General features: G+C 38.5%; 3 protein-coding genes, 1 long non-coding RNA gene and 1 pseudogene across 4 annotated transcripts; 1 reads left to right on the forward strand and 4 right to left on the reverse strand.

The window, feature by feature from the left end:
- Positions 1 to 9,345: 9,345 nt before the first annotated feature.
- On the reverse strand, positions 9,346 to 13,018 carry LOC141611364 (uncharacterized; annotated as a pseudogene).
- A 2,137-nt stretch (positions 13,019 to 15,155) lies between these two features.
- LOC141611363 (germin-like protein) lies at positions 15,156 to 16,492 on the reverse strand. The gene is made up of 2 exons (XM_074429889.1): positions 16,240 to 16,492; positions 15,156 to 15,960 (listed from the first exon to the last, which is right to left on the reverse strand). Exons 1-2 carry the CDS (start codon positions 16,361 to 16,363, stop codon positions 15,407 to 15,409), a joined length of 678 nt encoding a protein of 225 aa, XP_074285990.1. The 5' UTR covers positions 16,364 to 16,492; the 3' UTR covers positions 15,156 to 15,406.
- Positions 16,493 to 21,298: 4,806 nt separating this feature from the next.
- LOC141613090 (uncharacterized) lies at positions 21,299 to 21,990 on the reverse strand. The gene is made up of 3 exons (XR_012529224.1): positions 21,895 to 21,990; positions 21,533 to 21,620; positions 21,299 to 21,386 (listed from the first exon to the last, which is right to left on the reverse strand). It is a non-coding gene; the product is annotated as an uncharacterized LOC141613090 (long non-coding RNA).
- Positions 21,991 to 36,898: 14,908 nt separating this feature from the next.
- LOC141611365 (nicotinamidase 1-like) lies at positions 36,899 to 38,512 on the forward strand. The gene is made up of 5 exons (XM_074429890.1): positions 36,899 to 37,199; positions 37,339 to 37,522; positions 37,594 to 37,727; positions 37,820 to 38,005; positions 38,185 to 38,512. The coding sequence occupies exons 1-5, from the start codon at positions 37,056 to 37,058 to the stop codon at positions 38,266 to 38,268; spliced, it is 732 nt and encodes a 243-aa protein (XP_074285991.1). The 5' UTR covers positions 36,899 to 37,055; the 3' UTR covers positions 38,269 to 38,512.
- Positions 38,513 to 49,846: 11,334 nt separating this feature from the next.
- Positions 49,847 to 51,123, reverse strand: LOC141611367 (germin-like protein). Its single transcript, XM_074429891.1, has 2 exons — positions 50,909 to 51,123; positions 49,847 to 50,612 (listed from the first exon to the last, which is right to left on the reverse strand). The coding sequence occupies exons 1-2, from the start codon at positions 51,030 to 51,032 to the stop codon at positions 50,059 to 50,061; spliced, it is 678 nt and encodes a 225-aa protein (XP_074285992.1). The 5' UTR covers positions 51,033 to 51,123; the 3' UTR covers positions 49,847 to 50,058.
- Positions 51,124 to 72,089: the final 20,966 nt, after the last annotated feature.

Raw genomic sequence — 72,089 nt, forward strand, 5'->3', positions numbered from 1 at the left:
GTTGTATTTTCCATTATTGTGCACAAAGCATTTTAAATGTGAAAGATTAGGTTTTCTTCCTCGTAGTAGTTCATAGGGAGTTTTCTCAATGATTTTTCTAATCATGACACGGTTGTAAATATAACAAGATGTGTTTACGGCTTCGGCCCAAAAATTCTTGGGAACCTTAGAGCTAATGAGCATGGTCCTAGCCATATTTTCAAGAGTTCGATTCATTCGTTCCACAACCCCATTTTGTTGTGGGGTTCTTGCGGCCGAAAAGTTATGACTAACACCATACTCATTACAATAGGACTCAAATGACGAGTTCTCAAACTCGGTTCCATGGTCGGATCTCAATGAGACAAGTTTATAACCAAATTTGTTTTGAACCTTTTTGACCCAAATTAAGAACTCATCAAATGTTTGATCCTTAGAACTTAAGAAGAGAAGCCAAACAAATCTTGTGAAGTCATCTACAATGACACAAATAAAACGACTTCCACCTCTACTCATAACTCGCATAGGACCACATAAATCAATATGAATGAGTTCAAGAGGTAAGGAAGTGCTAACAACCTTTTTGGATTTAAAAGAGCACTTAACTTGTTTACCTTTAACACAATCATCGCAAAGTGATTTAAATTCAAATTTAATGTTAGGAATGCCGTCAACTAGATCAAGTTTCTTAAGGGTGTTAAGTGTCTTAGCATTTACATGACCAAGTCGTTTGTGCCAAAGCCAAGGGTCGTTCTTTTGAACACTCATGCATGATAGTGATTGACCCGACAATGCATACAAGTTAGTCATATAGACGTCTTTAACACGTTTACCTTCAAGTATGAGTTCTCTAGTTTTACCATTGATGATTCTACATTCACTAGCAAGAAATTCAACAATATTACCTCGATCACAAAGTTGTGAAATGCTCAAGAGATTGTGTTTCAAACCTTTGACAAGCAACACTTTGTCCACGCATAATGACTTTGACTTACCAACCTTTCCAATACCAATGATTTCACCTTTTTTGTTGTCGCCAAAAGTCACCATGCCACCATCGTAGGCTTCTAGCGAGAGGAATTGGTTTTCATCTCCCGTCATGTGACGAGAGCATCCACTGTCTAAGTACCAATTGCTGTTGCCCCTCACTAATGCCTATAAGAAATCAAACATTTAGTTTAGGAACCCAAACAAGTTTGGGCTCCTTCTTGACAACGACTTTTTTGACTTCTTCTTTCTTTATCCACACTTGTTTAGCATTCTTAGTGTTTCTTTCTAAGTCACAGACTCTTTTGTCACAACCATTAAACTCATGACCTGTTTTGCCACAATAGTTACAAATGATGTACTCAGGAAGACCAACATACTTTCTTCTTCGGAAGTCAGTTTGACTTGGATCCTGGTTTCGAGTGCAACAATGTGTGTGCTATCTTGTTGCATTTGAAACCAAGTCCAAAGATTCTTTACAAATTTTTCATATTCTTGTGATTGTTTCAAGAGAAACTCCAAAACATTCTGACTTCCTTCCCATTTTAAGTAGAACATCTTAGCCTCATCTAGCTCTTTAGTTAATGTTTCGATTTTAGCAAGATGATTAAGATTCAATTTACCTAAATTGTCGAAAGCTTGTTTTGCAAGTCTTGCTTCATCACTAAGTAACATTCCAATTTGTTCCAATTGTTTATTATCCCTTTGACATAATTTGAGGTCAGCTAGAAGAGTTTCATGTTCCTTAGTTAAAGAAGACACTAATTTCGAGAGAGTATCTATTTCTTTTCTTGAATCGGATGCCACAAAGAGAGACTTCGTGGCATGAGTCCTGTTCACTCTTTTTAACATCTCAATTTGAGCAAGAAGGTCATCATTTAATTTTTGAGCTCGTTCTAAGGCACTTTTGACATGACTAGACTCATCATTTAACATTTCAAAGAATCTTAACAAGATCACCTTTTTCATTTGTTACAAGTAGCTAAGTCAATCAAAAGTTGGTCACGTTCTTGTGTTAGTAATGACACATTTCCTTTAGAACTGGATGCAACAGTACAGGGATCTGTTGCACTGGTTTCATCAACTTTGTTGGCTAAAAACAAATTTTGTTTTCGAAGCTTTTTGATTTCTTTTTCAAGACCCAACATGGAACTAGGTTGATCATTCTCATTTAGACTTTCTTTTAGGACTACATTTTTCTCACTATGTCCTCAATTTCGATTTGCATAGCTTCCAACTTATTAGTTTGGACACGACATTTATCTATGAATTGATCTAGGAGGAGACAAACTTTGTCTTTAGAGAAAGATCGAACCTTTTTCTTGAGCTTAATTACCTCATGGTCCGAATCGAGTCCAATCCACGGAGTGAGCCATAAGACACTTGATGTCTTCTTTCTTTGATGATTTGGAAGCATTTTTTGAGGAACTAGACGAGATGCTAAGTTTGGCGTCTAATTCATCCTCAAGGACATCGTCCTCTTCAGAATCAGACATGCCCCAAATAGAAGTCATTACCTTGTTTTTGTAATCACGTTTTGCAAAGTCACGTTTTTCCTTAGATTTAATATCGTTCCACTTTGGGCATTCTTTGATTTGGTGACCTTTGTCACCACATTTAAAGCAACCAACAGTGGAGTTAGATCTTCTCTTAGGAAAACGGCGTTTACTAGAGTTGTTGCTATACCTTTGAGAGTTTCGACCATTGATCATGCCAACAATGTTTTTAGGGAACATTGCAGACTCATCATCTTCATCCTCCTCATCACTTGAGAGAGCATTAAGAGCGAGTCCTTTCCCTTTAGAGCTTTCACTAGAACGCTTCATGAGAGTTAACTCATGAGCCATAAGTGAGCCCATAAACGGACACGGACACGGATACGGACACGACACGGACACGTGACACGGCATCCCATGAAATTTAGGACACGGGACACGTTATTTAAATTTAATAAAATATATATTTTGTAGTTATATATGTGTGATTTTAGTTTTAAAAAAGTACTTGATATTAAATTTAAATAAATGAAGGTAAAATTTGACGTTAAATATAACTTAATCTCATTTCTAAAACCAAAAACTAACTTATAATCAATCTATTTCGACATCTCGTTACTTGTCTAAAGAACATCATATGCCCACCAAATTCAACCATATAACAATTCACGCCATTTACCTTAAATTCAACTTTCCGTTTGAAGGTGTGTCCAAATACCATGGACACGGCTCAAAATACCATGGACACGCGTCGAACACGTGCCCAAATAAAAGATGAAAGTTAGACACGGCCTTACAGGTGTCCGACACGTTTTGACGTGTGTCCGACGAGTGTCGTGTCCGACACGGGTGTCCGACACGGGAACACCGATTATGAGGAGTGTCCGTGCAACCTAGAGGGTGAGCAATGAAAGATCCTTAGCTTCCTCAATAGCCGTAACCTTCGGTTGCCACTTTTCAGTTAGGCTACGAAGGATTTTACGGACTAAATCCTCGGATTGAAAACTCCTACCTAAACTCTTAAGGTCATTGACAATACTAGAAAAAACGTGAAGACAAACTATTAATTGACTCATCTCGTTCCATATTGAACATCTCATATTGTTGCATGAGAAGATCAATACGGTATTTTTTTACTTGTGACGTTCCCTCATATGCAAGGTTTAGGGTGTCCCAAATCTCTTTGGCCGAAGCACATCCAGATATACGATTAATCTCTTGGTCACCGATCCCATATTGAAGAATGGACATGGCCTTAGAGTTTTTCTCGATTTTCTTATAGTCGGCCTCAACATACTTATCCTCACTTTTCAAGGAGCTAGTGCCATCAGCATTAGTCACTTCGATTTTGAGGGGACCCTTTTGAATGATTAACCAACATTCATAGTCCGCACTTTTGACATAATGCTCCATGCGATGTTTCCACCAGGCATAGTTTTCTCCCTTGAAAATGGGATACTTAGTGTGTTTTGAATCGTCCATAACTATAGGATCAACTCTTTGGATTTAACCAATATCAAGAGCACAAGGCTCTGATACCAATTGAAGAGTTAGGAACGATTAACACCTAAGAGGGGGAGGGGGTGAATTAGGTGTACCTTTTTAAAAATTTTATTCTTAACTTAGTTAATTAACTACTTTAAGCTAAGAATAAAGAAATACAAGACTTGAGAAACTTAATTGAATATAAGTTCACAAGAAGGTACAGCAGTTCTATGTCACGGTATAGGTGACTGTGACACAGAACTTGATTAAGTACATGCGAGAAATAGCAAAGTGGAAGAACGTAAAAGTAAATGAACAAACAAACGACATTTTAAAAATTGGTTCAGCCTCTACTCCGAGGCCTACGTCCAACCGTTATTTTATTGCTTGTTTAGAAATTTACTCAAACTTACTAAACCCCTTACAATGAAAATAACTCGCCAACCTACTCCGGTTGCACTCAAACTTAAAGCTACTCCGCTTCAAGAGTTTATGGGTTCTATCTCAAGGTGTTACAGAATCTTGAATCTCAAGAGTTCACTTAAATGAACATGGAGATTACAATGAAGATCTAACACGAGAAATCATGGAACAAACTCTTCATGTCACAAAGATCTGAACCGATACTTGGAGGTTTTACACTTTTTTTTTCGAAACAATTTTGAAGACTTAAAACCAGAAAAACGTTTTGCAAACACTTGAAGAACAAAGCTTTAAATGCACAAATGATTTGCAAGGTTTTTACAATAAATGCTTTGGAAGTCTTAAGAAATAAATGTGACTAAGACACTCTATTTATAGTGGATTTAGTCTTAGTTAAGTACACTTTGAAAAATTTAATCCAATATTAAAATGATAGCTTTGAGTGATGGTAAGTGTTAGACTTGTAGGCTTGGGGCTTAAGAAATCAGAAAACTTAAGCTTCTACACTCAACATGTGACAATTTACCAAAATGGCAAAAAGCTTTTCTTACTTTAGAAGTTTGACAAGTCTTCTTTGCCATTTTAGTAAAAGGTGTTTGCACAAATCTAGAGGCTTAGACAAGTGGGCTTGTGACTCCAAAATTTCAGATTATTTTCAAGCTTTTGAAGATTCAAATGTTTAAGGTTTAAAGTTTACAAAGTTTTGACACTTAAAAACATTTGGTCGAAAATTCCTCCTCCGTATGATAGTATCAGAAACCACGGTGACAACAGTCATCGTTGCATGGTTTTGCCATTACTTGACTTAAATGAGAATGTTACACTTACTCTTACATATATCGACTAAGGCTTTGGAAAGTATCATTGTCTTGACTTCCTTGATTGGCTTGATCATCTTGAATTATTGTTGAAAGTCCATTTGATTGCTTCATTCACTAATTATTTCAACTAAGAGCAAACAATCAAATAACAAGGGGACTTGGCATCATCAATCCAATGTGTTCTAACATAATGCTTTTGCTCCTGGCTTCTCCTGGAAGCTTGGTAATGGTTCCTCTGTAAACCTTCTTTCAAGTCCTTGGGTTAATGGGAATACTCCGTCGGTGCGACCTTTTCCTGATGGTGCCTCGCCTGGGATTTCTACTTTGCTCACTCCTTCAGGTAATTGGAATCAAGTTGCCGTTTATCGTTGGTTTCAGTCTCCTTGTGCCAAAATTATTCTTGCCATGGAACCTCCTCATATAGATATTGACGATTTCCTTTATTGGAAATACACGGAGGACGGCGTCTACACGGTCCGTTCAGGATACGATTTCTTGTTATCCCGCATATCCTTTTCCTGCTCTCCATCTTTTTACTCCGCCTTTCCGTGGACAGCTCTTTGGGGTCTTCGTTGTTCTACTAAGTTTCCTCTTCTTGTTTGGCGTATAGTTCATAATATCCTTCCCTCGTTAGAAAATCTATCTGCTCGAGGCATCCAGGTAAGTACTTCCTGTGTTTTTTGTCACTCACATTCGGAGTTTTTAAATCATTTATTTCGCACTTGTACTGTTGCTAGGCATGTTTGGCTTTCTTCGGCCCTTGACATTAATTCTGTAGCTAACCCTGCGATTTGCTTGCAACGATGGCTTGCTGATTTTATTGGTTACTTTCACAGGGTGACAGATGCGGTTGATCAGTGTCTCCTTCAGTTTCTTTGTATTATAAAGGCCATTTGGATGCTTCGTAATTCTGTTATCTTTGATAACTGCAGGGTCAACCCTTTTCAGATTTTACACATGGCTGACTACCTTTTTGCTTCTCACTCTCAGTTGCCTGTTTTTTGGCCTTTCTTTGTGAAGAACACTAACAAAATTTTCCTCCTTCCAGTGGTGAGTACTTGTTCTTCATCTGCTGTCACTTATTTTATTCTGGTATGCAGGTCGTCTCCTCGGGATCGGTTCATTGTGACTTCTTCGGACTCGATCTCATGCACTCCCGTTATTCAACATGTGCGGGCTTCCTCTGTTTTTGCCGCATCGACGAAAGGTCTTCTACTCAACATGTACCGGGCTCAGTCAGCATCACAACCTTCTGTTTCTTTCCAAGTTACTTCAAAAAAACTATCTTCTGTTCTGGCCTCCACAACGCCAGTACCAATCGAATTGCGTCACTCTTTGTGCACAATTCGTAGTTTCCTTCGTAAATATGTTTATTGGTCAGTAAGCTTGGCTACTGGCTCCCGTAAGATAGAAGAAAAGAAGCAGTCAGTCTCAGAATGCTTCTTCAAAAAACTGGTAAAAGTCAAACCCCTTGCTTTAAAAATTGAAATACTTTTCTGGTAATTTCATTAGCTGATCACCCAATTTTGCCAGTATAATAAAAACAACATAGAAATGGGAGAAGAAGGGGTAAAAGCAGAAGCAATGCAAATACTGTCTGATTTCCAACTTCTTCCTAAATTAGTTGTTTTTGATCTTGATTACACTCTCTGGCCTTTCTATTGGTACTCTTTTTTTTTTCCTTTTACTCTTGCAAAGATTTCATTTTTATTGAGATTTTACCTTGTTCTTCATATTTCTCACTGGCCCATATGATTGTTTCTGTTTGATTCATCTTCTTTTTTTTTTTTTTTTTTTTTAATGTTGTAATGATTGATCTTGGGGGTTGAATAATTATTATGGTTCAATTTTTGCCGTGTCAAATGAGCCACAAGGGCATTGATAACTCGTCTTAAGCTTACGGATATTGCCGTTTTAAATGAGAATTTGTGTTGCAGGATAAGGGAGGAGGGATTGGGGTATCAAGGATACGTCCCTTGTAATGACTAGGCTAAGACATCTTCGGTATTTCTAGACGATTGTATGGGGTAATTTTATCGTTTTGCTTTGTGTAGCAATTGCAAATCCTCAATAGGTGAACTGGAGAATTTTTATTGTTTTATGGTTTTACATGGTTTAGTAGAGTGATTTTATTTTGACGTTTTTAGCCAACTTGATACTCCCTCTGTCCCGGTCATTTGTTCTCTTTTCCATTTTTGGGTGTCTCAGTCATTTGTTGTCCTTTCTATTTTAAGAATGAACTTGATGAGTAATTTGCTCATTCACACTCAATTTGTTCCACTTGTCATTTAGCTATTGACCCTCTCCTCTTTCCTTGGTCTTTGTGCCAAAACCAAAGAACAAATGACCGGGACGGAGGGAGTAATTGCTAGCGGTGTTTGATGGATGTGATGAGGTTACTTAATTTATAGCTTTAGGATCAATTGTAGTATCCTATATCTTGTACTTGCACAATCGTTCATTGAATGAAGCTCTGGAAAGCATGATTTGTTCATGTAATCATGTGTAACCTCAGTGATTGATCTTCTTTTCTAATTTTAGTCCAGCTGCAGCATAAAATGATTTCTTTTCTTGAAATTTTGTTGCTGTATTTCATCTCAGCCGCAAATTGCTGAACAAGAAGCGTCTTTGTTGGTTTTGATGTACTTCTTAAACTGGCTTTTATTTAGTGAATGTCGCTCCAAAAGAGAGATGCCGTCGTTATATCCTCATGCAATCGGAATATTAGACGCTTTGAAGGACAAGGGTATTGATGTTGCTATTGCTTCTAGATCACCGACTTCTGACATAGCCAAGACGTTTCTCGACAAGTTAGGCATCCAGTCAATGTTTGTTGCTCAGGTGAGACTAATTAACTTCTCCTAAAACCCCTTTTCTACTGTCATTTCTAACTTTCTGTCGTGTCATTATCGAATCAACGGAACAGACGCCATTAGATAAGCAGTGAACTGCTGTAAGTCTGTAAGGAAAATTGTTACAGTTGTTTTGGAACATCAGTTGATAATGAAGCTTAAAAAGGCAGTCGTTAATGTTTCTTTTGGGTGTCGTTAGAGATACAAGGTAGGTTACTTCGACTCCTCTATTTTGAGACCCGTCCCCTTATCCGATCAACACGGAAAGATACGGGAATGGAATTCATACCCAACATATACCAATTTGAGACTTCTCCAAATGTAGGGATAAAGAAATGTTTGCATGACAAAAGTATAGAGTATTGTATGTATATGAAGCTTATGGTAAATAACCTCACTGTTTCATAGATTTAATCAAATTTATGTTTTACAGATTTGTCCCCCCGTGTCCGTGTATTTATTTAGCACAGAGTTCCCTGTCGCAAAATTTAAGTCATGATGAGTCCGACACTTGGACCGCATGTCAGTTTAGATACTATATATTAACAGGTTTCAAACCCAGGATATAATTATCAATATTCAATGATGCTACCTGTTAAACATTTCCATGTTGCTGCCAGTGACTCATTTAGTTGTGTGTTTCTTTTTAACTTTTTTAGGAGATTTATTCCAGTTGGACACACAAGACGGAACACTTCGAGAGAATTCATAGGAAGACAGGGATACCTTATACAGAAATGCTTTTCTTTGATGATGAGGATAGGAACATTGAAGCGGTAAGTTTCTCGCATTATATAATCTTCTCGTCTAGACTCTTGACTATCATATAATTGCTGAAGTTAGAATTTGTTCTCGCGGCCATTAAATCAGTGGCGCTGTGCATAATACTTTTTTCGATTTTTTTGCTGATTGAAGGTAGAAAAAATGGGGGTAACAAGCATTCTTGTGGAGGACGGGGTTACTCAGCAAGCATTTCGACAAGGTCTAACCGAGTTTTCTCAAAAGTCAAGCACATCTACCAAAGCAGGGTCATCAGGAAAGAGCAAGTAGCACGAAGATGTGAAGCAATTTATTGAGTACAGGACTAATTTTACGCACTGATTTTAATTGGATTGAAATGGATTTGGCCTGTGATCATGCGCCAATTTTCGGGATTGGCCAAGTTTAATCTGTACCTGATTTTGCCGTATTCTCTTGGCTAATTGGCTGTGTACCGAAGTAATTCATTATTAATTTCTTGGCTGTACCAAATGAATGTAATCACTATTGAATTTTGTGGGATGAAAATGTTGACAGAAAAGATTGGACACCAGTTCTATAACAGCTGAAGTCGATAGAAACCCGCGTTTAGGAACAAACCACACTTCATAATCTGGGAATACAACCCTTCTTCAATCTTACAATGATACTTACAAGAGACATCTTACAATGGTTAAACCTGTCTTCGACATATCCTAGTAACTTCCTTTACGCCTAATACAAAAAGACACATCCACTTCGACAGGTAGTAACACGGCTGGAAAACTAACCTATGATAAGTAACTTGCCATCCATGACTGAAAACGTGACCATGCCAGGTGAACATTATCGTCATTTACATCATTCATGAAAAGATATGCGCTTCCTGTGTAAATGTGTACCTCAGATGCAATGCTAGACGCCTTCAGTTTTTCCTCCAGATCTTTCTGCAAATGTCACCCATCAAATTCGGGTTAATTTGAGTTACTAGTCATTTTCAGGTTGCTGGTTGGGTCTACTTCGCTACTTGAGTCAGGTTATTTGGATACGACATGACTAAAAAGCACAAGTCGCGTTATTTGGGACACGGGCTCTATGTATTGTAAGTTTGTTACGCACATCCGAGTCCTCCTAAACCGTTACTTGCAAAATTCCTCGAGACATTAGAGTAATATTATTGTATTTTCCCCCTTTTTTTCCAATAGGAGAGTAAGCATGGGAGGTTAAGACCGAAATTATACCTTCATAAACGAAAAACCAGCAGAGCCACCGCCTTCACCAAAATGAACTTGAACTGGAGCTTTAGCCTGGGCAGAATCAGTCAACTGAGGCGGGGGTATTCCGTAGAAGCTAACAACAGCATCAACTCCAGGAACAAGGACAGCACTAGCAATAGCAAGTGCTCCTCCCAAACCGTGGCCAGTTACTCCAACCTAAATATGAACAAAGAGATACATCAACTAACCAGACTTTTGGAGCTTTTCAGGCAATAGGTAATAGTACAACAACGAAAAGGGAACGGTAATGTTGTACAAAAACAAAACCTTATGCGAACCATTTGCCTTGAGCCAATTGACCGAAGCCTCAATATCCTTAAGAGCACCTTGCCAGTCTAGACCCACTACTAACTGATGAGCTTCCGCCATATCTACAGCCACCTTTCCACGGTTCAAGCTACATGACAAAACACAAGTATCAGAAATACATGTCCAATCGGCAATCACCATTACATATTCAAAATTTCTAAGGAGTAGGGGCTTCAGATAAGTAAAATTCATACTCTGGAATAAGCGCCTTGAACCCAGGCTCGAGCTGAGAGATCTTTACAGCATAGTTCTTCAGTTGATTATCTACACACCACCGTTCTTGAAGCACAACAATCCCAGGTGCATTATCTTTTCCAACAACGTATGCATCAAATGTCTAATAGTTCATACAAATAAACAACCATGATTCAATTATTCAGTCAGAAGCTCATGTTTATATTTACAGTAAACAGCAGCGCAAATTATCAAGCAGATGCTTACCACCAAATCAAACACAGATTCTGCTATTACTAACTATAAAAAAACTAGCAAACAAAATGTAATCGCAACTACTGTTGATGATTTAAATTAATTCAAATAAGATTTTATGTAACAAACTAACATGCATTGTTAAGAAACTGGTTTCTTTTCAAATTAACCTCAACAAACATTTCTATTGTACTTGGAAAGACGGAAACTAGGTAAGTTACTAGCCTCTCAAGTCTTAACAACAAACAACACCTTAGGAATTTCGAGAGCAGAGAAGGTGTTTTATTTCCAAATCTTTCCTATGTTGTCAAAAATATAATCCAACTTATATAAAGGAAAAAAATCTGTCTACCTCCATCCCAACTTGCTAACAACCCTTTGTATCGCTCCAAATCCATATATCCAAACAGATAGTTAATCCAGAAAGAACGATGAATCAGTAATACTAAAACAAATCTATCAAGAGAACTTGAACATTCGAGGTGTTGCTAAACAATGCTCGAGAGCTAGGACTCTGGAGGGCAAATTTCCCAGTCAATAGACCTGACAGTTAAGACTAACTTTACAAATCCTTTTCACATAATGCATTAAGGCTAAATCATCAATCATATACACCTTAACATGGAGTAGTAAGTAACTAGTGAAAGAAATGACAAGAATCAATGGCCCTCCCGCTCATTGAACCCGGCTTGTCCAACCCTCAAAATAAGCGGGTACAAACAAATTACAAAAGTCCAGCCTGCTCATCCGCTTGTCTGTGGGCCAAATTCCCTCCGAGGGAGATCATTTGTTTACATTTAATTAAAATACCTCTCACAAAGCACGTAAAAGGTAAACAAATGGCTGAAACAAAGGGAGTGGAGTATATATAAGCCTGCATTTGATCAACTTAACAAGAACTGCATAGAATAAATCGGATAGTCGGAATTCCAGCACATTACCACATTAACCAACCTCAGGAACCATACAGTATAAAGCCATTGCATGTTGCACAAATGACTTAGAACTAGACCAATTGAAAAGGTGGGAAACATACAATATCGTCACGCCGAATCTGAATTTTCTCGAAATAAGAGTCAATAATTGGTTGAACTTGAAGCCGATCAATAGAAGACGACATATAAGGTTGCGACATTTGAGTTTTTTGTGGCCGCCATCGATATTTACTCCGAAACAAACTCGAAGAGTAGACACGATTAGGATAATCATTATAAAATCGACTACAACTCGCTTTTCGATTCTTTTCATGATATCTCCTATATTTATAGCGAATAAGTGGATATATGCATTTCTTGTAGATTTCACGCATTAATGATAATATAAGAGTTTTACGAGCTTTGCGGCGAGCTTCAAAGCCAGCAACGCTTGAGCCTGAAGAGGATGAAGAGGAAGAAGAAGATGATGAAGTTGAAGGGAATTGCATTTTTCCAAAGCGTGACGGTAAAATCGGTAAGAGATGCTGTAAATATTTCTTATTCACAGAAGTTTCACCCTTAAATTTTTCTTCCCGCCATTTTTTTTCTATATTAGCGCCTATTTTTTCCCGCGCAAAATGTAAATATCTTTCTCAATGCTTTTGGTAAACAAGCCTTCTTTGGCAAACGGTAAAACAAATTTATAATAGCGGATAACGTTACAGAATACGGTTAGCAGATTTTAGTAACAAGTTTGATTATCAAATTAAATTAGCAAAATTAAGAAAGATTTGTTTTGTAATTAGCAAAGAGGAAGTCTCCTTAGAGACGAGACGGTCTCCCAATAAGTTAATATACTGTAAGTCTGTAATAATATGCTGCACAAATTTAATTGGGAAAATCAAAAAATAAAATAAAAAAATTAGAAACATACAGTATCGTCACGGTGAATCTGGATTTTCTGGAAATAAGAATCAATCAATGGTTGAACTTGAAGGCGATTAGTGAAAGACGAAGAATATGGTTGAGACATTTGAAATGCATTTTCGCGCCATCGAAATCTGCGTCGGAACAAATGGGAAGAATAGACGCGATTAGGATATTCATCGTAAAATCGATTGCGACTCGGTTTTCGATTATTTTTCTGATATTTCCGATAATTTTGGCATTGTCGTCGTCGAATAAACTGGCATATACGAGTTTCGATCATACGCCCAATCGCACGTACTTCGGCATCGTCACTTGAGCGTGAAGAGGACGAGGAAGAGGAAGAGGAAGATGAAGATGAAATTGATAGCATTGTTGTAAGAGTAGGGACTGTGAAATCTGTAAAAGGTCGTGTAAAACTTTCTTATCCACAAGTGGGTAGAAAAATAATTGAATTTTTCATTTTGCACAACCAATACAATAACAGTCCGTCTTGCTTCAGACCGCAAGATAAGTCTGAAACAATAAAACCTCTCACAAGTGGAAATCACATGAGTGGTGGGACACCCCATGTGCTTTCCCACTCACTTCCTAAATGGATATTTTGTGAGAGGAAACGGCCCGTCTTATTATTTCAGACGGATCTTACGGTCTGAAATAAGAATTTGTGATACAATAAATTGTGATTAAGGACTATATTTTTATGTCCGAATAAGTCTCCTTTATAACGGGTATATCCGTCAAAAGTTTGTGATGGATTAAGTATCATCCACATAGGTAGATAAAACAAAAATCGAAGTGTGTCACAAATGACTTGTCTTTATTTACTATGTGAGTTTTATTTAACCCCTTACAAATTTATGATGGATATCAATCGTTACAAATGAGAATTTGTGATTATGTTGTTGAATTTTGTGAAATGATATAGGGATATTCTACCTCCAAAGTCCACCTCATCTCTATGTTTTTTGGTTTTCTTTGCAGTATTCTTTATTTTCAACTAAAAAACTTTGACCGTCTAATTTATGCCTTTATGATCACGAGTTCCGAATACGACGACTCTTTTTTTCAAATTAAACATTTTTACGAGATCTACGATTTGAGCTAAAAAATATTGCCACTTTATGAACTAGTTGTAGTAAGAGTTATGGTCGGTCAAACGTTTTTAACATAATAAACTTTGACGGACTATATCTCATGTTTACGAGATCAAAACGTAACTAAATTTTTTTATCCAAATTGTTGGTCTTTATGAGATTTTTAGTTTCGAAAAAAAATTGCCATCTTTGATGTTCGTAGCCAAGAATTATAAACGGTCAAAGATTTTTAGTTCAAAAAGAGGGGTACACCATATAATATGGAAAAACATGGGGGTACCATTAGAATATTCCAACGATATGCATGATTATAGTTTTCTTCCCGCTAACTCTTGTGTAAGTCGATCTTATATAAATCAAATGTAAAACGGATCAAAACAGAATTATATACTTGAAAAAGTAGTTATGAAAAAGACACGTTCTATAATATACTTTGCATTTTGCAAAATCAAACTGACTCGATCAATCAGACCCAGACGCCTGGCCCGAGACCTAAGATGGATAGCCTAAATGAGACCGAAACCTAAATTGATCCTCCCAAACCAATTCAATCAACCAAACTTGACCCTTACCTGACCTATAAGTCTAGAAATAAACTTAATCTTAGGTCTTTTCATAGTTCCAGTTGTATGTTGAAATACGGTCTTGGGAACTTAATCGAACACTCTACGAGCTGTTATTTGAAATTTTTCCAAAATGGGGCTCAAACACAAACAAATTAACGAAATGGGGCTCAAATTAACAAATCAACACAAGTTGCAAAAAAACGCTGTTACTCAGATTCGAACATAGGACCTTCCACAAAACTAACACCTATTCAATACGTACTCCGTATTATCTAACCATCAATGCAAGAAAGTTTATATGTTAAAGTCAAGTGATTAAAGATAATATTGAGTAATTGTTGTTCAAGTTAAAACACATTTATTACTCTTAGCATTAAATATGTAATTTTATCCCCCTAATAAGTTACTACCACATTATGCTTGGTATTATGGTAAATTGGTAAGGGGTGTGAGGGGCTGATTTTAGATCGCGTATTCTATTCCCATCAGCTACACCTGTCTATTTTTTTTTTCTTTTTTTCTGCTAAGTCGCCCAGCCGCTGGGCGTTTTGGCCTCAAGTCGCTCTCCTGCTTAGCGACCTTAATTTTGAACCTAGCATTGCCAAAACTGAGCCTACGTGGAATCATTTTGGGTTATTAATTTCAAAGTCACCCCATTTCATTAAATTGTTTGTTTATTAAACCCCATTTTGGAAAAAAATTATGTTATTTGTGCATCATGTTCATTCAATTGCATTTTGAGGATCTATGAAATAACCCTTTTTTTAAGCTTGTTTATCTATTGGACTTTCTGCTTCATTTTCATTTGTTGATAATTTTTAGAAGGATGCTGGCTTTGTGCCTTCATTTTGTGACTTTTTGGACCATGAATACGACTATAAAATAAATATCGAAAAATATAAAACTTAAATAATGAAAACATTGAATTACTCCTTACAATATATCTCAATATTTCTTACTTTGTATTTATTCCATCTGCTGAATTAATAATTATTATATATTATATACTCCGTATAAGAGTATTTTTTATTTATTACTCCGTGTGCATTAAGCCAATTTTAGATAGTATATGATTGTAATAATAGTCTCTTGTAGTTGTTCTTAAATTATGCGCTCATCCCAAAGTGAGACTGAAGGGTCTTGACCACATTAGCATCCAACTGGAAGGCCTTGGCTAGAACATCGACCGAGATAGGTGGCTGTGATCCAAACACAGCGTTGGCGATCGTGACAACACCGGGGTTTTGGCTGCTCAACCCAGCGATAGCCATAGCCGGGGTATTACCAACATTAAATTGAAAGTGAACGAGACCCTGTGGAAACACGAAAACATCTCCTTTGTTTAACACCTTAGTGAATAACTTGTTTCCGCCAGTTGCAAGGTTGGATGTGACAAACCCGACATAGAGGGTTCCTTCCATGACTGTCAAGACTTCGGTGGCACGAGGGTGGGTGTGAGGTGGATTGAGTCCGTATGGTGCAAAGTCAATTCTAGCCAAGGATATACCAAGGGTGTTGAGACCAGGCACTTGCATTGCAGTAACCATTGTGACATTGACTCCCAAGTTGTTGGGCTTCCCGGGTACGTCTAGCCCTTTGTAGAAAAAATCATCGGGTGTTGCTTCCATTGGATTCTTGCAAAAAAGGCCATTCACAAACACTACAAAGAAACAAACTTTAGTCGGAAATTCAAGTACGAATGAAATATTCAATTATTGAAAAGATAATATAACTTTGATATTTAATCTCTAGAAAATTAAGGAGATCCGAAAAATGTATTTTTCGAATAATGAATGGTTTTAAGTGTTCATAATTTTTCGAAGTATTATGCTATGATGTATACAATATATGTCAAAAACTTGTACGTCAAAATTGAAAATAAACGACTTGAATAAAAGTGGACGAGATTAACATAAACATATTAAGGGAGAAAACGTACGTGCTTCCTTAGGGTCTTTAACTGCGACGCAAAAATCTTGAAGTTGGGTCGGATCAGTAGCATAAGCCACAAAGGAAGTGAAGGCCATAAGTGCGAGAACAACAAAGGTGTTACGATACGCCATTATTCTTGCTAATATAATTTTTGTAGTTAATGAAGAAGTTTATAAGTAAATTGTGATGAAAATTGGGATGGGTAAAATGAGGTATTTATAGTTGTGCTTGTTAAACTGTTGTTAGTTTGAAGTGGTCACGTAGCATGGCCATGGGCGTACTATTTGTAACTACATTTTCAAACTTCAATAAGTCTTGGTATAGATGGGTGGGGCGAACAGATGAGTAAAGACCTCTAATAAAATGGGTAGGGGGACAAGGTGGGGCACCCCCATATGCTTCCCACTTTATGGCAAATGGGTATTTTGTGAGTGAAAATGGTATCCGTCTATACGTATAGACGGATAGTGTCCGTCTATAATGAGAATTTGTGTTCAAACTTTATGACCAATGTTTGGTATCCTTTTAAAAACTTGATTGTGTTCAAACCCGTCACAAGCTGAAGACCTCTCACAAAAAGGGAGAGGGAACAAGGTGGGGCACCCCCCATGTGCTCCCCCACTCACCTCTCATGGGTATTTTGTGAGAGGAAATAGTATCCGTCACAAGCTTGTGACGAATATCGCCGTCTTCAATTATATTTTGGGTACAAAGAAATTGCACAAACTTCTGAAGATTTGATTGATACAAAAGAAGTCCTTATTGACTCCGTACTTCCGTAGTTGGTAAAAACTCGGACTTTAGGAGAGTAAATTAGACTAATTAATTGATGACTATGTCGCATTTTCTAGTAACAACTAAAAATCCTTGATTATGACGCAAATGAAACAACTACGACTCGCGAAAATTCCTGAGTCTAATAATTAAAACTTGGATGAAATTTTCAAGGGGCTCATGTTCAAGCTTCTCTAAGAGCAATTTTGTGGAGTGTTTATTGTCAGAGTCTATTCTTTATAGAGTTCAAGTCTGTGTCACTCTCGGGTGATTACCAGTAGTTTGCAGACTGTACGTTAGACTATGTACATCAATAACACTGATAATTTGAGTGTTATGAATAAAAAATTAATATTCTGACTTTTTATCACTCTTCTAACCCATAATATTTATACTTACTTTTTCTTACTCCATTCATAACATTGGTGTGACACTCCCATTTTATTATTTTTTATATTTTATCATGCCCACTTGTCCATTTTTTATTGTCATCTTTCTTATAACACTCTTACACAAATGTCACATTTTAGTGTTGGAGGGCAACATAATGTTGTGATTTTTTCTTTCCAAGTATTTGTTTATTATTACTTTATGGTGATTTTTTTTTGTCTTTTAGTCTCAAATGTTATTGATAAACATAGTCTTATACTCCCTCCATTCAACTCCACTTTACATGTTTGCTTTATTACGTTTGTCAACGCAACTTTTACGCGGTAAATATCTTTACCTACGTATTTGTAAAAATTATAAAAGTTAGATATTTTTAAAGTACTCTTAAAGACGAATCAAATAAGATCTCACATGAATATATTTTAACTTATGTATCGAGAGAAAACTGAAGTTGAATATCCGCTTGTGAATAGTGTGTAAAAGAGAAACCTGCAAAGTGGAGTTGAATGGGGGGAGTATGGGCTATAGCCCAGTCGCCGATTTACCTTAGAGGTTGGGGAAAAAATCTGAGCTAAGTAGAGTTGTTTGGACACAAATTCTTGTTTGTGACGGCATATATCCGTCACTCTTGAGTGACGGATACCATTTTACCTCACAAAGTACCCACTTTTTCTCTCTCTGCAACACTATTCATGTGGTCCCCTTTCTCCACTAACCCATTTTGTTACCATTTTAACTCACAAAATATCCGCCACAAATGGTAACCCGTCACAAGGGAGACCAATTGTTGTTTGGAAGCTAGGACACCCTATAGAAGTTGAAAGGACACCATAATAATGCCACTTTGTCCTTTCTTGAGTAAGATTTCCAATAAAAAATTAAAGTTACTCTCACTTTGAATGGTTGTGTACACAAGTGATACTGACATATACAGACCATCCTAGCTTTATCAAAGAAAAAGGTTAAAATATTAATTTGCCTAGTTTTTCTCCTAATACTTCGTATGTGGCAGTATCCCATGTAAAATACAAAAAATTACTCCCTCCATTCAACTCCACTTTACAAGTATTCTATTTCCGTCCATTCAACTCCACTTTACAGGTTTCCTTATTTGGACATGTAAAAGACCTTTCTATCCTTATTGAAAATCTATATTTACAAAAAATGTCATTCATACCCCACACAAATCCACCATAAAACTCACCTTTATATTTTTTTAATATCTTTAACCCCACCATTCCCTTTCCCTATGTACTTTTAATAGTTTTTTTAATCCGTTTCTTAATACCCGCGCAAAAAGCAATGTTGCAAAGTGGAGTTGAATGGAGGGAGTACGACATACGACTATACGAGTAGTATTAAAGTTATATAGTTAGTTAGTCTTGACAAATTATGCTTTTATCTTATTTATTTATATAAGTGATATGTTATTGTTTAAGACGATTATTTTCGTCCTAAATAAGGATTTCTAATAGTGCATAGTTGTCCGAATTCATAAACTTGTGACCATTACACGTAAAAAAATCAGTAGGTCTCATTAGAGACTGAGACCGTCTCCCACCAATTTAGTGGGAGGCATAATAAGGAAAAAAGAAATTTAGTGGGTCCCTCATCCCATCATGTGAGAGGTCTCTCAATAACGCTATTGAGAGACCGTCTCTCCGTAGTTTTTGTGTAAGAAAATTGTGTTGTTTTTAATTCGTGATTTATATGCGTTTGATTCATTTGTGTCGTTTGTTTACTCAAAAATTGTAATAAGGTCAAAGAAATGACAATATTATTGTTGATATTTATAAATTGTACTAGTAGTAAGAGTTTACGTCTCTTCGGAAGTTTTTTATGGGTTTCATCTGAAAATTTTACTTTGTATAATTTTGTGTAGCTTGTATTTTTTGCTTTATAAATTGTTTGTCACTGGATGTTTGCGTTACGATTGGAAGATTGGCGGTGTTCTTCATTATTTGGGAAAAAAACACGTAAGTTCAATTAAAATCTATATATATATATATAAAAGAGAATTTTTTCGAGCGATCTGAGAGCGTCCACATCATCAAAAATCAAATTAGGAAAGTATAATTTTTAATGTAAAAAATAACGTGGAGAATCTTTTAATTATTATAATATGTATATTTTCTAAATTATATTCAAGTGATATTTCCAATTTTTATATCAACCTTTTACATTTCATTTGGCAAAAAAATATCGTTAAAAAAATTATGAAAATAATATAATTAGCTTTGTGGTAAAAAATGCTATCATTAGAGTATAGATTTCATATTCTTTGCACATATTAAAGATGGTGTACTTCGTAATATGTAAAATTGTGTACTTTTTAGTATGTTTTGTCCCACATTGGAAAATAACGTAGGTGCGGTGAATATGCTACATATAAATAGTAGAATTGTCCCACATCGAAAGATTAGTATAAGGTGATGTGATCCTATAATTATAAATAGGAGGCATATTTGGAACTTATGATCGACCCAAAAAAATTTGAGTCTCATAAATATTGTTTTAAAGAGCTCTTAAGATTTTCAATCATTACAATATGATATAAAAAAATAAAGTGGAAATCGTTGGGAACTACCCGGGAAAGAGTTAAGAACATGAGCAAGAAAATCAAAAAATACAAAACTAAAGATTTTACTAATGGTAGTCTCTTGACAGAGTACAAAACTAAAGAAATAATGTCGGTAAAAAATTATGAAAATAATATTATTAGATTCATGGTAAGAAATGTTATCATTAGAGTATGTATAGATTTCATATAATTTGCACATATTAAAGATGGTGTATTTCATAGTATGTTATATGTCCCACATTGAAAAATAATATAAGTGTGACAAATATACTACATATAAAAAAAAAAGAATTTTCCCACATCGAAATATAACATAAGGTGGGTGATTCCATGATTATAAATAAGAGGCATTCTTGGAACTTAGGTATCAAACCAAAATCATTTGAGTATCTTAAGTACTGTCTTGGAGTGCTCTTAAAAGTTTATACACTAGTAGAAAAACCCCCTACGGTGGCGGTTATAAATGACCTTTTGTGGCGGTTTTTAGAGATTTAGGGTGCGTCGTTTATCGCGGCGTCGTATAAACTTTACGGCGGTTGTAGATGGTTGTACAACCGTCGTTATAGCTCTCCTATAGTGGCGGTTCTTATACAAAACCGCCATTATAGACATATATCATACGACGGTTGTTAGACAAGAACCGCCACTGTAACTCATCTATAGTGGCGGTTATTGTAAGAAAACCGCCACCATAGATATTTCAATGAACACTTTAATTATCTATGTGGCGGTTTTTAACTTAAGAACCGCCACCATTGATTTATCTATAGTGGCGGTTTTACTTAAGAACCGTCACTATAGCTCGTGGCGTTTCTAACTTAGAACCGCCGCCATAGATAGGTATTTAAAAAAAAAAATTGCTACCTAAATTTCTGTACCAACCTCCCATAAATTTGACACTCCAATATTGAAATGAACAAACAATACATACACAAGAATGCAACCAACTACCCGAAAACTTTCATATCATCCGGCAGAACAATAATGTCCATGTTAAAAATTTTTACATCCAAGTGTATAAATAATCGCATACACATCTTATTTAATAGACTAATCAACATTTACATATACATTTGGTAGCCTACACCCCTTTAACATTCTTTGTCTCATCAATTGACACTCTTACTCTTAAATCGCAATGAATGATACGGTAAACAAAACCCATAGTAAGAAAATCAAACTAAGCGAGATTAAATCAACGTCTAGCGTTGTTGCTAAAAATCAAACAATGAAAAAAGGGTACCTATATAAATAAATATATATAAAGAAAGAACAAGATAAAAAGCTCAAAAGTTTGAATTATAGCACCACATACCATATATATTTCATGTCAGAATAAAATGAAAAATGAATGCCTAGTCTGCAGCTTGGTTTCTAGCTTTTACTAGAACAACAATGAACTCCACAATCTGGAAAAAAAAATGGACAGATTAGAACAATTAACTGAACAATGCTCACTTGGTAGAATAATATATTAAAACGGAAGGAAAAAGAGTAATTCAAATTCAGCTAGAACAAAAACTTCGATCAAAATATGCAAGAATAAATCTTTCACCATTAGCCATGGACCGTGTTACTCCAAGCACTTGCTCTGATTAAGATAATTGTGCTCGTTGGCCATTCTTATGTTCAATTTACCTGCACTGAAAATGACATTCAAATGATGCTGATAACTACCAAGATCTTTTAGCGAATGACATTAATGTCAGGCTGGATAGTGAAAAAATGGAATATCAAAATAATAAGGTGAGATTTGAGAGTTGACACTTGACACACATTACTAAGAGATAGAGTGTAAACACATGAAAACCAACGACGACTAAATGCTCATGGTCACAATACTCTATTACACACACGTGAACAAAACTGTAGGCTTAAAATTTATGAAGTAAAGTAAGAAGTGAAGGAAGTAATCACCTGTATGTAGTAATATAGTTCTGAAAACATTGTCCAGGACTTCCATTAATGCTACAGAGAAGTGTAGCAGCTGATGCCACGTGAGTCGGGAAGGCTTCCTGAAACCACAAAAAAGCCTTACAACTCTAATATCCTCTAAATTTGGCATATGCCTATGAACACTGACCACAACATTGACAGTCATAAGGCTATGTATATAAATCTTTCAACAGGTAATAATATGAATATTCCACCAATCTGGAAATTTTTCTACTTTCGTTAAAAAATTATATCATTATATTTTCTACCTATTGATTTTATATGTCCCACATTAGAGTATAGGTTCATATCATTTGCACATTTTTATTAGGATAAAAAAAATAGAAAACAAATGTATGAATATTAATAGATAATATAGTATTTACTTATTATTAAATCGGGTTGGATGTCGAATTAGGTTCAAAAAATATGGTGTACTTTTAAATATGTTATTCGTCTCACATTGAAAAAGAATGTAGGTGTGATAAATATATACTACTTTTAAATAGTTGAATGTAGGTGTGATAAACCCTAACTCACCCAGTCAATCTACGATTTACTCCACAGTCCACACTAGCTCCACCTTCCCACTAAACCCACCCATAAATCTGCCACAACATCATCCCCTCCACCTTCCTACCATCGCCAAAACAACACCCTCACGCTACTGTCATTCTAATGCATACCAAACCAGCAGCCTCTTCTTTCTCCCATCATACTTACATTACGAAAAAACCCACCTCCATTCTTACATTTTAACAAAAACCCAGATCCGAAAATCCAATAATTAATACTAATCACCAGCTTGTTTATCAAATTGATGATTTGAAAAGGCTGCATCTTTTGGAAGATAGTAGTTTGAGCATGGTTTGAGTAACAGAAAGGTGAAGTTTTGAGTGAATGCAAGAACAAAGTTGGTGAGAAATAGAGTTAGGATTTGAAGTTTGAGATGAAATTGTAGAAATAAGATGAAAAAAATGATGAGATTCGGGCCTGAGAGCACAACGACTCATATTCAATTCAATGACGAAGGTCGAAGGCTGCCCAATAGATCCTTACCCGAGGTTCGAGATGCAGCCGGCTACTTTGGAGAAAAATGCTTGCAACATAATCTCGCAGATTGATGGTGAGGACTAATCGGGAAAGGCGAAGAAGATCCTGGCTGAAATTGGTGGTGGTGCGGAAGTGGTGGCAGTTGTTATGGTTGTCATAGTAGGTGGATGTCAGTGAAGTTTGTGTGGCAGTGGTGGAAAAGTGTGGATGCGCTGGTGGTGCGTTCAGATGGGGATATGCATGGAGTGGTAGTTAGGGGAGGCGAAGTGGAGGAGGGCGGCGGAGATGGTGGTGAGGAGGGTGCATAAGGAGGCTGATGACGGGGAGTTAAAGGAGTTTTTGTGTGGTGAATGCCTAATAGTGGTGAGTTGATGACAGAGGAGTTAAAGGAGTTTTAGAAATATACATGGAGTCAACATTATTGTATTTTTTTTTTTTCGTTGAAGGGGTTACCTGATTCACCGGTAGTCGGTTACTTGGTTCGTTTTAGGAAGAGGTGTGCATTAGTATGGTTTATTCTGAGTTAAAATGTAGTTTGGATTAATATGGGAAGGTGAGGTATAGGTTGGATTATTTCCGTGAAATAACCCTATTATATAAGAGACTTTAAACATAATCTTGAATTAAATGTTAAATTTTTAAAGTTGTAACATTTTTTTTAGGTGGGAGAAAAAGCGATAAAATGGTCAGTATTATAACGGAAATTTTTCATGATACCCTCGAATTTTGGTAGATTACACATAATATCCCTAATTTTAAGTTTCTACATATAATACCCTTGTGTTTACTTTATTTTCATAACGCTATTACTCATATGAGTAACTAGATGAGTAATTGAGCATGCCATGCTATTTGTGTTTTGTTATTTAGGTGTTAAATGTTAGTTTATTAAATAAAATATGGATTTAGGAATTAGATAATGAAGTGTTTGTGTAATAGATAACAAAAGAAAAAGGCGTCCCCAAGTCATAAGAGTAATGGGCTTATGACGGAAGTTGTCAAATGGTATTCTGAGAAAGAAAAAGGTGAACACAAGGGTACCATTTGTAGAAACTTAAAATTAGGGGTACCATGTGTAATCTATCAAAGTTCAAAGTTACCATGAGAAATTTCTAATATTATAATGATATAGTTAATTAAATTTTCATTTAAAAGAGAGATATATTCGTACCAATAAAACAATAAAGGGGAATTATTTTTTAATTGATATTTTATTGCCACGCCATCAAACTTAACGTCCATTTAATAACTTTTACATTAGGGGATACCATGGGCAAAAAAATGGAACCTCAAGGGTACCGTAGGCAGATTCTTAAAAGTAGGGGTAACATGAAAAATCGGACAAAATTAAGGTGTACCACGAAAAATTTCTGTATCTCAATTATGAATTTTTTTTTTTTTGAAGAAAAACAACGTACAAATATTAATGGAGAGTACTTGATCATATTATTAAATTTAAATATAACTATTAGTTATAATGAGTAGCAATTGTCCGTATTCGGTATTCAGGATCTGGTTGGATGTCGAACTAAGTGGAAAAAAGATAGTGTAATTCTGATTATGTTATTTGTCCCACATTGAAAAATAATGCAGGTTTGATGAATATATATTATGTATAAATAGTAGAATTGTTCCACATAAGAAAAATAATCCAAGTTTGGTGAATATATTACATATAAATAATAGAATTGTCCCACATCGAAAGATTAGTATAAGGTAGGTTGATTATATGATTATAAATAAGAGTTAACCACGTATATATTAATCTTTTATTTTTTTTTAAAGAGATATTTTAATAATATGTAAACCAATCATTAGACATAAAATGTAAACATTAAACCCTTATAATGTTTTTGTTCCGGGCGTAATTCCAGAGCAAGTATTGTTACCACCCGTGGCTTGTAGAATAATGTCCTTGGTTGAATCCTTCTTGTCTTTATCGTTCCTCTCGGCCTCTCCTGCAACAATGAACGAACTGAGGGCTTGGCTTTGTGCCAAGCGTACTCACTCCGACGCCCAAGTCAGTAACTTAGAGAGGTAAGTTGTTACTTGGTTGAATGTATATTGTAGAGGGAGAAGGAAGATAATACTAGATGAATAGTGTTTCTTAGGTTAAGTTCTGGATCCTTTCCTCAATGAAGGTTGAGGAGTATTTATAGACTTTCACCTTTTGTCACGTAGTGGCCAAGTGGCCAAGTGGCTAGCAGGTGGAAAGACTGATCTACCCCTCGGCCGAGGGACCTATGGAAGGCCGGCGGGCCCTGTTGACTCACCGCCGAGGGGTCTTGGATGTGAGTACGCGGGTATGTGCCCCGGCTGGCAAGTTGCCATGCCGATGGGCTGCATCGGCTAGGCTGCCTAAGTCGTTGACTTGCTGTGGATATCTTTGACCTTGCTCAATATGTTGACTTGGTCAGCGGTGCAGAATATGCCCCATCAATTTGCCCCCAGCGTAGTCTATGCCGTGGTATGGGCTCCGATGTACGTTTGAGCGTATATTCTGCGCAAGTAATTTGTAAAAATTTTCTCGCATCGGCTTCTTCATGGGCGGTCGCTTTTACCTCGGCCTGGTCTTTTCTTAGGCCGTACCATATCCCCCCTCCACATGGATGCGTAAAGGGCATCCGATGTGGAAAAGAAAGTGACGCTGGCCGAGACCAGGGCTGAGAGTGCCGGTTGTTTTTGATTGCCCCCGGCCGGCGCTACTTAGCTTGGTTGATCATGTGGCCGGCGGAGAACAGATGCTTGGGAATTTGTTGAGGAAGGCGAATAGGCGTAGAGATATGACTAGGCGTGTTGAAGACGCTTGGTCACTGTTGCATTGATTGACGTCTGACTGTTGCAACGATTGACATCCCGTGGTTGCATGTCCGACACGTGTCTGCACGCTGATTGGTTGACGCTTCATGGGCTGTTCATTGATTGGTCCTTCTTTATGGGCTTTTCCCTATAAATAGGGCAGTTACCCCGTGAAATTGGCCACCAATTTCATTCTCCAAAATTTTCTTCTCTCTAAACTTTCAAAGGCTTCTTTGTCTTCTATTTCTCAGAGTTGTTACTCCGGCGAGTGTTTTTCTTCAAGGTAAACAAACAAATTTCTTCACTTTTTATTTTGTTAAATAATTATTGCTATTATGTCTTCTGCTGACGCCGGGACTAGCACTTCTGCGGCGGGGGGTTCCCCGTCGCGTCTTGATGAGGAGGGGATACTAGACGCTATCCCGATAAGGTTTGGGGGGCCTAGGTCTCCTTCTCCCGTAGTCGATCCACCAATTTTGGAGGAACGGGAGGATGAGGATGACGATGCTGATGAGGATGAGAGGACTCCTTCTGGTGGTGGGAGGCTGTCTATCCCGGATCATGGCGAGCCCTGCACGACTGGTCTTGACCGTGCTTGGTCCCATAAGTTCGCCAGTTGTTCCGGCGAGACATTTTTCGGAGGCCATTTCTCCTTCGGTGAGGGGTACAAGATCGTTATCCCTAAGAAGGGTCAGGCGGTCTGTTTCCCTCCACCGGGTCACACCGGCGTGTACATCAGGCACCCTGGAGTATGGGCTGCGGTTTCCTCTGAATAAATACGTCATGGCCATCATCAAAGCTATGAACGTCGCTGTGGCCCAACTACATCCGCTGGCCATGAGGACGATAGTTGGCTTTGTGTGGCTCTGTCTTTTTAAGGGGGAGATCCCGACAGTCAACTTATTCCGCCGCCTTCATCATCTGCGGCCGTCAATCGCTGGTAAAGTGGGTTGGTATAGCGTGCAGGCGGAGCAAGGCTTCGTCTCCGTGTCCAAACTTACTTCTTGCAAAGACTGGCAACGGCGATGGGTGTATGTTCAAGTGCCGGAGGACTACCCCCTGCCTCGGTCTTTCCAGAGCCCTGTTTACTTGCGGTGTGAGAACCGGGAAGAGTACGAGGAGTGTACCTCCCGGGGTAAAGCTAAAATGGACGCTTCGATGGTCCCTCTTACTGAGGATGAGAAGCGGGCGATGCGTCTGCTTGATTTGATCTTTGAGAAGGGATGGCTGCCCCCGACTCAGATTATTCTTCAGGATGAGCTGCTTCGCCACGTCGGCCTCATACCGGCCCTCAGCCAGGGTGAGTGGGGTCGGTGTGGGGCCCATCTTTGCCTGTTATGCTCTTGTTTCAGAGCTTTGTTTTACTTTTATGTAACCTTTGTTTGATTTCTTGCAGACCGGTTTGGCCAGGATCTGTCTGAGAGGACCTTGCAGAGGTTAGGGCTTGACAAGGACAGGAAGGTCGTTAGACAAAGATTCTACGGTGACTTGCGTGATCGTAGAGAGTCTCCCTAACGAGCTCATGGATAAGGAGTCAAGTCACCGGATCCGGCGGCGGCGGCCCAGGCAAGGGTTCTCGGGGGCGTGCCAAAGAGAACAAAGAAAGCAGCGTCCAGGTTGGCGGCGGCGTCTGGGCCAGCTACCTCTTCGACCCCAGTTGTTCAGGAGCCCGTGGAGATCATCGAAATCGCTGATGGGGCGGTGACCGTTGCTAAGGTCCTTTCTCCTCCGAAGAAGAGAAAAGAGCCTCCGTCTGCTTCCATCGTTGTTGGGGAGAAGACTGACTCAGCCGGCCCTCGAACGAAGAGGGTCCAGACTGGTACGGATCTAACTTGTGGTTCGGATTTAGCTGGTTCGTTGGACATCCCAGACGACCGGCTTTCTGATGTGTCAATGTATGGTGACATGGATGCTCTGTGTAAATTTTTTGTAGATCCTCCTTCGGCAGCTGCCGCTCTCACTGAACGGCAAATAGGGAAACAGCCTGAGAAGGCTATTGAGAAGGCAGGTGACAGAAATGTCATCGTTGACTCCTCAGCTCAGCAAATTCCTGCCTCCGAGCTTGTGGCAGAGGGTGTGAAATTGTATAAGAGGCTGGCGAAGTGGACCCAACAAGCCGGCTCCTACATCACGGAGCAGGAGAGGACCATGGCCCAAGCTGCGCCACTGATCGCAAAGCTTAAACTTGATCTCTCTGCCGCAAGGGGGGAAGCCGCGAAGGCTAAGCTGGATCTCTTCGCTGCCAAGAAGCGCGTGGAAGAGACTGAGAAGTTGCTAGCGGCCGAGAGGGCCAAATTTGAGGAAGCTGACGCCGCCACTGCCAAGATGATGGAGGAGCGGGACAGGTACAAGGATGGTTATGACGCCGTGGTTGCCAAGGGGGAAAAGTGGAAGGATCTTTTCCACAACCAGGCGGAGGCGCTCAGGGACGCGCAGGCTGCCCTTGCTCAAAAGGAGAAGGATATTGCAATGCTTCAAGATGATCTTCTCCCTAAAATGTGCGCCCAATTCCGGGACCAGGCCAAGGAGGCGACCAGGGAGGCGATAAAAAGACTCGTCCCCGAGGGCTCTTTCCCGTGGGATAAATTTGACCAGCTTCTGGACGAGATGGCTGAGGCAGCGGAGGCAGCGGCTGCAGAGAAGGCGGAGGCGGCGAAGGCTGCTCAGATAGCTGAGGCCAAAGCGGCCTATGATGCAAAGGTGAAGGAGGGTGACGGGCTAAAGGCACTTGAAAATGTCGAGCCCTCTTCTGAGCCGGCCACAAGATGATTTGCGCTGCTGATGGAGGGCAGCAACAGGCATAGGGAGACGGGCGGTCGTCACTAGACTCACCCGGCGTCTCGGATAGCTTTAGCTGTTCGGGGGCCAATTATTGAGCCTTCTCTCCCTGCCATCTTTTGGCGCTTCAAATCCTAAGTCTGTAACCTTTTGTTTTTTTGTTCCCTAGCTTTTTGTAAAGCTTTGGTAGGTGGAGTTTGGGCTATCCCTAAGGGGACGGCCGTCGTCTGTACTCTCCTTGCAATTGTTTTCAATAGTTTTATCTTTTTGGTCCTCGGCTTGGCCGGGACTTTGATCACGAACCTTTACTTATCTTCTTGCGTTATTAATTGAGTGCCTTCGTTTTTACCGTCGGCATGGCCGAGTCAGTTAGAATGCATATCTCAACTGCGTAACGTCTTTAGCATTTCTTCTAGCGTATCGGTCATTGTGTCCCCGTCGCTCTCGGCTAAGGCCGAGGTAATCGGGGTTATGGCTCGATAGCAGTTCTTCTAGCGTATCGGTCATTGTGTCCCCGTCGCTCTTGGCTAAGGCCGAGGTAATCGGGGTTATGGCTCGATAGCAGTTCTTCTAGCGTATCGGTCATTGTGTCCCCGTCGCTCTCGGCTAAGGCCGAGGTAATCGGGGTTATGGCTCGATAGCAGTTCTTCTAGCGTATCGGTCATTGTGTCCCCGTCGCTCTCGGCTAAGGCCGAGGTAATCGGGGTTATGGCTCGATAGCGAGTTCTTCTAGCGTATCGGTCATTGTGTCCCGTCGCTCTCGGCTAAGGCCGAGGTAATCGGGTTATGGCTCGATAGCGCTTCTTCTAGCGTATCGGTCATTGTGTCCCCGTCGCTCTCGGCTAAGGCCGAGGTAATCGGGGTTATGGCTCGATAGCAGTTCTTCTAGTGACCGCCTGGTGGCAATTATGGAGAGAACAAACACTTTGATGGAAAGCTTGGGTGATTCATTTGCTCATTATGATCGTGCGTTGGGGTGTCCACAAGGGGTTGGACACCTCCGCCGCTATACAAAGTATTTCCTTAAGTTATCGGTGTTCCAATGGCTCATCAAAGGCACACCTCCCATGTCTGTCAGCCGGTATGTGCCCGGCCTCATCTCTTAAACCACCTTGTAGGGACCCTCCCAGTTGGCCGTCAGTTTACCATGAATATTTCCTTTGTTGGTGGCAGCCGACTTCCTTAGGACTAGGTCTCCCACTTTTAGGTCCCTTTTATGGACTCTGCGGTTGTAGGCTCTTTTCATCCGGTTTTGATATACTTTGCCAAGTTGAGGCGTCTTTGTATCTCGGCTTTCTTCGACCAGTGTCTAAGGAAGCTCTCGTGCCTTCCTCGTTTTCAATCGGGTTAAAGGTAGCCGTTCTGAATGTTGGCACCGTCGCTTCAATTGGTAGGACTGCTTCGGAACCGTAGACTAAGTGGAAGGGGTGTACCCGTTGCTTCTTTTTCCGTGGTCCGAAGGGACCACAGACACCGGGTAGTTCATCGGCCCACCTTTCCTTAAGGTCTTCAACTGTCTTCTTCAAACCGTTGAGGATTGTTTTGTTGGCGCTCCGCCGCCCGTTGCTCGTGGGTGGCGGACGGAGGAGTACGCAAACTTGATGCCAAGCTCTTCTAACCAGTTCATTATCAGGTCGCTCCAAAACTCTCGGCCGTGGTCAAATACCATAACTTGGGGTAATCCGGCGAGTTATAACATTTTCCCAGATTACCTTTCGACGGCCGTGTGGTCTTCGCCGCATCGCTACAGCTTCGACCCATTTGGTGAAGTAATCAACGACGACGATCAAGAACTTCCTTCCTCCGGAGGCCGTTGGGAACGGCCCTAGCATGTCCATCCCCCACTGTGCGAAAGGAAGAGGACTAAGCACCGGTTGTAGGTCTCTGGAGGGAGCGTGTATCACCGGGGCATGCATCTGACAGTTCGTGCACTTCTTGGTCTTTGTTCGGAATCTTGAAGCATGGTGGGCCGTAAGTAGCCAGCTCGGAGAGCTTTGTGGGCTAGTGTTCTTGCCCCCATGTGGTGTCCACAGATGCCTTCGTGAATCTATGTCGATGCTCGGCTCTGCGTTACCGGACCGACACACTTCAAGAGTGGTCTTATTACGGATCTTCTGTACAGTTCTCCTTCGAACACCAAGTACCTGGCGGCGATCCTTTTTATTTTGGCCGAGGGATTGCGGTTCTCCGGCAATTCACCGATAAGTTTGTATTTCATTATCGGAGTCATCCACGTTGTCTCGGTCTCTATGTTGCCCACCATGCCGACGGTCTCGGTGATGCTCTTCGCATTCCTGATATCTACCAGCACGGTTCGGCTGACATTCTTGATGGTTGAGCTGGCGAGTTTGGAGAGAGCGTCGGCCCGGTTGTTCTCGGATCTGGGAACGCATTGGATTTGGAAGGACTTCAATTTCGCTATGTCGGCCTTTACTCTCTCTAGGTACCTTACCATTCCGTCGTCCCGAGCCTCAAACTCTCCTCTGATTTGGTTAGTAACCAACAGTGAGTCTGTCTTCAACACAATGTGTTCTGCTCCGGCAGCCCTAGCTAGCTCGACTCCGGTTATCACCGCCTCGTATTCGGATTCGTTGTTCGAGGCCGAGAAGGTGAATTTCAAGGCGTACTCAAACTCGTCCCCGTTTGGGCTGATGATAAGGATGCCGGCTCCTGAGCTGTTCGTCGTGGAGGAGCCGTCGGTGTAAACCTCCCATACGCCTGGGTTTGGCTTTTCTTGATATGTGCATTCGGCCAGGAAATCTGCAAGTGCTTGCCCCTTTATCGAAGGCCTTGGTTTGTACTGAATGCCGAAGCCAGAGAGTTCCACTGCCCATTTGATGAGCCTGCCGGATTGTTCGAATTTTTCCAAAGCTTTCTCTAATGGCTGATCGGTTAGGACCGTCACGGGGTGTGCGTCGAAGTAGGGTTTTAACTTCCTCGTGGCAACGACGACGGCGAAGGCTGCTTTTTCAATTAGTGGGTAATTTCTCTCGGCGGGTAACAGCGTATGGCTGACAAAGTAGATTGGGTGCTGTTGCTTGTCCTCTTCTCTGACGATCACGGCACTGACCGTGGCCGAGGTAACTGCTATGTATAGGTATAGCGTCTCCCCCAGTATCGGCCTGGACAGAGTTGGGAGAGTCTGAAGATGAGCTTTCAGTTGTTTGAAAGCCGTGCTCTGTTCCTCCCCCACCAAGTCTTTATTCCCTTTCAACACTTTGAAGAATGGGGTGCTCTTGTCGGCCGACCGAGAGATGAAACGGGCGAGAGCCGCCATTCTCCCTGTCACAAGATCATAACCTCTTTTCGATTCCTTGGTTCCTACAGTCTAGGATTGCTTGGATTTTGTCTGGATTTGCATCGATGCCCCCGGCACGACAAGTACACCGAGGAATTTACCTGCCGGACACCGGTTGCATTTCATTGGGTTGAGCTTCATCTTGTATTTCCTTAGTGAACAAAATGTTTCGTGTAAATCGGCCAGGTGCTCGCTGTCGGACTTGCTTTTCACAATAGCATCGTCGACGTAGGCCTCAATGTTTCGCCCTTTTTGATTTTGAAACACTTTGTCCACCAGCCTTGTATACGTTGCGCGGCGTTTTTTTCAAACCAAACGGCATCATTTTGTACATGTATGTGCCGTTAGCGGTGATGAATGCGCATTTAGGCATGTCTTCCTCAGCCATGAATACCTGGTGATACCCCGAGAAGGCGTCTAGAAGGCTCAGCATGGTGTAGCCTGCCGTGGCGTCGATCAAGCTATCTATTCGAGGCAAAGGGTAACAATCTTTGGGGCATGCTTTATTAAGTTGGGTAAAGTCTACACACATTCTCCATGCCCCCGATGATTTCTTTACCATCACAACATTGGCTAACCACTCAGGGTAAGTGCAAGGCATAATAAAGCCCGCCGTAAGTAGTTTATCTACCTCGGCTTTGATGGCCTCATCTTTCTCGACTGAGGAGTTCCTCATCCTTTGCTTGACAGGGCGAGCGGTGGGGAGTACGTTCAGCTTGTGAATAATTACCTCCCGGCTCACGCCTGGCATCTCGGCCGCTGAGTAGGCGAAGACGTCCTTATTTTTCCTTAGCAGGTCCAGGAGTTCGGCTCTGAATTTTGGTTCCAGGTTAACACCGACGGTCACGGTGCGGCCTGGGTCAATCTCCACCTCCTCTGTCTCTGCTCCTTCAACCATGCTGATGGTTCGGTCGTTCTCGGACCTGGGAGTGTGCTGTATCTGGAAGGATTTTAATTTTGAAGCGCCGGTTCTCACCCTCTCTAGATACCTTGTCGTCCTATGGTCCCGAGCCTTGTGCTCTCCTTTGATCTGGTTGGTCAATAAGAGCGAATCTGTTTTCACCACGACATGCTCCGCCCCGGCGGTTCTGGCTAGCTTGACTCCGGTTATCACTGCCTCGTACTTGGATTCGTTGTTTGAGGTCAAGGAGGTAAGCTTCAAGGCGTGCTCGAACACGTCTCCGTTTGGGCTAAAAATAACGATGCTGGCTTTCGAGCTATCCGTCGTGGAAGGGCCGTTGGTGTGTATCTCCCATACGCCGGGTTCCTTCTCGTTCTTCGAGGCGAGCTTATGTGCTTCCCCCCGGTCCGAGACGTATATCAATGTCAAGGCCCGGATGGATATTACGGCGTCGGTTTCACTCAAAGTGACCCGGCCTATGAGAACGTTGTGGGCAGACGTGCCGTCGATAACTATAAATTCAGACATAACATTCCTGGCTGCAGTTCCCTCGCCGAACCTCACCGGCATCGACCGACCCCGGGGTACCAGGCCGACCCCGAAAAAAAGTCATACAAATGGGTTTGTGCGGGGCTCAAATCTTCGACTCTCAGACCGAGGCCGAGAAAGCATTCTCTGTACATAATGTTTGTGTAGGCGCTGTGTCAATCGGGCACCTCTTCACCAAGTGGTTGGCTATGTCTAGGTGGACCGTAAGTGGGTCGTTGTGAAGAGCGACGACTCCCTCGTAGTCCTTCTTCCCAATGGTCATATCGGGGATATTGGAAGCGGGGTGGTGTGTTGGGCACAAAGTTGATGGTCTGACACGGTTCATTCAGGTGCCGTTTGTGCCCATGAGCGGACCCACCATTCTCGTTGCCCTCGATGATAGCATGGATTACTCCTATCCGTTCAAAGACGGACTTGCTATGCGGCCCGCCGCATCCGGCTTTTGCCTCCGGCAACATATTTGCCGAGGCTCCCCTTTCGGATCGCTTCCTCAATGGCATTCTTCGGATGTCGGCGGTCGTTGGTTAAGTGACCGGTGTGGCCGTGGTACTCACAAAGATCGGCTCGTGTCACCGTCACTCCTCGGCCTAGGGGTCTTTCCCACTTCGGCCCTCGTTCTTGCTCAACGCGAAGACCTCGGCGGCGATACGACTAGGGGGTGTGATCGTCGTACCGTTTTTGTAGTACGTTCCCGAGCTCCCCGGCATCCGCCGAGTTCGCTTCCCCGGGAGACTTGTCCGACCGTGACCTATTATTCTCACGGCGTCTTTCATCGGACCGTGACCCGTTGTTGTCACGGCGTCTTTCATCCGGGTTGTCCTCCCGGCGCTCTTCTTTCTCGAGTGCTCGGCCTCGGGGGGCCTACCCAGTCTTGTGGTAGTCCTCTACCTTGATGGCCTGGTCGGCCATCTTCCTAGCGGCGTCCAAGTTCGAGCCTCCGCACTTGATGAGCTCATTTTTAAGTCTCCCCTTGGGAGGCCTTTCATCGCCACAAGGCCGCCAATTCGGGATTAATTTCTCGAATCTGCTGGACCTTTCCGTCGAACCTCTTTACATAGCTTCGTAGAGACTCGCCCCCTCCTGTTTGATAGTTAGGAGGTCCGATGTCTCCACGGCCCTTCTCTTGTTGCAAGAGTATTGGGCTAGAAAGGCGTCTCTTAGGTCGGCGTAATAGTATACCGAGCCGTCGGGAAGCCCTTTGTACCAACTTTGAGCCATCCCATGTAGAGTTGTTGGGAAAACTCGGCACCGGACCTCATCGGGCTGCTCCCATACCGACATGTAAGACTCGAAAGCCTCAGCGTGGTCGGCCGGATCACTATCTCCTTTGTATGATAGGGGTGGCAACTTGAGCTTAGTTGGCACCGGACTTCTAGGACGTAGGCGTTGAGGGGTGTCGACCACGTGTCGAACGACACGCGGCGATCGGCTCCTCGTATTCCTAATCCGGCTCCTCTCCTCGTAGCGGGAAGGACTCCTTCTTCGACTCGGACTTCTTCTCCAACTCTGCCGAGTCGGATTCCTCCTGCGCTCCTTTGGGGTAAGCCTCGTTCGTGCTTTGCGGGACGCTGTCCTCCCATGAGCGCGGGAAGGACTTAGGTCTACCACGCCCACTTTGGGCTCCCCGCGACTTGACCGGGTCGGCCTCTCCTAGTGCTCCGTTCAAATTTCTCGAGTCACATTTTGGGCCCCGGTCTCTGGACGGTTTCCGCCGCTCTTGTCGGCGTGACAAAGTGTGAGCAAAGGCGTATTACTAATTAGGTTCGGACCATTTTCGCTTTTGCTATGTCAACCACATGTCCCATGATGGTGACCTGGTTGGTCGGGCAAAATGCAATGGCGTGTCCGTATTATTGGCATCCCGAACTCCGGTTGGATTACTCCGCCGGTGGAGGGCCGCACGACTCTGCAATTGTTGAAGGTATCATCTTGGTAGAATGCGGTTTCGTCGGTCACGATTGCGTCTTGTTGTTTCGACATCTTCTTAGCTTTTTGGGTGGGTTTTTGTTGTTTTTTTTTTGTTTGGGAATGAATGTGACTAGCTTCTAGTAGCGTATCCCCACAGACGGCGCCAATTGTTCCGGGCGTAATTCCAGAGCAAGTATTGTTACCACCCGTGGCTTGTAGAATAATGTCCTTGGTTGAATCCTTCTTGTCTTTATCGTTCCTCTCGGCCTCTCCTGCAACAATGAACGAACCGAGGGCTTGGCTTTGTGCTGCGTACTCACTCCGACGCCCAAGTCGAAGAATTTAGAGAGGTAAGTTGTTACTTGGTTGAATGTATATTGTAGAGGGAGAAGGAAGATAATACTAGATGAATAGTGTTTCTTAGGTTAAGTTCTGGATCCTTTCCTCAATGAAGGTTGAGGAGTATTTATAGACTTTCACCTTTTGTCACGTAGTGGCCCAAGGCCAAGTGGCTAGCGGTGGAAAGATCGATCTACCCCTCGGCCGAGGGACCTATGGAAGGCCGGCGGGCCCTGTTGACTCACCGCCGAGGGGTCTTGGATGTGAGTACGCGGGTATGTGCCCCGGCCGGCAAGTTGCCATCCGATGGGTAAATTTCGACGGCTAGGGCTGCCTAAGTCGTTGACTTGCTGTGGATATCTTTGACCTTGCTCAATATGTTGACTTGGTCAGCGGTGCAGAATATGCCCCATCAGTTTTTTTTTTGCATTATAAATAAGTTTATTACCCCGTTGCAACGCACGGGCATTCAAACTAGTTTACATGGTTGTACAATGCTTTTATAAATTTTGAGGTATAATTCTTTTTGCGGCCCATTTTACTAAAAAAAGCTTCAAGTGAGTATAAAATACTGCATAACTTTTTTTAATATACATAGCTTGAAATTAAAAGGACCCCGGGAAAAAAAATTCCTGGATCCGCCACTGCTATAGCCTATAAGTCTTATGAATGATGCTAGCTAAGTTTGGGCTCTAAAAGTTGGACTGTGCTATTAATATGTTGAAAAAGTTGGGCTTAGAGCCTTAGACTTTGCTCAAATTAAAAATTTCCCCTTGTCACTTGAACTTCAAGTCCTTAAGCCATGGGGTTCAGGACTTTAACGAGTTTGGTGGGTTGGTTTGGGTGGGGGACAGTGGTGGAGTTCGGTTGTTGAAGGATGGTCAATTGCGATGAATAGAGTTGTTTTTAAACTTTGACAATATTTAAGGTATAATTTTTAATATTTTTTGAAAGGAAGTAAATTTGAAAAAAATGTGATTTTTTAAAGAGAGTGATAATTGATAATTTACTTTAATAATAATTGTATAATATTACTCTATCCGTCTTGGTCATTTGTTTACCTATTACATTTATGGGTTGTCTTTCTATATTGCGAATATTTTTGAAGAATAATTTGATCAACCTAACTTATTATTCACTTGTCACTCAATAATACTATACACAAATAATGTCCCCTCTTTCTTTAATCTTTGTGCCAAAAATCCAAAATTAAAGGTAAACAACTGAGGGAGTATAAAACAAATCATCTGGTCTCTCTTAAGATGAACATTACATATCCATCTCCCGCATTTTTTAATTTAAGACGGATTCTTAGTTTGAGACGGCTATCTTTAGACCATTTTGCAGTTTTGCACTATTGCAGTAGGGGCCAAAATTGTTGCACTAAGCACTGACTTGTATGACAAACGTCCTTATCCTCATGACACCATTAGCCAGAATTTACTGACTAATTACAATCATTCAGTCATTTGTAAGGCAGGTTATTGATAACATACAAAAAAAAGTGAAACAAAAACCATGGTATCATCTCCAATGATTGATCTCATCCATAACCAACTTCCTCTTGAACAAGAATGTTTAGAGCTTACTGAAGACGGTCACAACGGTCTCGTTCTTGTTGATATCATCAATGGTTTCTGCACTGTTGGTGCTGGACCTTTGGTATTATTACTCTTTTATTATTTCAGTTTATTTCAGTTCGGCTATGGGTCGGGTCATTTAAGTTAGATGTAGTTCCCTAGCCTTTGACGCACTTGGGTAATGTTGTTGTCGATTATTTTACAAGTAATATTTTGGGCAGGCTCCTGCAGAAGAAAACAGTCAAATATCAGGGATGATAGTTGAAGCAGAGAGGGTAGCTAGAATGTTTTGTGAGAAAAGTTGGCCAGTTATGGCCTTTATTGATTCTCATCATCCTGATGTACCTGAACACCCTTATCCTCCTCACTGCTTGACTGGCTCAGACGAGTCGAATCTTGTTCCTGGTTAGTTTTCCTGCAACTCTTGTATCATGATCTGTGTTTACAGCTCGTTGTGCTGAAACTTTGTTTTGCAGCTCTGAGATGGTTGGAGCAAGAACCTAATGTGACAATTAGGCGTAAAGATTGTTATGACGGATTCATAGGATCCATTCAGGATGACGGCTCTAATGTGTTTGTCAACTGGATCAAAACCAACAAGATCAAATCTGTATGCTATTTTCAGATTACTCGAACTTTATGATTTCGCTGATTTCTGATTATTATCACACAAGTGACAGCAGTTTGTTGTTTATTTTGAAGCTACTGGTAGTTGGAGTTTGCACAGATATTTGCGTCCTGGATTTTGTCTGCTCAACATTATCAGCTAAAACTCGCGGTTTTCTATCACCTTTAGACGATGTAGCTGTTTACTCGAATGGGTGTGCCACCTTCGACTTCCCTCTTGAAGTCGCTCAAACCCATAAACATGGTTTAGCGCATCCACAGGTAATTAAGCTTGTTACTCTGTGTAAGTACAAGAATCACTGAAAAATCTGAATTGATCATACTATGAACAAAATATCCTGTTTTGGTTTGATCAGCAAATTTTCTAAAGAAGATTTAGCCAAAAAGCGGACTCATCTGTCGTTTCCTCTATCATTGAATTGTCTAATGTTGTGTTGCAGGAGTTGATGCACCATATGGGGCTTTACATGGCTAAACAAAGAGGAGCAAAGATAGTGAACCGCGTATCAGTTGCAGAAGCATAAAGCCTCTGCTGTCGCTTCCGGATTCTGGCCTCGATTAAGAACCTCTTATATATCAAGAGCATGTTTATGTAATAATGTAGATTAAATCAAATAAACCATATCAAGAGCATGTTTATGTAATAATGCAGCACTTGGTCAAAAGATCAAGCATTCAGGCCAGTAACCTACACCAACTGAAACTTATCCTACTGTACTGTTAATCTTGTTTATATCTGGGAATCTACTGGTATGAGCTTTGTTAGAACACATTGGATTGATGATGCCAAGTCCCCTTGTTATTTGATTGTTTGCTCTTAATTGAAATAATTAGTGAATGAAGCAATCAAATGGACTTTCAACAATGATTCAAGATGATCAAGCCAATCAAGGAAGTCAAGACAATGATACTTTCCAAAGCCTTAGTCGATATATGTAAGAGTAAGTGTAACATTCTCATTTAAGTCAAGTAATGGCAAAATTACGCAAACCAAGATGCGTTTGTCGTGGTTTCGATACTATCATACGGAGGAGGAATTTTCGACCAAATGTTTTTAAGTGTCAAAACTTTGTAAACTTTAAACCTTAAACATTTGAATTTTCAAAAGCTTGAAAATAATCCGAAAATTTTGGAGTCACAAGCCCACTTGTCTAAGTCTTCTAGATTTGTCAAACACCTTCTACTAAAATGGCAAAGAAGACTTGTCAAACTTCTAAAGTAAGAAAAGTTTTTTGCCATTTTGGTAAATTGTCACATGTTGAGTGTAGAAGCTTAAGTTTTCCTCGATTTCTTAAGCCCTAAGCCTACAAGTCTAACACTTACCATCACTCAAAGCTATCATTTTAATATTGGATTTAATTTTTCAAAGTGTATTTACCTAAGACTAAATCCACTATAAATAGAGTGTCTTAGTCACATTTATTTCTCAAGACTTCCAAAGAATTTATTGTAAAAACCTTGCAAATCATTTGTGCATTTAAAGCTTTGTTCTTCAAGTGTTTGCAAAACGTTTTTCCGGTTTTAAGTCTTCAAAATTGTTTTCGAAAAAAGTCAGAAAACCTCCAAGTATCGATTCATTCTTTGTGACATGATGAGTTTGTTCCATGATTCTCGTGTTAGATCTTCATTGTAATCTCCATGTTCATTTAAGTGAACTCTTGAGATTCAAGATTCTCAGAACACCTCGAGATAGAACCCATAAACTCTTGAAGCGGAGTAGCTTTAAGTTTGAGTGAAATCGGAGTAGGTTGGCGAGTTATTTTCATTGTAAGGGGTTTAGTAAGTTTGAGTAAATTTCTAAACAAGCAATAAAATAACGGTTGGACGTAGGCCTCGAGTAGAGGTGAACCAATTTTTAAAATGTCGTTTGTTTGTTTATTTACTTTTACGTTCTTCCACTTTGCTATTTCTCGCATGTACCTAATCAAGTTACGTCGTCACATCACCTACCTATACCGTGACATAGAACTCACATACTTCTTGTGAACTTATATTCAATTAAGTTTCTCAAGTCTTGTACTTCTTTATTCTTAGCTTAAAGTAATTAATTAACTAAGTTAAGAATAAAATTTTTAAAAAGGGTACACCTAATTCACCCCCTCCCCCTCTTAGGTGTTAATCGTTCCTAACTCTTCAATTGGTATCAGAGCCTTGTACTCTTGATATTGGTTAAATCCAAAGAGTTGATCCTATAGTTATGGACGATTCAAAACACACTAAGTATCCCATTTTCAAGGGAGAAAATTATGCCTGGTGGAAACATCGCATGGAGCATTATGTCAAAAGTGCGGACTATGAATGTTGGTTAATCATTCAAAAGGGTCCCCTCAAAATCGAAGTGACTAATGCTGATGGCACTAGCTCCTTGAAAAGTGAGGATAAGTATGTTGAGGCCGACTATAAGAAAATCGATAAAAACTCTAAGGCCATGTCCATTCTTCAATATGAGATCGGTGACCAAGAGATTAATCGTATATCTGGATGTGCTTCGGCCAAAGAGATTTGGGACACCCTAAACCTTGCATATGAGGGAACGTCACAAGTCAAAAAATACCGTATTGATCTTCTCATGCAACAATATGAGATGTTCAATATGGAACGAGATGAGTCAATTAATAGTTTGTCTTCACGTTTTTCTAGTATTGTCAATGACCTTAAAAGTTTAGGTAGGAGTTTTCAATCCGAGGATTTAGTCCGTAAAATCCTTCGTAGCCTAACTGAAAAGTGGCAACCGAAGGTTACGGCTATTGAGGAAGCTAAGGACCTTTCATTGCTCACCCTTGATGAACTTATGGGCTCACTTATGGCTCATGAGTTAACTCTCATGAAGCGTTCTAGTGAAAGCTCTAAAGGGAAAGGACTCGCTCTTAATGCTCTCTCAAGTGATGAGGAGGATGAAGATGATGAGTTTGCAATGTTCACTAAAAACATTGTTGGCATGATCAATGGTCGAAACTCTCAAAGGTATAGCAACAACTCTAGTAAACGCCGTTTTCCTAAGAGAAGATCTAACTCCACTGTTGGTTGCTTTAAATGTGGTGACAAAGGTCACCAAATCAAAGAATGCCCAAAGTGGAACGATATTAAATCTAAGGAAAAACGTGACTTTGCAAAACGTGATTACAAAAACAAGGTAATGACTGCTATTTGGGGCATGTCTGATTCTGAAGAGGACGATGTCCTTGAGGATGAATTAGACGCCAAACTTAGCATCTCGTCTAGTTCCTCAAAAAATGCTTCCAAATCATCAAAGAAAGAAGACATCAAGTGTCTTATGGCTCACTCCGTGGATTCGACTCGATTCACCATGAGGTAATTAAGCTCAAGAAAAAGGTTCGGTCTTTCTCTAAAGACAAAGTTTGTCTCCTCCTAGATCAATTCATAGATAAATGTCGTGTCCAAACTAATAAGTTGGAAGCTATGCAAATCGAAATTGAGGACATAGCTGAGGAAAATGTAGTCCTTAAAGAAAGTCTAAATGAGAATGATCAACCTAGTTCCATGTTGGGTCTTGAAAAAGAAATCAAAAAGCTTCGAAAACAAAATTTTTTTTTAGCCAACAAAGTTGATGAAACCAAAGGCAATGATCCTGTCTTGTTGCATCCAGTTCTAAAGGAAATGTGTCATCACTAACACAAGAACGTTACCAACTTTTGATTGACTTAGCTACTTGTAACAGCGAAAAAGGTGATCTTGTTAAGATTGCTGAAATGTTAAATGATGAGTCTAGTCATGTCAAAAGTGCCTTAGAACGAGCTCAAAAATTAAATGATGACCTTCTTGCTCAAATTGAGATGTTAAAAAGAGCTGAACAGACTCATGCCACAGAAGTCTCTACTGTGGCATCTGATTCAAGAAAAGAAATAGATACTCTCTCGAAATTAGTGTCTTCTTTAACTAAGGAACATGAAACTCTTCTAGCTGACCTCAAATTATGTCAAAGGGATAATAAACAATTGGAACAAATTGGAATGTTACTTAGTGATGAAGCAAGACTTGCAAAACAAGCTTTCGACAATTTAGGTAAATTGAATCTTAATCATCTTGCTAAAATCGAAACATTAACTTAAGAGCTAGATGAGGCTAAGATGTTCTACTTAAAATGGGAAGAAAGTCAGAATGTTTTGGAGTTTATCTTGAAACAATCACAAGAATATGAAAAATTTGCAAAGAATGCTGGACTTGGTTTCAAATGCAACAAAGAGCACACACTCACAGTTGCACTCGAAACCAGGATCCAAGTCAAACCGACTTCAAGAAGAAAGTATCTTTGGTCTTCCCGAGTACATCATTTGTAACTATTGTGGCAAAACAGGTCATGAGTTTAATGGTTGTGACAAAAGAGTCCGTGACTTAGAAAGAAACACTAAGAATGCTAAACAAGTGTGGATAAAGAAAGAAGAAGTCAAAAAGGTCGTTGTCAAGAAGGAGCCCAAACTTGTTTGGGTTCCTAAACTAAATGTTTGATTTCTTATAGGCATTAGTGAGGGGCAGCAGAATTGGTACTTAGACAAAGGATGCTCTCGTCACATGACAGGAGATGAAAACCAATTCCTCTCGCTAGAAGCCTACGATGGTGGCATGGTGACTTTTGGCGACAACAAAAAAGGTGAAATCATTGGTATTGGAAAGGTTGGTAAGTCAAAGTCATTATGCGTGGACAAAGTGTTGCTTGTCAAAGGTTTGAAACACAATCTCTTAAGCATTTCACAACTTTGTGATCGAGGTAATATTGTTGAATTTCTTGCTAGTGAATGTAGAATCATCAATGGTAAAACTAGAGAACTCATACTTGAAGGTAAACGTGTTAAAGACGTCTATATGACTAACTTGTATGCATTGTCGGTCAATCACTATCATGCATGAGTGTTCAAAAGAACGACCCTTGGCTTTGGCACAAACGACTTGGTCATGTAAATGCTAAGACACTTAACACCCTTAAGAAACTTGATCTAGTTGACGGCATTCCTAACATTAAATTTGAATTTAAATCACTTTGCGATGATTGTGTTAAAGGTAAACAAGTTAAGTGCTCTTTTAAATCCAAAAAGGTTGTTAGCACTTCCTTACCTCTTGAACTCATTCATATTGATTTATGTGGTCCTATGCGAGTTGTGAGTAGAGGTGGAAGTCGTTTTATTTGTGTCATTGTAGATGACTTCACAAGATTTGTTTGGCTTCTCTTCTTAAGTTCTAAGGATCAAACATTTGATGAGTTCTTAATTTGGGTCAAAAAGGTTCAAAACAAATTTGGTTATAAACTTGTCTCATTGAGATCCGACCATGGAACCGAGTTTGAGAACTCGTCATTTGAGTCCTATTGTAATGAGTATGGTGTTAGTCATAACTTTTCGGCCGCAAGAACCCCACAACAAAATGGGGTTGTGGAACGAATGAATCGAACTCTTGAAAATATGGCTAGGACCATGCTCATTAGCTCTAAGGTTCCCAAGAATTTTTGGGCCGAAGCCGTAAACACATCTTGTTATATTTACAACCGTGTCATGATTAGAAAAATCATTGAGAAAACTCCCTATGAACTACTACGAGGAAGAAAACCTAATCTTTCATATTTAAAATGCTTTGGTAGTAAATGTTTTGTGCACAATAATGGAAAAGACAACCTTGGCAAGTTTGATGCTCGTAGTGATGAAGGAGTTTTTGTTGGTTATTCCGATCATAGTAAAGCCTATAAAGTTTATAACAAGAGGACTATGAAAATGGAAGAAAGCGTTCATGTAATATTTGACGAATCTAGTCTTTTTGTGTCAAACACACAGGTTGATGATGAGGATGATGAATATGATGATGATTTTGTGATTGGTATGATACGACATGAAATGGATCAAGTGGTAGAAGAAGGTGAGCAACAGTTGAGCCACTTTGCATGCATGGAGGATGCGCAAAATTCAGGGGGAACTAATCGTCCTCCTACACAAGATGATGCTACCTCATCCAGGGGGAACAAGGATGGTGAAGAACAACCCAACCTAATCATAAACGAACCACAATCACCTCCTTCAAACAATCCTCATGCAACAGTCCCCTCATCATTGCAGCATTTAACAAACCGAATCCTCTAACTCACTTATCCCCAAGAAATGGAAACACCAAAGCTCACATCCTTTATCAAACTTAACCAGTGACCTAACCTCTAGAATAAAAACCAGATCATCGCTTCAAAATTTCTGTGCACACAATGCCTTCATCTCAAAAATTGAGCCAGACCATGTCACAGTAGCCTTGACTGATGAATGTTGGATGATTGCAATGCAAGAGGAATTGGAGCAATTCGAAAGGAATAAGGTATGGCATCTTGTCCCTAGGCCCTCCCAACGTACTGTAATTGGTACACGGTGGGTCTTTCGCAATAAGCTAGATGATGTTGGAGAAATCGTAAGGAATAAAGCTAGACTAGTGGTGCAAGGTTTTAACCAACAAGAAGGAATTGATTACGATGAAACCTTTGCACCGGTAGCTAGGCTTGAGGCCATACGAATGCTTGTAGTTTTTGCATCTTTTCAAGGTATAAAGCTTTTTCAAATGGATGTCAAAACCGCATTTTTAAATGGATACCTTGATGAAGAAGTGTTCGTTGAACAACCTCCGGGCTTTATAAACAACGAGTTTCCCAACCACGTTTTTAAACTAGATAAAGCACTTTATGGTTTAAAACAGGCTCCTAGGGCTTGGTATGATAGGCTTTCAAAGTTTCTATTGGAAAATGGTTTCATACGTGGGTCCGTGGATAAAACGTTGTTTATCAAGTCACAAGGAGATGAACTGTTGCTTGTGCAAGTATATGTCGATGACATTATTTTTGGTGCAACTAACAATGTTCTTTACAAGTACTTTTCTGATTTGATGACTTCGGAATTTGAAATGAGTATGATGGGAGAACTTGGATTCTTTCTTGGTCTTCAAATCAAACAATGTGAGAATGGAACGATGATTCACCAACAAAAGTACTTAAAAGAAATGCTAAGTAAGTTTGGGTTGACTAATTCTAATCCTATGCCTACACCAATGGTGTCTAAAGTCAAGCTTGACAAAGACGAAAACGGTAAGAGCATTAGTGAAAAGGTATATCGAGGTATGATCGGTTCCTTACTTTACTTAACCGCTAGTCGACCCGACATACAATTTAGTGTGTGTGCTTGTGCCCGTTTCCAAGCAAATCCTAAAGAATCTCATTTCAAAGCCGTCAAACGGATTTTTAGGTATTTGATTGGAACACAAGGGCTATATCTTTGGTACCCAACTCACTACGAACTTGATCTTGTAGGTTTTTCGGATGCGGACTATGCCGGTGATACATTAGATAGGAAAAGCACCTCGGGCATTGCTACCTTCCTAGGACCATGTCTCATTTCATGGGCTTCGAAGAAGCAAAACACCGTTGCATTATCCACGGCCGAAAGCGAATATGTAAGTGCCGCTCTATGTTGTGCACAAATTCTTTGGGTACGTCAACAATTGCATGATTATGGCCTTACTTTCGAGACTACCCCCATTTTTTGCGACAATACTAGTGCAATTAATATATCAAAGAATCCTATACAACACTCACGAACTAAACACATCGACATACGACATCATTTTCTACGTGATCAAGTTGAGAAAGGTCATATTTGTCTAAACTTTTGTAAAACGGAAAATCAAATTGCGGACATTCTTACAAAACCGTTAGAAAGAGAACAATTCGAAAGATTTCGGTCGGAAATTGGTTTATTATGTGACATACCGCTAAATTAAATTACGTTTTCCAATGATTGATTAGAGGGAGGATTTACATGTAATTAAATGTTAGTTAATATGGTAGAATGCATGCAAATGTCGAACAAATGTGACTGACAACCGTATGAGTGCACTTGAGTTATTTTTGCATTGAGCTTCCCAAATTACTTTATGTCCCATCATACTTAAAAGCCTACACTCTAGCCTCACACTATCAACACTCAACCGTCCTTCACCTAGATTAATTACACCAATCCCTCATTTATATCCATGTTTCCACTAACACTTCCTATTACCCACTAAATAAACAACCAACCCTCACCTTTTTCGGATTCCCAAAACCGCCATTAACCTCCCTTTCTCCTCTCTCTTAAAATGCCTCCAAAATTTTTAAAAGAAGTTCTTCAACTCATAAACACCTTAAATCCAAAATACATTGCCAAGAAAAAGATGGCTCCCAAAACCGCTGCAAAATCAAATGAAATCATCTCTGCCACTGACAAACCAACTGTTGCACGAAAGAAGACAACCGCCAAAAGGGGCGGTGGTCGTGGCAGAGGAGGAAGAAGTAGGAATCCTCCTATTTCTCTCCAACTAGATGCTGAAGTGGATATTGACACCGATGAAGAGGACTCTGGTTCTAAGGCAACCAAAAATGATGAAGAAATTCGGAAATCAAATGAGGTTGCCGAAACAAATGAAAAGGAAGAACAATCAAGTGAAATTAAAGAGGGGGAACTTGGTTGTGAGAAATCAAAAGAGGGAAATGAAAGTAAAGAAAAATCAAAAAGTGAGGAAAAATCAGAGAGAGATGAAGAGCAATCAAAAGAAAGCGAAGAAAAATTAGAGGGAAACAAAGAAAAGGAAAAATTAGAGCAATCAGAAGGAGAAAAAGAAAAATTAGATGAGAAAAATGAAAGGGATTCAAACGGAAAGGAAAGGAAGGAGGATAGTGATGTTGCAGTTGAAAAGAATGATGATGATGTGCTCTTAAAGGATTTGGTGAGTGACACTTTAGAGAAGGATAAGAGGAGTGAGATTGATGCAACGGAGGCCTCCACTGTTGAAAGGGAAATCTGTTCCAATGCTGAAAAAATCGACTATGAAGTTGTTGATGTTGACGATCGTGATGATGCCGCAGTGGTGTTTGATGATGGGCTTGACCCATTATTTTCAAAACCCGCATCACGAACCCGGTCCAAGAGAAAGATGCTTGAAATATTTGGTGATGATGACGAGGATGTGACCCCGGAGGCATCCCCTCCAAAACCCAAGGTTACTCAAAGAAAAAGGGGATCCGGATCAAAATCCAAAGCACCCAAAAGGGCTCGTTATCAGCGGGATTTACCGAGCATAGATGAGAATGAGATCGTTGAGGAGAAGGTGCCTCTCAACACATGCATGGACCTTGTTATTGCTCCTTATGCCGAATCATTCAAGAACGATATCCTCAACCATCTCAATTCTCTCGATCTCCCGGAGGAGATCTTCAAGATATGTCACGGTATGCTGATTTGTTGTTTCCACAGTGGAAGGCGCTATAAGAAATCCTGGTATGACACATCTCTTGCTTTCAAATACTTCAAAGAGGCTATGTATGCATAGGGTTGGGTGAATCTGTTGGACAAATATAGTCCCATGTACTTGTCCGAAATCATCCAATTCTATGCAACAGTCAAGGTAGATGTTGAATCTGGAACTCTCTCAGCCTTTATAAATCAGAAACCCTTTGTCCTAACCATCGACCAACTTGCTGCTCACTTGGATATTTGTGATGTCGGGCTTACCTCCTTCCCCAAACGTGATTGGGGTGAAGTTGATGAGGTTACCTCTACCCAGGTCATAAAGGTTCTTCGACCTCATGATGATGATGGCCCTACCAACATATATGCCTTTGAATTAACCGCACCCATCCGGTTCATCTTCAACCTAGTTTTTCGTAACCTTGTCCCTTCCAACAATAGCCGTGGGAGATGTTCTCTCCTTGACATGCTCCTGATTCATCACATTGTCAAGCACAAACCCATTAATCTTCCCCGTCTTATGTTTCACCGAATTCTTGAGATGTCCACTGAGTTCCAAAGCGGCAACTTTGACAAAAATGCCGTGGTCCCTTATGGTATGTGGCTCTCGATCATCTTTATGAGGGAGGGATTAGTGTTGAAAGGAAGCCCTGCAATTGAGAAATTGAGTGATGAAATGACACCGGGCCTTCTTTCTCGGATGAGCTTGGAGATTAAGAATGGAAAATTGGAAAGGAAGAATCAGTCGGGTTCTACAGTAGGTTCTACCGTTGAAATGGGTGTGGTACTAGCAAAGTTGGATGAGCTCCTTGGGACTGTGAATCGGCTGGTCAAAGAACAAGGCAAGTTGAGGGATGAAGTTGGTGATCTTCGCACTATGAATGAAGATCTCCTTGAACGTCTTCAGAATGCCTCCTAAACTCATGCCTCTTTAACCCGTCTCTCCTCTTGAACTTTGGCTCTTTGTTGCTTTTTTTTTTAGACACTCTCTTGCACCTTCGGTTGTTTGTTTTTATCTTGCTTGAACTATTTGCGTGTGTTTTAATCGTGTTGCTTGCTTTTTGGACATGTTTTCTCCTCCTTTGACGATGTCAAGAGGGGGAAGTAGTTTAATTATGCCATGTGTGATCTTCTAACTCTTAGGCTAACGTCCACTTTAATTATGTCTTAGCTTCCATGATTAGATGTTTTACTTTGGCCAAGCATGTTGCACCTTTCGACTACCTTGATCATGTTTATTAATTATGTTTATGTTGAAATTGACCAAAGACCGACTAACCATGGGCTAAGGGGGAATATCACACATGTTTGGACTTGTCAACATCAAAGGGGGAATTTGTTAGAACACATTGGATTGATGATGCCAAGTCCCCTTGTTATTTGATTGTTTGCTCTTAATTGAAATAATTAGTGAATGAAGCAATCAAATGGACTTTCAACAATGATTCAAGATGATCAAGCCAATCAAGGAAGTCAAGACAATGATACTTTCCAAAGCCTTAGTCGATATATGTAAGAGTAAGTGTAACATTCTCATTTAAGTCAAGTAATGGCAAAACCATGCAACGAATGCAGACTTGCATCGTGGTTTCGATACTATCATACGGAGGAGGAATTTTCGACCAAATGTTTTTAAGTGTCAAAACTTTGTAAACTTTAAACCTTAAACATTTGAATTTTCAAAAGCTTGAAAATAATCCGAAATTTTGGAGTCACAAGCCCACTTGTCTAAGTCTCTAGATTTGTGCAAACACCTTTTACTAAAATGGCAAAGAAGACTTGTCAAACTTCTAAAGTAAGAAAAGTTTTTTGCCATTTTGGTAAATTGTCACATGTTGAGTGTAGAAGCTTAAGTTTTCTGATTTCTTAAGCCCCAAGCCTACAAGTCTAACACTTACCATCACTCAAAGCTATCATTTTAATATTGGATTTAATTTTTCAAAGTGTACTTACCTAAGACTAAATCCACTATAAATAGAGTGTCTTAGTCACATTTATTTCTCAAGACTTCCAAAGCATTTATTGTAAAAACCTTGCAAATCATTTGTGCATTTAAAGCTTTGTTCTTCAAGTGTTTGCAAAACGTTTTTCCGTTTTAAGTCTTCAAAATTGTTTTCGAAAAAAGTCAGAAAACCTCCAAGTATCGATTCATTTGTCTTTGTGACATGATGAGTTTGTTCCATGATTCTCGTGTTAGATCTTCATTGTAATCTCCATGTTCATTTAAGTGAACTCTTGAGATTCAAGATTCTGTAACACCTTGAGATAGAACCCATAAACTCTTGAAGCGGAGTAGCTTTAAGTTTGAGTGAAATCGGAGTAGGTTGGCGAGTTATTTTCATTGTAAGGGGTTTAGTAAGTTTGAGTAAATTTCTAAACAAGCAATAAAATAACGGTTGGACGTAGGCCTCGGAGAGAGGTCAAACCAATTTTTAAAATGTCGTTTGTTTGTTTATTTACTTTTACGTTCTTCCACTTTGCTATTTCTCGCATGTACCTAATCAAGTTACGTCACACTACCTATACCGTGACATAGAATCATTTCTTCTTCTTGTGAACTTATATTCAATTAAGTTTCTCAAGTCTTGTACTTCTTTATTCTTAACTTAAAGTAGTTAATTAACTAAGTTAAGAATAAAATTTTTAAAAAGGGTACACCTAATTCACTCCCTCCCCCTCTTAGGTGTTAATCGTTCCTAACTCTTCAAGCTTTATGTCATGTCCTTCACCAATTCACTATGTACTGCGGAACTGGGATTTAGAGTTTGGGGTCCAAATTGTCATTTACAAAGTTCACGGAAACTAGTAATTCAATTAAGTAAAATGAAAAAAAGCAAGTTAACTAAAAGATCTCATTATGTAACTGATGCGATCGGAGATAAGACGGATGAAAAAAAGGATAGAAATGCAACTGAATTAATAAGGAGGATAGCTGAATTAATAATTATTATATACTCCGTATAAGAGTATTTATTATTTACTAATCCGTGCATTAAGCCAATTTTAGATAGTACTCGTATATGATTGTAATAATAGTCTCTTGTAGTTCTTAAATTATGAGCTCATCCCAAAGTGAGACTGAAGGGACTTGACCACATTAGCATCCAACTGGAAGGCCTTGGCTAGAACATCGACCGAGATAGGTGGCTGTGATCCAAACACCGCGTTGGCAATAGTCACAACACCAGGGTTCTGGCTGCTCAACCCAACAATAGCCACAGCCGGGGTATTACCAACATTAAATTGAAAGTGAATCAGACCCTGTGGATACACGAAAACATCTCCTTTGTTTAATACCTTAGTGAATAATTTGTTTCCGCCGTTTGGAAGGTTGGATGTTACAAACCCAACATAGAGGGTTCCTTCCAAGACCGTCAAGACCTCAGTGGCACGAGGGTGGGTGTGTGGTGGATTGACTCCGTATGGTGCAAAGTCAATCCTAGCCAACGATATACCAAGGGTGTTGAGTCCAGGTACTTGCATTGCTGTAACCAGTGTGACATTGACCCCTAAGTTGTTGGGCTTCCCGGGTACGTCTAGCCCTTTGTAGAAAAAATCGTCGGGTGTTGCTTCCATAGGATTCTTGCAAAAAAGGCCATTCACAAACACTACAAAGAAACAAACTTTAGTCGGAAATTAAAGTACGAATGAAATATTCAATTATTGAAAAGATAACTTTGATATTTAATCTCTAGAAAATTAAGGAGAAAAATGTATTTATGCATGCAATGATCGCTACTATATATGGAACTCATATGAATGGTTTAAGTGTTCATAATTTTTCGAAGTATTATGCTATGATGTATACAGTATATGTCAAAAACTTGTACGTCAAAATTGAAAATAAACGACTTGAATAAAATTGGACGAGATTAACAGAGACATATTAAGGGAGAAGACGTACGTGCTTGGTTAGGGTCGTTAACTCCGACGCAAAAATCTTGAAGTTGGGTCGGATCAGTAGCATAAGCCACAAAGGAAGTGAAGGCCATAAGTGCCAGTACAACAAAGGTGTTACGATACGCCATTATTCTTGCTAATATAATTTTTGTAGTTAATGAAGAAGTTTATAAGTAAATTGTGATGATAATTGGCATGGTTAAAATGAGGTATTTATAGTTGTGATTGTTAAACTGTTGTTACTTTGTGAAGTGGTCACATAGTACGGCCATGGGCGTACTATTGGTAAAATGGTAACTACATTTTCAAACTTTATGACCATGTTTGGTATCCTTTTAAAAACCTGATTGCGTAATTAAATACTCGTCGTACCGGTCATTTGTTTGTTTGTTTGTTTTTTTTTTTTTTTTTTTTTTTTTTTTGTGTCACAATCAATTGTTGTCCTTTCTATTTTAGGATTGCATTTGATGAGCAATTTGATCGTTCACACTCAATTTAGTCTACTTATCATCATATAATTGGCACCCTCATTTTTCCTTTGTCCAAAAACAAAGGATAATAATTGACCGGGAGGGAGTGAGGGAGTATGTTGTTTGGTATCCTTTTAAAACTTGATTGCGTAATTAAATACTCCATAGCTTGTACTACCTCAGTAATATATTTACATTTTCTTTATTTTTCCCTCGTAAAATAATAAAAGTGTAAATATATCACTGGAACAGAGAGAGTATGTTGTTTGGTATCCTTTTAAAGTCACTACTGCAATAATTAAGGATGGAGAAATACTGAAATAAGGTATTGTTGGTCGAACGGACCTTATTAGATAACTAGATTTAATTGCGAAAATTGTTGAACTTGGAAGGGGCGTGTTAAGCTCTGTTTGGCAAAACTAAATGAAAAGGTAGCTGAAAACTGAAAAGTTAACTGAAACCTGAAAAGGTAACGGATAAGGTAGCTGAAAATTAGGAGATGATAACGTAACTGATGATATAAAAATGTGTTTGGTAAACTAGCTGAAAAGGTAGCCGATTTTGGTAAAATGACGTAAAAGGATATGAAAACTATTTAATATTATAGAATAAAGGGGTACAAAATGAAAAATAAGTCATTTCAGGTACCTGATTTCTCAAATGCTATCTGAGGTAGCATTTCATTTCAGGTACCTTATTTGACCAAATAAGCTACTTGCCAAACACTTGCAAAAAAATCAGGTAGCTGAAATTTTGGTCAAATAAGCTACTTTGGTCAAATAAGCTACCTGAAGTGTCGTGCCAAACGGAGCCTCAAAGTATAAGATTATTGATTAGATTTTATTATTTTAATTATTATTCAAATCTCGCCCATCCCTCCTTTCTAAACTGGAATATTAGCATTATGTATGGAGGGGCATGTAATGCATTCACACTTCAAGCCCAATGGGCGTTTGGCTGAGAGAGTGTGTTAGAATATAAAACCGATCATGAGACTGCGTGCAACCATCAGGTTAAGCTTTTAATTGAATGATTTCTTAACAACTTATAGATTACTCGGCTAAAAATTTAAAATCTTGAGACTCTACCATCACCATCTAGGGAACTCAAGTATATATGTATCCGTCATTTGGATAAATTGGTAGTACATTTAAATAAATGATATCTTAAGATAGTAACTTTTTTTTTAAGGAGTAGGTTTGAAAATGTGATATAAAAGAGAGTAGTTGAAAACCATTCCAAAATATTATCCCTAAAATAAGCCTGAACTCGTTAATATTAACATCTACAAACTCGAAAAGCTATATCTTTATTATTGACAAACAATTCTACATAAGTGTCCCAAGGCTAAACCTGACAAAAGCAACCCGACTCGAATGACCCGAGACCCAAACTACTTCATCTAAATGTAATGCGAAACTCGAATTGGCTTGACCTGAGTTTTCTTGACCCGTAACTGACTCGACCTGAAAATGACTCGATCCGAAACCACCAAACCCGAAAATGACCCGACAAAACATAACACTAATTGAATCGAAAAGTATTCATTGACCCGAAATAGATCCGAACAACAAACCCAAAATAGACCCGAAAACTGAAATGACTCGACCTGACCCGAATGAACCTGAAATCAACGAGAGACCCGAATCCGACCTAACCCAAGGCCCAATTGACCCGTTTGTCAAGTCTACCAAAGACTTAACAAAGAACCAACCCATTGTCCCATTTAATCAATCAATTAAGGATTTCTAGAGCAGATAATAGTAGAAATAATAATTTGAACTAATACAAAGAAATTGCACAAACTTCTGAAGATTTGATTGATACAAAAGAAGTCCTTATTGACTCCGTACTTCCGTAGTTGGTAAAAACTCGGACTTTAGGAGAGTAAATTAGACTAATTAGTTGATGACTATGTCGCATTTTCTAGTAACAACTAAAAATCCTTGATTATGACGCAAATGAAACAACTACTACTCGCAAGAATTCCCGAGTCTAATAATTAAAATTTGGGTGAAATTTTCAAGGGGCTCATGTTCAAGTTTCTCTAAGAGCAATCTTGTGGAGTGTTTATTGTCAGAGCCTATTCTTTATCACAAATTCTTGTTTCAGACGGATACTTTTCGTCTTATTTTTCAGACGGGCATATATGATCATTTTATAGTTAAATGTAACCATAATGGTATAGGCAGTGTTACAGCTTATGGTAACTGGTTTTTCAATAGTGGCCACATTTAACTGTAAAATGGTTACAAAATCCCGTTTTATTATTTTAGACCAAAAAGGCCCGTCTGAAGCAAGACGGACTAATTCTTTATAGAATTCAAGTCTGTGTCACTCTGGGTGATTACAAGTAGTTTGCAGACTGTACGTTATATGGGCTATAGCCTATAAGTCTTATGAATGATGCTAGCTAAGTTTGGGCTCTAAAACTTGGACTGTGCTATTAACTAAGTAGCACCAAAATGGACACGGACACGATACGGACACGTGATACGGCATTCCATAAAATTTAGGACACGGGACACGTTATTTAAATTTAATAAAAAAATATATTTTATGGTTATAAATAATGTATGATTTTATTTGTGTAATGTATTTGATTCTAAATTTAATGTATTTGATACTAAATTTAGGTAACTGAAGGTAAATTCGACCTTAACTATAACTAATTCTCATTTCTCACTCAAACCAATCTTCTAATCTGTTGGGTTCCTTTAATTGATGATAACATGTCCATTTGATGTGTGTTATCTTAGTTTACCTTTTCAGGATTAATGATTAAATCAAGCATGGATTAAGAAGTGTTGAGTTGTTGATCATCCCATTGTATTGAGTCTCTAGTGTCATCTAATGTACAAGTTAGACAGTTAAGTATTTTAGAGTAATAGAAACAGTCAAGACGACTGTTACTTTCACAAGTAACAGCTACCTGGACTGTTGCCTCAATTCGTAACAACTTGAATTCTTTTTTATCTTTCAAAAGCCTCTTTCGTGTCTTTCCACTACTACAGATACAGCCTATAACAACGGGTAAAAACCGTTGTAAAATAAAAAAGCGGACGTTGTTAAAGCGGCCGTTGTAGAAGGTATTTACAACGGTTTGCTTATTTAGTGAAACCGTTGTCTAAAGTATTCACCACGGTTAAAAGCCGTTGTTGTTGGGTGTTCTCCGTTGTGGAAAGTGTTTCAAAATTTTGGAGGGAATAATATAACAACGGTTGTCGTATGTATAACCGTTGTTGTAACTTTCCCTCCAAAATTATGAAGTCTTTTGACAACGGGTTTATGTTACATACCCGTTGTTGAAATTGTTAGTAACAACGGTTCTTTGTTTAATACCCGTTGTTGTAATTTTACCTCCAAAATTGTGAATACTTTTAACAACGGTTCTTTGATTAAAACCCATTTGTTGAATATTATGCGCGGGTATTTGTAAATGTCATTCACAACGGTGTTAGTTTTATTAACCGTTGTGAAAGGTATTCACAACGGTTTTTTTTTAGTAACCGTTTTATTACGTACACCTAATGTTCAAAAATTAAATTTGTTTCATGCCATTCAAAACCTCGCATATATCAAGAAAGACATATACCAAAGACCAAAGATAAATCATAGTTTGGGTTCATCGAACTCAATAGATTCAATTCAACCACATACAACAAAGAATCATATATATATATATATATATATATATATATATATATATATATATATATATATATATATATATATATATATATATATATAATTACAAGGAGTTGAATTTACATGAACTAATTAATCATTCCCTAACTTCAACAAAAAAATTTCTATCTATATATATTCTAAGACGTAGTTGCCCCACATGTCTCTTACCTCGTCTATATCTATACTTGAGTATTGCTCAATCTGTTGTGACTGGTTGATTACATACTGCGGAAAAAACAAAGAGAATACATTATGGTATATATAGCAACAAGCAAGACAACATTAGCAACATCATGGTATATATAGCGAAATTGCAAGACAACATTAGCTCTAATTTAAAAAAAGTAATAAACACATGTTTAAATTATTACTAACCCTTTCTGGAATAACGAGATATCTTCGCCTAATAATCTCCAACATGAACCGACAAGCGTAGTATCCACATTGTATGCTATCCGGTCAAGTAGGGGCCTATTATTACATAAAAAAAACAGACGAGAGAAGGCTCACATCTGAATCTTGAACTTTAGGTATTGTATTAGTATTAAACACAGATTTTGCACTTAATGTTATTGTATTTGAGCACGTACCCCTGTTATCGTAAAAAAAAATCGGGGCCAACATCGAATCGTTCGTGGGTTGATCCTCCTCGTTTACTCTTTTCTTCTTAAAGACCCTTTTTAAAAAAAAAAAAGGAGGCGGAAACTAATTTTTTTAGGGGCAAAAATATGAACGAGCTTTTTTCTATAAATAAAAATTGAAAATGTTATTATAAATAAATCAGTATTATAAACTTACATTTTAATCAAGTGCTTAAAAGTCTCGCTTGGTTGATGATGTAAAGAGTCCAACCAGAAAACTTTTTTCTTTGTCGGCATGATGGCTGCTAGCACCCAATGAGTCCTACATCAAGAGACATCATCATTATTAACAAGTACATATATTAGTTATGAAAATGCAATTGTAGGGGGAAACGTAATATTAATTTGTTTATTACCCTTTTTCATTATAAACGCCAAAAATCGCTTCTTGGTTGTCGCCAATTCTTTGAGAGCAATATAATCTACCCGTTGTTCGAACGAGAAATCCGCAATAAATAAAGATAAAACATAGGGGCACAAGAATCCGTATTGATCAGATGGAATATTCTTCTCGGGGATCACTCTGGTTTGCAATATCCTACATTATTACGGTATTAATTCCGGTATTTAAAACACTATCTACCTAGTAGTCGAATATTAGACTATGAAATTATTTATTAAGAAACTTACTTCATCCAAACAAATATGTGTGCTATATCAATGGTCTAGTCCAAATTTATACGGCTAGCGAGATCCCATGATATGCATGCTTGGCGCTCAACCCCTAGAATATCCTCCTCGAGCGGAATAATTATCAGTTGCTCGGAGGCTATGCGATGGCCAACCTCCTCATACAGTCTCATCATCGTCCCCGTTCTTACTTTTTGCATGTAATCCTTCCCTTTATATTTTGTGGAGTTTATACTCCTAACTTTCACTACGGAAAGAATGAGTCTTTGATGTGGTGCTACTACCACCATCCTACACATGTAGTATAGATAATTAAAATAATAAAAAATCCAAAGGTAACATATCCTAGTTGGAGTAATAAAAATAAAAGCGTACTTAATTAAATATCTCGTCAACCTGCTCTTTCAATGATGAGGTAGTAGTAGCAGGTAAGACTGGGGACTTAGGCTTATCAGTCTTTTTTGTCCCCTACACAAAATTACCATGCTTTTTATAAATACAGACAAAATATAAATAAAGGGGCGAGGTTAATTTTTAAAAAAATGGAGAAGTTAATTAAATACATACCTCATCAAGTTGTTGTGAAGTCGAGGTTGTTGGCATGTCTGTGGACTTAGGCTTATCCGCCAAAGCCGGCCTTTTTGTTCCCTACAAAAAAAAAATAACATATAAATTTAACATATAAAAACATTCAACAATTAAAAATGTAACACATATATATATATAAAGGTATTTCTTCTAACCCCAATCGCTTTCCGCTCGGGGCGGAGGCGGCGAGACATCTTCGCCAAGTAGATGTGAGTATTAGGCCATTGGATGAAACTTCCAAGCGCATCTCCCGAAATGGTAATGTCGTCACGAATCGGGACAGGCGGTGGAAAGTTTTCATGGCCTGGAAAGACTGTAGTTATCTCTACTATTGTATGATTCGGCAAAAGTTTTTCGCCATGAATAACTACGCTTTCATTAACTGCATTTGTTTTCTACGAGACCCCGGCCAACACGCACATGTGGCTTTTCGATTCTATTAGGGTCAGCAAGAATAACCGGCCTATTGTTTACGGCCTGAAGAATATACACATACATATACATTATTATATATATCTTTGCAAAAACGCTTGACATTCAAAAGATTTTGCAAAAACGCTTTCTGTCTCGGGCCGATTTTTGCACAAACTTCAAAGATTCATATAAATTTAACTAATTAAACACTTCATGCATACCTTATCAAAACAGGGAACCGACTTGAAGGGGATGTATCTTTTTTCCATCACCGTCTTCTCATCAAGTTGCATCTCCTTTTCAGACCCATTATTTACCTAATAAAATTAACCAATTCAATGGCACCATGTCGAAGTTGGCGGTGAACACACCCCCGATCTTACCCAAAAAAAAAAACAAAAGAAAAATAAGGAAGTATATTAGGTACCCGATCGGCTTTAGTTGTTACAACTTCAGAAGCATTATTAGGTACCCGATCTTTCTGAATCTCGTTGACCGATACTTCCTTCTCATGTATTGCCAAGGTAGTAGCGGCCTCTTCACCAATCTGTTGTACCTTATTATTACCCCCTTTAGAAATGACATCCTCCATCATCTTCACTTCTTCTTCGAAAGCTTACCTCCAAAGATTCAGCTTTAGTAGTACGGATGCCATTAATCAAGTCGCTTGCCAAGAATGTAATGTGTCGGCAATTTTTATCCCAACAATAACATGTGAATTGAACTTAAATGAAAATAATAGAATAAATGTTACCATGTCGGCGTTCTCGGACTTAGTCTTCCTTTTCTTCTTTATCTCGGGCGTTTTCCCATAATATTTCGTTACTCCAACCTGTAACGGACGCCCCTCAAACGACCTGGATGTTCGGGTCGGCCGATCGCTCTAGCAAGAACGTCATTACGACCATTGGGAGTGAATTTCCCTTCTTCTACCTCTTTCAATACGTTATCCTATAATATATTAAATAAACTTCAAATTATATTTGTGACTAAAATAATAAAGTTAGTAATGAACTCGTCTTAATAAAATAATGCTTACTATGTTGGCCAAAACTTCCACATCGTATTTGTCATGCGACGACCGGGATCCTTTAGGCGTGTGCCCATGTTTATAAGTTACATGCCGATCCACCTCTTTCACTCCCTTTGCCACCTACACATTAACATGGTAACATTTATACACGTAAATGTGTATCAATGCAAGTCCAAGTGTGATTAAAAAAATAAAGTCTCACAGGGCAATAATGCATGCTACTTACGAGGTCCTCTTCTATCTTTCAGAATCGCCTCGAGAACCATAGAATTTCCCCTTCTTGCATGAAATGTTAGCACGATTTCTTTTGCTAACGGCCTTCAAATAATTATATAAAAGCGCAAGTAGATGAGATAATAAAAAGATTATATAAAGGACTCATTAATTAAAAAAATGATAGGTAAATCGTTAAAAGGCGAGGATATTTAACCCAAACTTCTCGCAGTTCTCATCTTTTTGAAAAGATCCCATTCTTCCTGCTTGATGGTGGGACACTTGTTTTCCGGTGGGCTCTTACGCATCTCCCCGTTGCCTTGTCCACATACAACCAATCCCTAGCAACGCCACACTTCCACCGCTGTGGACATCACCGCCTTATGCATTAAATACTCATCATGACTTTCATCGGGTATAATAAAGCCTTCCTTTATACGAGCCAAGTATAACTCCGCCAATTTTGGATTCAAACTTTTAACATCCTCTAAATGGATAGGCACAAACTTGTCTTGTGCAAGCACCAATCCAACGGAGAAAAGACCCGCATTTGGACCAAAGAGGGAAACCCTTCTCACTCCATGTTATTTCGAACGGCTGTTTAGCGGCTATAGTTGCAAGGACTTTCTTGCACTTCGTAGCACCCCTCTCACCAGGCTTATTATCACCAGGCTCATTATTCTTTTGACTTCTTTTACGTTTTTCACCCATGATAATCCTTAAAACCAAATATGAATGATATAGCTGGATATGAACAACTTAACAACGTACATGCTGAGTATTATCTAAAACCCTAAACCCTAATAGGAATGAAAATTTAAAACAACAGATTGAGCTTCTAAAATCCTAAACCCCGATAAGAGGAGTAAAGTAGATGATGCGGGATGATAAAGATAACAAAGAAGACGAAAAACAAACAAATGCATGAAAAAAGAAACAAGATGATCGTCTTAAAACCCTAATGACGAAACACAAAATTAAAGTGAACATACCTGTTGATGATGATGATAAAGAGAACGAGCAGGATGATAAGGGAAGGCAACGGAATCTGGGTTTCGAAATCGGACGACGAGAATGTAAAAAGCGAGGAAGAGAGAAGGATTAACACAGGATACCAACGGTTGGAGTAATAATGTTGTGTGTGTTAGTTTGTGTATGGCATGCTGGATGGGTTTCTATATTAGTTTTTTATTAAGACAAACTATTAACAACGGGTGCTCAAAGAAGAACCGTTGTTATATGTTAATAACAACGGGTCAATAAAAGTCAACCGTTGTCAAAAGTTTATTACAACGGGTAACATATACCCGTTGTAATATATTTTCACCAAATTTGCGCCAAAATGAAATACGTCAAAAAAATAATTGACAACGGGTAGAGGTACTACACCCGTTGTTGAAAGTATTAACAACGGGTAATTTAAATATAACCGTTGTTATTGTTGAACCTCTTTTTTTTTAAAAAATTTATCAGAATTCCATTACGGTCCAAACTCAGTAACAATACATTATTCAAGAATTTCAACACCAAAGATCATCACATCTAATAATAAGATCAAGAAAATAAGACAACTTACACCAAAGATGCATGCATATATCGTATGTGTCCCGATGAACTATCTCGGGATCGGGGCGTTTCTTGGATGTCATAGTTTCTTCGTTAACCCAAATACCTTCACCATGGTCATCACGCATATAGATGCTTTCAGTGTCCTCATGATCAGTGTCAACATCGTCGAAATAAGATACAGTGGTAGACTGATCCATTCCCTCAAAAACGACATCCTGATCATCATCACCATTATCGGATGGACTACTCCTTCTTTTCCTTATAGACAGTACAACAGACCACTTCTTATCCATAGGATCGGTGACATAGAACACTTGTTTAGCTTGGGATGCCATTATGAAAGGATCATCCTTATTATTGCCAACCTTACCCAGATTGACCAACGTAAATCCCATCTTATCCTTTCGGACACAATGGATGTTGTTATCAACCCAGTTACATCGAAACAAAGGCATTGTGAAATCAATGTAATCTAGTACCAATATTTCTTGAATAACACCATAATAAAGGCATTTTCCCCAAATAGGCTTTTTATCTTTTGAAGTAGCAAAGTGCATTGCCTCAAATTCAGAACTCACACCACTATTTTGCATTGTGCTCACCTCATCTTGCTCGCGGGTGTAAAAAGTATATCCATTAATGGCAAAACTGTTGTAAAAGGTGACCCCGGCATTTGGACCTAAACCAAGACGTAGTAACCTAGGAGAGATGTCATCACCGTTTGATCGAGACACTTGTAAGACAATATTCCTAAACCACTCTCGAAACGTCTTCGTATGCTCGTTCGCAATCCACTTCTCGGTCTTGTTTTGGTGATCGTATTTGAGCTCATCTTTGTGTTGTTGAATATAAGGTTGCACCTCATCTTCGTTGTTTAGCACATACATGTGTGCTAAATGCAACATTTCACGTGTCACAATTTTTTCAACCCGGCCCCTAATACCTTTTCCTGTCATCCAGTCACTATGACGATTCTTAGGAACGCCAATCAACTCCTCGGGGGAGAGATGAGCGTAACAATATGAAAGAGCTTCGTCTAAAATAGCGCGTTCAAAGAATACAACCTTCCTGGACGATACCGATTAGATGTATAGTCCTTGTAGACTTTCATCAATCTTTCGAAAGGATATTGGTATCTCAAGTACACGGGCCCAAGGTACAAAATCTCCCTAACCAAGTGAATGGTCAGATGAATCATGATAGTGAAGAAAGAGGGTGGAAAATACATTTCCAACTGACAAAGAGAGGTTACAACGAGGTCCTGCAATGAATCCGCGTCATCGGGATCGATGACTTTCTCGCATATGGACCGGAAGAAGAGACAGAATCTAGTTATAGCATATCTTACCTTTTCAGGTAAAATGGAACGAATAGCCACCGGTAGTAATTGTTGCATCAAAGTGTGACAATCATGTGACTTTAACCCGGTGAGTTTTAGGTCTTGCATCGACACTAGGCTTTTGATGTTCGACGAATAACCATGTGGCACTTTAATTCCATTCAAGCATGCACGAACTCTTTTCTCTCATTCCGTGAAAGGGTAAAAGTCTGCTTTGGCGGTAAAAATGTACGATTACCTCTCTTCTGTGGTGCCAACTCTAGCCTAATACCCATCATTTTCATATCTTCCCTAGCTGCGGCGTTATCCTTTGTTTTACCAGGAACATTCAGAAGGGTATTGATAATATTATCACAGACATTTTTCTCAATGTGCATGAAATCGAGGCAATGCCTGACCTCCAAGTCAGGCCAATATGGAAGTTTATCAAAAAATATGGATCTTTTCTTATACCCACGAGTAGACAATTTAGAGCCGCTCTTCTTCCCATAATCTATCTCAATATGCTTTACTTTCTGATAAACTTCATGCCCACTCAAAATTCTAGGAGGTTGACGAAGTTCTTGTCTTCCATTGAATGCTTTCTGCATCTTGCGATAACAATGGTCATGAGACAAGAACCTCCTATTTCCCATATACACATACTTACGAGAAGACTTCAAGTATTCGGACTCGATATCCTCCCCACACAATGGACAAGCCTCTTTCCCATGAACTGTGTGCCCGAAAAGGTCGCCATAAGCCGGATAGTCGGTTATTGTACACAATAACATCGCTCTCAAATTGAAAGTTTCGTTCTTATATGCATCAAATACTTCTATCCCACTATCCCACAACAATCGCAAATCATCTAGAAGAGGTTCCAAATATACATCTATATCATTTCCAGGTTGTTTAGGGCCGGAAATTAACAACGACAACATCAAATACTTTCTTTTCATGCACACATATGGAGGTAAGTTATAAATAGCCAACACTACTGGCCAAGTACTATGTTGGCTACTCATGTTTCCGTGTGGGTTCATTCCATCGGTGGACAGCGCTAGACGTAAGTTTCTAGGTTCATTGCCGAACTCGGGATACTTAGCGTCGAACGATTTCCATTGCTTACCATCTGCCGGGTGTCTTAGCTTTCCATCATTTATTCTTCCTTTCATGCATGCCAAGTTAACATTTTTGCATCATCGGGATTCGCATAAATCCTTATGACTCTTGGTATCAATGGAAAATACCACAACACCTTAGCCGGGATCCCTTCCTTATCCTTATAACGCCACTCCAAACATTTAGGGCAATTGGTTAAGTTTTGATATAATTTCCGATACAATATGCAATCATTTGGACATGCATGTATTTTCTCATATTTCATACCCACTCCTCTTATTAGTTTTTTCGCCTCATATGTCTTAACAGGTAGAACATTACCATCTGGAAGCAACTCCTTTATTAAGGCTAAAAAACTAGTGAAACACGTGTCACTCACCCCATTTTCCCCCTGATATTATACAACTTCACCACAAATTTCGACATTTTTGTGTACTTACAACCAGGATACAGAGGTGCTTCGGACTCACACAACTTCTCATACATGTTGTTAAGGTCATCCCAATTACTAGTGTCATCACCTACATCTTCAAAAGCAATGGACTCATCATCATTCTCTTCATTATCTATAGACCCAACATTCAACTTCTCTACTTCCAACTCTTCCAACTCAAAAACTCGGCAAACTCGGGATCATCGCTTAGCCTTTCGTGTACCTCAACATCATCTTCTTCCGAGTTATTCTCTTCCTCTAATGATTCCCCATGAAAAATCCAAAGTGTATAGGATCGACTAAATCTCCACTTTTCTAGGTGTATTTTAACGTCCGGAAAAGCCATATAGCTAATATTACCACATCTTTCACAAGGACATGCAATACTAGAAGAACCATTCAAATTGTTCGAAACGAATTCATAAAATTCAACTAAACCATCCTTGTAGGTGCGGTCACTCATATTTGCATCAATCATCCAAGTTCGAGTCATTATTCTACATTCGTAATAATAGGCAACTAATTCAGAAAATACAATAATAGGCAAACAAATAAACGAAATTCAAGAAAGCAATTAAGCTAAATTATCAACAAATTAGATAATAACCCAAAAAATCCTATATCTAGTTATAATAAGCGTTGCTAAGAAACATATATATACCTGATTGATAAACACGCGCGATGAGGGAGAGAAGACGTGACAACAGTGACGGAGATGAAGACAGAGAGACGATCGGGGAGGAATGAAGGATGATATAGTAGCGATGATTAGCTTGTGTTTGTGTTTGTAGCGTATAGCAGAATAAAGCAATATGTTGTTCTTAAGATTTTCATAATATTAATAACAACGGTTATTGAGATTACAACCGTTGTTAAAAAGTATTAAAAACGGGTTCTAATATAACCGTTGTGATTACTTTTCACTAATTTGGCGCCAAACCATTAACAACGGTTAAAATTTAACCGTTGTTATTAGTTTTTTCATTAACAACGGTTGTTTAAGTATGACCCGTTGTTAAAACAAATAACAACGGCTAACAACACATAACCGTTGTAATTAAGTTTGGTAAAATTCGCGGAATAAATTCTACAACGTGTTTTGATGATTTTCGTGAATAAGCGTTGTTAAAGGGCCGTTGTGGTTGCCTGTATTTGTAGTAGTGTTCATTTTGAAAGATAAACCTTCAGATTTTTATAAGGACTTGGCTCTTTAGAAAAAGTGGTTTGAATAATTATCATTTTCAAAATGTTTCCTCTTTGTGCAAATTTGACCCTTTGGTCTTTCATAAAACAAAAAATGCTTTTTGCCATATTTGTGTAAACTTGTAATCATGTGACTTGTTTCTCTCTTTGTTTTCTGAATTTGCATAAGTTCTTATGGTAATTTTCAAACACTCTTTCTCTCTTTTGCCTTTGTATAAGAACCTTCTTTGGTGCAAGTTTGGGAAGTTGTTTTGACTCATCACATGTGAGGTCTTTGACCCTCAAAACCCTAGCAACTCCCTTGCTCATCCTCTCTATAAAAGGCGTGCCATTTCCTCCTAAAAATCCCAAGACTTTTTCTGAAATTTATTCCAAGTTTGCAAATTGTTTTTCAAAGCTTAAAAACCGTGTTTCCTTTGCAAAACTTTTAAGAGTCTTCAAGTTGTTACAATCTTGGCTACTGTTACTTTAACATACTAAACTCTCTCACTTATGATTGTTGATCTTGTAAAAGTTGTCCACCTCAATTCTTTGTTAAGAATAAGATAGTGGAAGCTTGATCCTTAAAACATTCTCAGTGTGTGTAGAGTTAGGACGGAGTAGTCTTCAACTCTTTGGCAACCGGAGTAGGTTGCGAGTTGGTTTGTCATAAGAACGGAGTAGTTCTTGGACTCGCTTTACAACCGGAGTAGGTTGGTGTTTTTATTGTACGGGTCTTTTAGTAGTCGGAGTAGATCACTAAAAGAAATCAATAAAAAGTAGATTGGACGTAGGCACTTGAGTATTTGCCGAACCAATTCAAAATCTCGTGTTTGAATCTTTTATGTTATTCCGCTGCTCTTTTATTTTGTTTGTTTTTGCTTTGCTTAACCTTCGAAGTAACAGTTCATCATACTGTCACATTTGGTCTGCAGTCTGTACTTCATAAACTGAGACAAATAGCTACAGTCAGAACAGTTGTTACTTTCATTCTTCAGCAAACAATCATTATATCACTCGTTTATTCTTACCTTATCACACGAAGTATTCTCTCGTCTCTTTCTCTCTTACTACTCTCTTTAATTCAATAAAGTAGAAGTTTAAATTTTTAAATAGTACCTAATTCACCCCCTCCCCCTCTTAGGTACTCGAATCCATAAACTCAACATAACCAATCTCTTTTGATAATTTATTTCTCGTCTAAACTATAACATTTTTAGGCGTGTGTCAGACGAGTATCGGGTGTCCGAGTGTCGGACACGGTGTCGGACACGGGACGACTAGTTAGGAGGAGTGTCCGTGCTACCTAGGCTATTAATATGTTGAAAAAGTTGGGCTTAGACTTTGCTCAAATTAAAAATTTCCCCTTGTGACTTGAACTTCAAGTCCTTAAGCCATGGGGTTCTCGACTTGGACGAGTTTGGTGGGTTGGTTTGGTTGGGGGACTGTGGTGGAGTTCGGTGTTGAAGAATGGTCAATTGCGATGAATAGAGTTGTTTTTAAACTTTGACAATATTTCAGAGGTAATTTTTAATATTTTTTGAAAGGGAGTAAATTTGAAAAAAAATGTGATTTTTAAAAAGAGTGATAATTGATAGTTTACTCTAATAATAATCGTATAATATTACTCTATCCGTCTTGGTCATTTGTTTATCTATTACATTTATGGGTTGTCTTTCTATATTGCGAATATTTTTGAAGGATAATTTGATCAACCAAACTTATTATTCACTTGTCACTCAATAATACTATACACAAATAATGTCCCCTCTTTCTTTAATCTTTGTGCCAAAAATCCAAAATTAAAGGTAAACAAATGACCCGGACTGAGGGAGTATAAAACAAATCATCTGGTCTCTCTTAAGATGAACATTACATATCCATTTTGTGATTAGCACAAGTCAAATAACACATACTTAAATATATATAACAAGTTTTTTCATAGTCTTTAGGCATTACTATATTTTTGTCTCTTCAAAGCCATCTCCAACAGTTTTAAATTTAAGATGGATTCTTAGTTTGAGACGGTTGTCTTTAAACCATTTTGCAGTTTTGCACTATTGCAGTAGGTGCCAAAATTGGTGGTTGCTGGTTAAGTGGTGGTTCGTGGAGAGTTAATTTGAAGGTAAAAAAACATTAAAAAGAATGTCAAAGTAGGATTTCTTTTTTGTGGGTCAATTCACTCACCTCAAACCAGCACTTACAACAAACAACCACAAAAAACAACACAACTACGGCCTAACTTACACTCCCCGCTACCTACATACCAATTTTCAGGCCAACAAAGCAACATAACCTCTTTAAAAGACCCACTAAAAATCCCCGACCACCCGCTAATCTCTTCGACTAGCCTTACTTTACACATCAATAGACCCCACATAAGGTCGTCTTTGACCATCGTATTGATAACCCCTGGAAAGCTTGTATTTCCACCTTTCCAACGAGTCTAAAAACGCCTCAAACTGACATCGTTTGCTATCTCAAACATCGACTGAAATTTACCCCATTACAAAATGTTTAGTCCTTCGACCAAAAAGTCGTATTTGACAACAAAAAATTTATTAAAGGTTGTATTTTACAAACTTTTTTTTAAAGGTGGTGTTTGGAAGAATTTTTTTTAAAGGTTGTGTTTGACAAAAAAAACCCTAAATTAAATAAACCTTTTCATATTACTGAACACCCACCATTATTAACATTTTCCTATTTAATTTTTTTTAATTAAACATGGTAATAAATTGATTAAAACTCTTCATAATCTTTAACACACAACAAATTAATTAAAAATTTGTCCTATTTAATTAATTTTTGTAATATAATATGTTAATAATTTTATTAAAACTCCTTATATTACCCAACACCCATAATTTTCACTAACATTTTATCCTATTTAATTCATCTCTTGAGATCCTCGGCAATCAATTATCTAATTTAATAATACCACAAAATAAATTAAAAACTAAATTAAAATATGGGAATTTATTGTTGTGTAATGACTATAAAACCTATAATAGTTTCTATTCACTTTATTTATTTAAAATATGCCCATTTGTCATGAGTTTCTAAGTTGTGGATTGTATTTTATGGTTTAAATTTTTTTATTATTATATTGATTATATTGAGTATTATTGTCGAGTATTATTGTTGAGTATTTGTTGTTGTTGTTGTTGTTGTTGTTGTTGTTGTTGTTGTTGTTGTTGTTGTTGTTGTTGTTGTTGTTGTTGTTGTTGTTGTTGTTGTTGTTGTTGTTGTTGTTGTTGTTGTTGTTGTTGTTGTTGTTGTTGTTGTTGTTGTTGTTGTTGTTGTTGTTGTTGTTGTTGTTGTTGTTGTTGTTGTTGTTGTTGTTGTTGTTGTTGTTGTTGTTGTTGTTGTTGTTGTTGTTGTTGTTGTTGTTGTTGTTGTTGTTGTTGTTGTTGTTGTTGTTGTTGTTGTTGTTGTTGTTGTTGTTGTTGTTGTTGTTGTTGTTGTTGTTGTTGTTGTTGTTGTTGTTGTTGTTGTTGTTGTTGTTGTTGTTGTTGTTGTTGTTGTTGTTGTTGTTGTTGTTGTTGTTGTTGTTGTTGTTGTTGTTGTTGTTGTTGTTGTTGTTGTTGTTGTTGTTGTTGTTGTTGTTGTTGTTGTTGTTGTTGTTGTTGTTGTTGTTGTTGTTGTATATTTTCATTTATTATGTTGTTGGCTTTATGAATCGTTTGCTTTATATTTGAATTCATGTTTTCCAGTTGGTTTAATTTAAGTGACTTACATGTGACAATGTTTTGATTCGTTTGTCAAGTTTTTGTCAGGTTGATGTTTTATCTTTTGGTCAATGTATTTTTCATATAACTTTAAAGCACCATGAAACGTATGTGAATGCAGATAAGGCAAACCATCACGTGGGTAATCTGAAAAGGGAAGAAATACAAAAGGCACGAAACTGAGGTAAAATTAAAGGTAAAAAAACGTAAGGTAGAAACTGATAAGTAATGGATGATTGTTGATCTCAAAATAGAAGTGTTATAATATTTCTTTTAATTTGTTATTAAACGTATATTGTGGTGTAATTTTACTATTATACTTTCCCGATTAACCTATTTGAATTTGTATTTTTGTATTCATGAGTATAATCATCTATAACATATATTTTTCATTTTCATTTTATATGAACTATTATCAAGGCATGTAATAAAAGGAAGCGAAAGTGAACCTTCGGGTAAATATTAAATAGTATGATTTCTAAATTCTACTTCTTATGTTTTGAAGTTTATGTGTTTTTTTTTGTCAAAACTGGAATAATACATAAAACTTACTCTCATAATTTCCTAAAAAAAACATACTCTCATAATTAATGATAAATAAATAAATACAAATAATTGAATGAAAAATCTTTAAAATTTCACAATTTATCTTTTGAACTATCATGACAATACTTAATCATTTTAATTATGTCATTTCCTCTTCCAATTTAAGTTTTCTCCAACTCCTACCTTTTGATTGTTTTTCTATAAAATTTACTTTACTTTTTTAAGTGGTTTATGCTTTTTTAACCATTATAAGATGATCGTTGATCTTAAAATGGAGATCTTATAATATTTCTTTAAATTTGTTATTAAGCGTGTGTTGTTGTGTAATTATACTATTATGTTTTCCCGATCAACCTATTTGAATTTATATTTTTGTATTCATGAGTATAATCATCTCTAAGATATATTTTTCTTTCTCATTTCATATGAACTATTATCAAGGCATGTACTAAAAGGAAGCGTACTAAAAGGAAGTCAAAGTGAACCTTCAGATAAATATTAAATAGTATGGTTTCTAATTTCTAATCCGTATATTTTTAAGTTTCTGTGTTTTTTTTTTTCAAAACCGGAATAGGTTATTTTATAATCTTAAATACTATTTTTATTTTTATATAGGATCGTGGACATAAGTATAACAAGAGATAGATTAAATTCTGGAAATAGTAATAAGGAACTTAAAAAATTTTATGAACCTTTTGGAATTCGGATTTAGGGAATATAGTTTTTTAGATTATTGAGCAATTGAAATGAAAATTTAATTCGTAATACATACATGGAGTAGATACCGACCATACCGTTGAATCGTATCTAATATTTTTCTATCGATATAATAAATATTTTTCGGATATAAATAATATTTGAAGCATGCACGTGGTGATAAGACTTCAAAGATAATTTTATGGGAGGGTTGATGGAAAGGTATGGAAATAATTTGGAGATGACTATATTGAGGTATTGAGTTTACAACCTTATAAGGCGCCATTGAAGATTTTTCCATATGGAATTTATTATATACGGATAGTTTCAACTTTTAATATTTAAAAAACTCACTTTATTATATTACGGAGTAAAACACACTTATATATAATGAGTCGTCTTTGTCATTGCTCTGTTGTCAAGTTTCTCAAAATTAGTAGCTACCACATTGTCACTTGCAGGATTCGATTTAAAAAAATAAACCAAAGTTGTCAAAGAAATAAGGTATTAACTAACTAATTTCTATGTATTTCAAGACCGTATATTTTTAAATGGATCAACGAACTAATTGCTCGAGCAAATATTAACAATATGATAAAAATATCAAAACTAAAACAGATAAACCCGTGAATTTCACGGGTCACAAACCTAGTTCTTAAATCATAAAGAAAACTATATAGTTGAGTGGCGGCTTATATAGCCTCAAGGAGGATAGCTAAAATAAAAGCTGAAATTACTAAAGTACCCCTTCGTATAAAATGGACGTGTATCAGTAACATTTCGCCATTTTAATATATTGTTCGGTGTTGATCTTTCACATACACCTTTTACTCTTTCACATACTTTTTTTCATAAACTTTCCATCCTTGCAAAATCTAAACAAATTAGGTTTTTTATATACCATTTTCCCTAAAATTAAAACCTAATTCTTCTAAAACTTGAACAATGGATTACAATTCTTCAAATTCTTCAATTAATGAAGTAATACTAATTTGTTTAGCAATTATTAAAAATTTGTTTATTTTTTATTAATTATTTTGTCTTAAAATTAGGGTTTATAATCGAACTAAAAGTTCTTCAATTATGTTGATGGCGGAAGGCATGGTGGTTTATTTGATGGACTATGGTGTTTGGGGCAGGGGCATGGTGGACGACGGTGGTCGCAGCAGGGGTATGCTGCATGATGGTGGTCGGAGCAGAGAAGAGCAGTGCAGGGGGAGGGGAGTGCGGGGGAGGGGTGGGCTGTGCAGGAGGGTTGTCGGGTCAGGTGGTCGGCCGGTGAGCGGTGGTCGGAGTCGCAGGGGTAGGGCGTTGCGGGGAGGGTGAGTGCGGGGGAGGCGGAGTTGCAGGTAGGGATGTCAATTTCACCCGAATCCGCTTTAAACCGATCCACCCGAACAATTTAAACGGATGAAAACCCGAAGTAAATGGATAAATAGCGGGTGACGGGTGAATCGGGTGACGGATCGGGTCGGGTTCGGGTTGAGATTTTTCACCCGTCACCCGATCCATCTACCCGTTTACAGATTAAAAAACTGATTATTTTTCACCCCTTCATATATATACTCCTATCCTTATCTAAAACCTAAGCAATTAGCAAATCATCTCTCATTCTCTCTATCTGCCTCCATTATTAATTTAGTATACTCTCTTTCTCTCCTTCGATCTCCAACCACCACCAGTGACACTAGTTACCTACCTCCTCTAAACTCCTAAAACCACCGATTCTCACTTGCTGTCTACCATAATCGCCGTCTGTCCACCGCCCACGAGTAAGATCTTCTTAACTCCGTCACTTCTAACGCACTGGCGACCGTCCAAGTATCTCCGCCCCCATTTCATCCTCGTCATTAAGGCATTTTAGGTGTTGTCGTAGGTGGTGCACTGAAATCTGAATACACAATTAATGTAATAGAAATTGCTCTCATAATTAATTGGTTGTACTCTTTCTTATTATTGAAATTCATGGGTTTGATTGAAATTTTACGCATCTAATTTTTACAGCAGCAATTTCATTTGAATTTTTTTTTATATATTTTTCTCATCCGTTAATCACCCGATCCACCCGAATCACCCGCGGATGACGGATGGGTTGGATTCGGGTGGAGGGTTAATCGGGTGACGGGTGGGTCGGGTGGACTGGATGGTGTCGGGTGATGGATGCGGGTGAGGCTCCACCCGATCCGAAACCGACCCGTTGACATCCCTAGTTGCAGGGGAGGGGTTACTGTTACTGTTGTTGTTCATCGTTTTTTTTTTTTCCGTAAATCATTATTTGTTTTTTTTTTGATTTTTTCGAAAACCATTAATTGTTTTTTTTTGTTAATAATAATTTGTTTTTTTAATAGTTATTAATTAATTATTTTTAATTTTAGTTTGATTTTTGTATTAATTATGTAGATTAATTTATTTATTTTGTTTATTTGAAATTGTAGGACGGTGATGATTTTGAACATTTTGCCGACGATACGGTTGAATCTTCTTATGTAAAACTTGTGTTTGAATTTTGTGTCGTTTGTAAAATCATAAATAGTTTGTTATTTTTTTGAATAATAATTTGCTTTTTTGTTTTATTTTATTTATTGATTTTTTTTAGTTTTAGTTTGATTTTTTATTTTTAAGTAGATTAATTTATTTATTTTGTTTATTTGAAATTGTAGGACGATGGTGATTTTGAGCATTTTGCCGATGATATGGTTGACCCTTCACATGTTTTCACTCTTGATCATTCCTTCAAATCATGTGCCGAACTGATTTCGGAAACAAGAAGAATTGGTCTTTTACATAATGTTCATATCCGTTTACAAGTTTATCACGAAGAGCGAAGTGGTGGTTTTGGTGAACAACGACTTTTTTGTGACCCACCTAGACTATATCAATTCCGGTCGAATATAAACGCTCCATATAGC

Source organism: Silene latifolia, chromosome 11 (assembly GCF_048544455.1).
Source record: "Silene latifolia isolate original U9 population chromosome 11, ASM4854445v1, whole genome shotgun sequence".
NCBI classification, from domain to species: Eukaryota; Viridiplantae; Streptophyta; class Magnoliopsida; order Caryophyllales; family Caryophyllaceae; genus Silene; species Silene latifolia.

Bases quoted from the DNA above. Each gene is read 5' to 3' on its own strand.
- LOC141611363 (XM_074429889.1), bottom strand. From the start codon at position 16,363: ATGGCGTATCGTAACACCTTTGTTGTTCTCGCACTTATGGCCTTCACT. The intron at 15,961-16,239 runs GTACGTTTTCTC...GTTTCTTTGTAG, and splicing joins TAAAGACCCTAAGGAAGCAC to TGTTTGTGAATGGCCTTTTT.
- LOC141611365 (XM_074429890.1), top strand. From the start codon at position 37,056: ATGGTATCATCTCCAATGATTGATCTCATCCATAACCAACTTCCTCTT. The intron at 37,200-37,338 runs GTATTATTACTC...TATTTTGGGCAG, and splicing joins CTGTTGGTGCTGGACCTTTG to GCTCCTGCAGAAGAAAACAG. The intron at 38,006-38,184 runs GTAATTAAGCTT...GTTGTGTTGCAG, and splicing joins ATGGTTTAGCGCATCCACAG to GAGTTGATGCACCATATGGG.
- LOC141611367 (XM_074429891.1), bottom strand. From the start codon at position 51,032: ATGGCGTATCGTAACACCTTTGTTGTACTGGCACTTATGGCCTTCACT. The intron at 50,613-50,908 runs GTACGTCTTCTC...GTTTCTTTGTAG, and splicing joins TAACGACCCTAACCAAGCAC to TGTTTGTGAATGGCCTTTTT.